Below are 69095 nucleotides of genomic sequence, written 5' to 3' on the forward strand. Positions count from 1 at the left end.
TTTTGGTTGACATTTGGCCATGGAAGCCACCTTCCAAATTTCATTGAACTCGGTTGAGCGGATTTGGAGCAGAAGTCGAAAATGTAAATTGTTTACGACGGACGACGCACGACGACGGACAAAAGGCGATCGTAACAGGTCATCTGAGACTTCGCCTCAGGTGACCTTAGAATGTAAAACCGGTATTGTACACACAACATCAAACACACGAAATATGTAAAAATGGGATGATACACACAACGTCAAACAAACGAAAAATGTAAAAATGGGATTGTACACACATCAAACACACGAAATATGTAAAAATGGGATTCTACACACAACGTCAAACACACGAAGTATGTTTAAACGGGATTGTACACACATCATACAAACGAAAAATGTAAAAATGGGATGATACACACAACATCAAACAAACGAAATATGTTATAATAGGATGGTATAAACAGGTATTTATTTCAAAAGATAATTATAGCATTGGTTAGTAACATCTAGATAGACATAGCTTTAAGGAAGTTTCTATTTCTGTTTTGTTGTGAAGTTGTCAATCAAAATTGGAAGGGTTTTACCAAATAAAGATCATCTCACGTCATTGCCCCAAAAAGTATTTCCCCAAATTATCATATATTGTATATACATACTGATGACAAGATATTTGACAGAGCAAAACAACTCATGCTCTTCGCCGTAAAGACTTTATGTCAGTTTTTCCCAAGACGATAACAAATATTGATAAGAAAATTTGCATTGTGTGTACGTCTTAAATATTTAAAATGTGTACATGAATACTCACATCTTAGGTATAGAAAACCCAAAAGAAACACTTTGGAACAAATCATTCTGCAAACGCCTTTCGAATATCACACTACCATGTGTATAAAAGAGAGTGAAGCAACACATGGAAAATAGTGAACGTTTAATATTCAGAATTGGGCGCGGAGCTATAAGTGTTTTTTTCTCTATAGATTTGTCATTTAATTTCAAGATGTTAATTGGTTATCCTAATCAATATAAAGGAAATCAACAGCTCTGTTCAGCTACAGTAGCACTGGGATGAAATTAAAATTTAATGGTTCTGGTTGGTTGCTTTATTAGTCTCTATGGGTTTGTATTTTACTTTCCAGGCGAAACTTATTTACCGAAATCAATAAAAAAAAAACCAAGTACACATTATATTCAAGACCACTTGTTCTGCTGCGATGAAATTTGGATGAAATTAAATATTTATAAAGAAACCGAGGTTTTGGTTCGTTGCTACGTTTTAACGTCCGATATTTAGCAAAAAATGTCTCTCAAAGGTCGTGTCTACTTGCATTTGAATAAACTAAGGACAACTTTATTGTCTCGATCCACTCTGAAGTATGCCGCGAGGTCATTGCCATCTAATATTGGTATACATGTATTATTATTTATCACATGACTGGCCGGTACTACCATGCCATACAGCAATAAAACAGACATCGTCATTATTGTGACTTAATGAATAATTAATGACGTCACAATAAACAAAACGAAATTAAACCACCGTCGTATAGAGAAATGAACAAGGAAGCGTTTGCTTATATTCTCAAGTTATGTGATGAACCCTATTTAACTGTGTAATATGGCATATCAAATAAATGATAAATGCCATATTACATAGCAGCTCATATACGATCCTGAAGTGTCCTCGATTTCAACACGTTCCATCAAGGTTTTGTTACTGTTACCAGTTTTAAACAAGACATATTCAAGGTAGTATTATACTGTGTTACGATGCCTTATTACGATCAACGGTGCAAGAGCGACAAAGGTTTCTTCAGGTTTGGTTTAACATGAATACTATTTTGTTAGTTTATTTAACGTCCTATCAACAGCTAAGGTCATCTAGGGACGGCTTCCTGTGCGTGCAACTATACATGCGTAGGGATGGGGATGCAACGTCCTCGACACAGCCAGGGTCAAACTGAATGATGACGGGTGTCAATCGAAATTACCGTTCCTGTTGATACATTATGTATTGGACAATAATTGATCGTTAAGAATGTAATAACTAATCAACTGAGCGTTAAATTAATTTACGTTAAATGGCATCACGTTTCTGATATTTTTATCAGACATATTACAACATTTCCAATTTATGCACCATTTCTCTGGTATCAATAACCTAGTTTTTTTAATAAAAGACCAGCGGCAAAGGCAATAATGACTTTTATTCAAAAGTTTGTGAGCCTTGATATGTATGGAATTATATTTTATTGTGAACAGGATTGATAAAAGAACAAACAATCAAACAACATATGCGAAATCTTTAGATTCCTGGGTTATTTTTATTCATCATTCATCATGTTTTGTATTATTTCCTTTAGAAGTATGAACAATTTTGTTGAATAAATATCTTAAATTTTTTACCTAAATATTATGGTGTCCATTTACATACATGTAGCTCTGCCCTGGAAGCATTGGTGGGGTGTCCTGCTGGGTGTCTTCACCGAGCAGTATGCTTCAGTGAGGTAGTACTATAAGACCGCTACCACAAGGATACTACCAGGCATATAACGCCTCCCAAAACGCACACAGGCAAGGTCGTCTTTAATCTAGCTTACATATGGATAGGATGTTACTTCACCTGCGACACCAAAACAAACTACCGAAATTCCAAGGTTTGGTTTCGTTTGGTTTATTTTGTTTAACGTCCTATTAACAGCTAAGGATATTTAAGGACGGCCTCCGTGCGTGCGACATGCATGCGTGTGGTGATTCAGTGAATGTGTATGTGTGTTTTGGGAGGCTGCGGTATGTTCGTCTTAAGTCTCCTTGTGATAGGCCGGAACTTTTGCCTATTTATAGTGCTACCTCACTGAAGCATACTGCCGAAGACACGAAGCAGCACACCCCACCCGGTCACATTATACTGACAACGGGCGAACCAGTCGTCCCACTCCCAATATGCTGAGCGCTAAGCAGGAGTAGAAACTACCATTTTTAAAGACTCTGGTATGTCTCGGCCAGGGTACAGAACCCAAAGCCTTCCTCACAGGGGCGAACGCTCAACTTCAAGGGAGACATTAGGAAGAAGAAAGTTGTTCAGAAAGAAGAGAAAAGACAAGATCCCAAATTTAGTAGCCTCTTACGATCATGCAATGGGGACAGCAGGTACAATTCTTACGCTTAATTCCAAGTACATGGTGGTCATGCTGTACTGCTGTTGAGATAATTCGAACAATGAAACTGTCAACAGTTGAAATTGTGATGGAAATTGAACTCATTGATGTTTAGAGAAATGTTTAGACATACAGGAGCTACGTTGTTTTTCCATGATATAGTGTTCATTTTCCCTTTCTTTTTCAACCTATAATATGACTTTAAATGTTATTTAAGACAGGCCAATGCAACATGGACATTGCGGTTAATCGCCCATCAAAACCCATAAACATCAACATCCTACACAAATACGCTATTTAACCAGTTACAAATAGAAAACGGACAGTTTCACAATCAAATTCACTTTTAATACATTTCTAACAATCTTATCTAAATGAGTTTTTTAGTTTTATTTTACATAAATGTTTTGAAGAAGTTTACCTTATTTAATATCTATATGTGAAAATATCCATCCGATGCTTATCAAGAAATAGCGAAAACAATCTCCAGCTGTCCTAATCAATGACTGCCAGTCGGCCCTTTGGTCTTTCCTAACCTATCCCACCCCCTAAACACACATTCACCACACGCATGCATCTGGCACACAGGGGAAGCTGTCCTTAAATGACATTCTCTACTGAAATGACGTTACACCTAAAAAAACCAATGTAATTTTAGGACAGCCTTCCTGTAAGCGAGATGTATGAAGATACTTTTTTTCGGGGAAAACTGATACGTTCATGGGCAGTCATCTACCATATCATTTCAAGTTTGTTGTCGCTATTTCTCAGAAAATTCTTTATAAGGGCCGTGCACCTCATATTTTAATTGGTACGACGGAGGTGGTTGGAGTTCTTGTGCTTGGAAAATGTCTAAGATTACTGCCGCTATTTTTCAAATTAAGTTAAGAGTGCCTGACTAAACAACTTTTCTGTTATAAGATGTTTTTAAGGGCCAGGCACGTACGTGGTGCGGCGTCCGTCATCCGCCTGTCGTCAACGTTTCCTATAAAACTATAAACAAAAGGCCCAGATACCTGATATTAGGCCTTTAGCATGCTGGGGCCAAGATCTAATTAGTCTGTTCAAGTAGGTTAATTCTGAAAACGACTCCTCAATAACCGAGAGGCCAAGAAACCGGCCTTAATAGTCTTTGGACTCTTGCCTAATGAAAAGAAGTCGTTTAGAGATCTGATGTAGGGCCTATAGCATGGTGGGGTGAAGGGCTACCAAGTTTGTCCACAGGAATGATCTTGACCCACATTAAAGGTCATTGTGGATTCCCTTCTGGGTCAAAGGGTACTAAGTTTGTCCAAATGAATTACCTTGACCTATATTCAAGGTCACAGGGGACAAATAGGATAACATTTTTAAACGACTTCTAAATGATGACGAGAGACCTCGAGATTTGATAATCGGACTGTAGCATGTTGAGGTAAAGGGCTACCTGGTTTATTCAAATTAATAACCTTCAAGGTCACAGAGGTCAAAAAGGCTAACATCTCTTAACAACTACTCAGTAAACTAGAGGCCCACTGACTTTATATTGGGTCTTTAGCATGCTTGGTAAAACAGCTATCAAGTTTGTTCAAACGACTGACCTTGACCTTCACTCAGGGGTCAAATGGGTTGAACTCTTTAAACGACTTCTCAATAACAAAGAGAAAATAAATGACCTAAAGTCAAGGTCTCAGGGGTATATTAAATATTTTACTTACAGTAGGTAGACTCCTCTGATAAATTGACAAAGTGGTGATCAGCGCTAATTATTATCTGCTTATATGATTGGCCTAGAACAAGTTCAAGATTGGCCAGTCAGGGCAAGTTTTCCAAATAGTTCAAATAGTACCCGTAGAAAAACCAACGGCCTACGGTCTGTACCAGTTAACTACCCTACGATGGTTTCGAACTTACCACTCGGAGGTGGAGGGCTAGTGATAAAGTGTCGGGACACCTTAACCACTCGGAGTCCCCGTCCCCTGAACAAGTCGACTTTTGTATATAGGATATATATGTACTGATGGCCCTTGTGACAGAGTAATATGAAGGTCTATTTTGCTGAATGATATTTTCCGACGGATATCAATTGTTAATTACACAGAAAAAATAATGTTGATATTCGAAAATAATCAAGATGTAAATATTATTTTTGTTACAAACCCCTGTGACCCAGGTCGCTTTATTGATACGATTCATGTATTATAACCAGTTTCCTTCAGAAAAGTGGAAACAACTGAGTTACATTTGTTGATATTTTGTGTTACCATTCTTATAATTCAGAACTTTATTCTGTCCAGAATATGAGGGTCAACCAACCCAATGATATATGAAGTTTTATTTACCTCTCAAAAAGGATATTCGATGTTTTAACTGATCACAAACACTGTAACAGACAACAGGTATGATAATGTTTTGTTTGTGGCTGTTTGTAGTTCAAAATACAAGGATCATTTATGTTCAAATCATGTTGTTAATAAATGTCACTAAAACCCGGAACTATGGATTTCTAAAACATGATAAGCTAATTTAACAAAACACGAGAGGTTTGGTTTTGCTCGCGACACTTAGTCAAAGTGACAACAAGCCACTTAAAGCAACTCATCGAGATAACAGGGAACAAGGAAAAAGGAAAATATACTTGAGATAACATAATCTTTAAATCTAAATAGAACTACTTCACTACCTCCGTAATAGAAACTGCCCTTTATTTCTTATACTAGTACGTTTATGAATAGCATGTGTAACCATAGTTACGTTTGTCTTTTTTAAACTCTATAATGTTTTATATAGTTCATTTCTTTGATATTGTTTCGTGTAATGCAAGTTAGTATTCACCCATGTATTTAACGTTATTGCCGTTACTCAGGGCCAACAGGAATGTAATAACCAACAATTTATGAATAAAATGAGTTAAGGTAAGTGTACTGCCCAACTACATCAACCATAAATTATCATCTTTCTAATTCTGGTACGTTATTGAATAAAATGAGTCATTAAGATTGTACTGCTTCACTACCGCAAAAATATAAATAATGTTGCTAATACTGGTACGTTTATGAAGAGAAATGAGCTAAGATATGTTATCTAAAAGAGGCCCAGAAGGGCTGTATTGCTGACCTGGTTGCGAAAAATAATGCTCATGTTCAATTCGTTAATTTAAAGCTTTATTTGCTGTTGTCAAACAATGCTATAAACTGTTATTGAGTTGGTATATCAACTGCCTCAACGATAAAACCGCGAAAAGAAGTACAGACTACCTAAGGTGTGAGGGGACCCAAAGGATTGTTTATAGCAATACAGCCTACAATAACTCCCATCACATACGCACTCACCACACGTGTGCATGTCGCACGCAGGGTAGCCGTCCTTAAATGTCCTTAACTGTTGATAGAACGTTAAACAAATAAAACCCAAACCCATAGTATCTGCGTAAAGGGCCATAGTTGTTGGCATCATCCATACTAATCCAAACCTAAAATAGGGCTACGTCACTGACGAACACTGCTAAAGACATCCAGAAAGACAGTACCTTATTTGTACTTATAATTGCCGAACCAATCATCCCACTGCCCGAATGTTGGAATATTATCTTTCTAGACCATAGCCTTCCTAACTCAGTGGCGACCGCTCAACTTGAGGCTTAAAGTAAGTCGATGGTATGGTAGACACTAGAAAGAAAAGAATGGATAAGATCCCATTTTTTTTACAATCATGCAATTGGGGCAATAGGTACAATCCTTACGCCCTACCCACGAGGCAGGAGCGCTAAGATAGACTCTATCAGAAGTGAACCAAAAGTTAAGGCAGTCTCAATCATGAGGAAGAAAAAGCTGCGTAAAAAGTGAAGTATCAGATCGCAAATTCAATTGCCATTTCCGACTCCTTAAGCCCTAAAAGTAGGGTAATAAGGCAAATACGCATGTGGGTTAATGTTGCGTCCCATTCTGTTTCTCATTTTTATCACATACCTGTTGTATCTTATTATAGTAATACAAGCAATGTCCAGACCATGAAACAAAACGGTCTGTATTGCACATGTGCAACACGGAATGTTGTATTTACCTTCTAGCTGGAACTATTTTTTTTATGGAAATCCCCTTGTCATTGGACACGTAACATATCCGGGTATTGCATTGGTTAATATTTTTGGATAGTTTTTAAAGTTTGAGATTTAAAAAAAAATATGAAGCATAAAAATATTTTTTAATTAAAATTCCGGAGTTATGGACGTTACTTAGGCTTTCTAAATAAACATTTGAGAAAGAGAAATACAGTTGGCAGTAAATATAGAAGCAAGTTGTCGTCTGCTACGGAAGCCTGAGAGGGTTTGTTCACAATGACATTTGCTGGCAATTTTGACATCTTGCATGATCTGCTGATGGATTCAGACATAAGTGATGAATCCAGTATTCATGAAGCTGGAGGTATGTGTAATGAAATGGCAATATCCGGGAATGGAATGGGGCCCAATTCACATTCATCAACCATCGCACCGTGCGCTCCCCCTCCCTCTCTGACCCTATCCCTGAGGCTGAACCCCATGTTCCATCTGAAATAGACGACGCGGACGTGATTCCATCCTGTACGTATACTTCCGGTGTCTCCGATTTGAGAAATTATATAATGAGTAAATAAATGAAAATACTGTTAAGAAAACTGAGGGATGTATTAAAAGATTTCCAGAGTGGATTCAGTCTCCTCCTAGGTATGACAGCAGGGACGTTCTTCAGAATCTGCCATTTGAACTAGATACATACATTGGTGGTGTTTTGCTTTCTCTTCAGAAGAATGATGGTTCTAATTATGAACCTGATACCCTAACCAGCTTTCACAGGGGCATCGACCACTATCTTAGAGAAAATGGTTATCTTGAAAACATTCTAACCTCAGATTTATTCAGCACAAGTCGACAGGTACTTCAATCTCGACGGAAAGAGTTAAAACGGAAAGGGCTTGGGAACCGACCCAATAAAGCGCAACCTGTCAGTGAAAATGAGGAGGAAATGTTGTGGGAATGCGGTCAGCTTGGTCACGACAACCCACATGCTTTGCTGAACACAGTATGGTTCAATAACACTAAACTTTTGGTGTTCAGGGGATTTGATGAGAACAGAATTGAAATGGGGAGACATAGACTTAAAAAGAGATGAAAATGGGTAAGAATACCTAGAATTTAACGAAAGAACAACAAAAACAAGAGGCGGAAACAGTACTCACGTAAGATCATTTAATCCGAAACAGTTTCAAAATCCTGAAATGAAGTGGCGATGTCCAATCGAAGCGTACAAATTGTACGCCAAGCACCGTCCTCAGGCCATGAATACACCGAGGTCTCCATTTTATATCGCTGTCAATCAGAACAGCACTGGTGGAAAGTGGTTCAAAAACCAGCCAGTTGGAAAAACAAACTCGGTGTAATGATGAAAACAATGGCAAGTAACGCCGGTCTTACTGGGAAAAAACAAACCAATCCTTGAGAAAAACACTGTGTACAAAACTCCTCTATTCCGGCGTTGCTCCTACGACTATTATGCAATTATCTGGTCACAAAAACGTAAATAGTGGAAATAACTATGCCGTAGCTTCATTTAACCAACAACGAGAATTGTGCGAAACTCTTCAAAACGTGAAGACGTCTGCTTATATCTTCCAGTGTAACATCCACAGTATCACGTAGGCCAATGGCGGAAACATCAGTCAAAACCTACCAGCCGTCACAACTTGTCTCTTTGAGGAGATACTTTGTAATCCATTTGTCGTTGAAAACATTTTAGCAAATTTAAATGAAAATAAATCGCAGGGGCCAGACAAAATTCACCCGAAAGTTCTTAAGGAATTGAGACATTTTATCAGTACACCCTTAGCCGAGATTTTCAACCGGTCATTGGAAGATGGAAAACTACCTCAAGAATGAAAAGAAGCTAACATCACTGCCATATACAAGAAAGGATCGAAGTCGGACCCAGGAAAGTATAGACCTGTCAGCCTCACAAGTATTGTTGTAAAGACCCTAGAGAAGTTAGTTAGAAACAGTATAGTTAATCACATGGATAAGAATAATCTTTTAAGCTCTAAACAATTTGGATTTATCTCGGGACGATCAACCCAACTTCAGTGGCTGAATGTTTTAGAAGATTGATAATGGAGGAGAAATAGATGTAATTTATATGGATTTTATGAAGGCATTTGATAAAGTCCCGCATAAACGCCTCTTAAAGAAATTGATAGGATATGGCGTAAGCCAAAAAGTAGTAAATTGGATAGAGGATTTCCCTGAGTAATAGATGTCAGCGTGTTATTGTTAATGGTGAGATGTCAGAAACATACCCCGTAATCAGCGGCATCCCGCAAGGCAGTGTACTGGGCCCAATCTTATTTGTAGTATATATAAACGATCTTCCTGAAATACCAACATCTTCGTCGCCGCTATTTGCAGATGACATAAAGTTATACAGACGGATTAGGAACGAGGAAGATGTGAGAATCCTCCAGGAGGACCTGGATAAACTCCAAATTTGGTCGAACAAATGGTTACTCAAATTCCACCCCAACAAATGTAAAGTAATATCAATAAAAGCTTCCAAGAAAAGACATTACTATATGAATGGTCAGGAAGGAGAGAGGATTCAGCTGGAAAACATCACACACGAAAAGGACATTGGGGCTACCATCGATGAGGACCTGAATTTCAAAACTCACCTGCATAACATTGTAAACAAAGCGAACAGCATAGTTGGACTGATACGAATATCGTTTGTATATCTTGATGAGTCAATGTTCAAGTTATTATTTAAAGCTCTCGTCAGACCACACCTGGAATACGCAGCAAGTGTATGGAACCCATATCGAGTAGCAGATATCGACCTGATCGCGAACGTTCAAAGAAGAGCATCAAAACATATTCCGGGACTCAAAAACCTTACATATGAGGAACGCCTAGAGAGACTAAATCTTCCAACTTTACAACATCGGAGAACTAGAGGGGACATTATCAATGTTTTTAGAATAGTTAAAAAACTTTATGATTAACATGAGTAACTGAGAACTTTTTCCAAATGGACAGTTCTAGTAGGACGAGAGGTCACTCTGAGAATTTTTCTAAGAAACGTTGTAATATAGAATTAAGAAAGAATTTCTTCAGTAACAGAATAATAGATGTATGGAATAATTTGCCGCAACATATTGTAGATGCAGATACTGTATAATGCTAGATAAACACTGGAAAAATATTCATTTTAAAGTTTAACATTTTAGATATATTGAGGAAACATATTCATTGATATACTGGAAATCAATCATTTATTTATTTTATGTACATATATTGTTGATATGGATATAGAGGCTTCCAGCCTACATCCATTTATTATCCTAATAAATCAATACATTATACCGAATGCTTGATGGGCGAAAATTAAAATACTTATTGTGCTTTCGAAGCTATTGGTATTCTTTCTACTCTGGAGAGTAATGACATTTCATTAATTGATGCCTTTGAAATGATCAGCCACATTATCTCAGGTGCTTTTTGCTGTGACTGATTGTCTAGAACGATACCTTAACATGTGAACTTGTGAACCTATTGAGAAAATATAACGACTGGTACTGTTATTGGTGCGTAAACAACATGGACTTTATCCAACTTTACAGCATAATTTTATCAATTGACGTCTATATATATAAACTGACGATCTATTTATAATACTCTTAATAACAACAGTATTGACAGCTATAACAAGCGTACTATATGCACATAGACTTTTAGTCAATGTCTGTCGATTTCTGAGTGGCATATAGTTTATTTAATATGTTCATAATAATCAAACAATTGTTGTTATTGTATTATGCGTGTATTATGTGTGTACGATGTGTAAATGGAAATGTAATTAAGATATACGAATGAGTTATCTCCAATTGACTATTGTATTTTATAGTTAATGTGTATACTTAACAAAACACCAATCTATAGCTTAGCTACCTTAGGAGAGAACTTACATAGGCTTGGCCTGTTACTTGATCCTAATGACGTTAGTATCTTTGTCAATAGAATTTGTTGAAATGAAATTACTCCCATAAGGTCGGCGATGTTCCCTGAGAATTTGAAGAGTCAAATATTCGATTCAAAGACCCGCTGAATCCCACTGTGTGTTGATCGCAGAAGTTGACTAAAAGTGAGCCCACTGAAGAATCGGGTATTTGTGTTTTGTTTTCTTATATAGGTGTAACCCAGTCTTATATGTGTACATGTCTATGTATGTAAATCTGTATATGGTCAGGGTTATATAATCACGTGATCTTGACATCCGTGTTGTGTGTTTGACATATATGTTGACATTGACCTGGACTCGGGACATCTGCAATGCGACAAGTACGACACTGACCGGAACTCGCACTGCACGCTCCAATTTCCCGCCGGACATAACACTCTAACATCCGGTCTGCTGACGGCACCATTATTATGTGTTTGGCTCGCGAGGGCAACACATCGTAGTAATCATAATATTAGCCTTAGCTGCAAAGCTGTTGAAGGATCGGGGTGCCGGATTGTCTGGTAAGCACAGCATATATGAGTAAACGTGTTTGTGTGTGTGTTAATTCTACTTTCGGTTTACCTGTATTTAATATTCGTATAGTCCGTTTCATTGTTCTGTGAGTAAGAATGTGTTTTATATTACAGGTTTCTTGTATAAAGGAACCAAATGAAAGAAATAAAAAGAATCGTTGTCCGATTGATGTTTCAAAAAGAGTCTTCTGTTACATAGGTGTCTATTAAGCCCCTACTTAATATGACCCTGGCTGTTTCCAGGACGTTGAACCATTAAAACTAACAATTAGAAATGCAAGATTTATTCGAAATTGTCGAAAAAAAGATTGGCCAGTTCGAAAAAGTTTTCATATATTTCATATACTTCTGAAACTCCGTATTTCTACATTTTCAGTCAATATGACTGACACTCTTAATGCTGAACCAGTCGAATGTTATATATAGGATATATAAACACAAAACCACCCATATGTGTTGCATCCCCGCAATTTGAAGCTTTTTAAATCCAAAATATTTGGTTTGGTTTGATTTATTTTGTTTAACGTCCTATTAACAGCTAAGGTTATTTAAGGACGGCCTCCCGTGCGTGCGACATGAATGCGTATGGTGAGTGCGTATGTGTGTTTTGGGAGGCTGCGGTATGTTCGTGTTAAGTCTCCTTGTACTAGGTCAGAACTTTAGATGCTACCAGTCATGAGTCTATGAGCTATATGTGTGGCCCCGCCCCTAAGCACAACCATTTACAGCTTTTGAATTCCCCACCATTTACAGATGCTTCCTGTCAAATAAGGTAAAAGTCCAATCAGTAATTAAGAAGTCGTTTTAATTTAACTGTTTTCGGATTGACGACGAACGCAACGGTATGGCACCTTGGTTCTTAAGGCCAGCTGAGCTAATAAACGAACAAATCAATTCTTATTCAAAACTGTTTAATTCCTAGGTAAGCATACAAAGCTCTTAATGTATGCATACATTAGCAGGAAGCACAGCCTGGTTAAAAAGGATAAATCTCGTTTAAATACGGACAATGATGTCCATGATGTAGGAAAACAGCTGTCAATATAATAAGATATATTGATATGTAATTAATGAGTAGATACTGCATACTTTTATTAAGCATTAAACAATAGGCCACATCAAGGTTACTCGTACCTATGAGAAAGGGGGACCTTATTGTCACGCGCGTGATCAACAATTCACTGTTCCACATCTCGTGACAGCGCGTGCAGATTTTAAACAAATACCTAACAAATTTGATTAATCATCTTCAGTGAAAACTCGATATATTCCTTCCTTCTTTAGTATTATCTGCATGCAATTACTCTTAACAACAGGATGCTATGGCTGAAAAACAAATCGATAACATTTGTGTTACATTAGAAGTGGCAATCTGGCATGTTATAAATCAATTTCGCAACAAGGTCACTATGATTTTCTGACTCAAGTTTTCAAGAATACATTAAGGAATAATATTTAAATCTGACCCCCTCCCTTTTTTCGGGGGTGGGTGGGTGGGTGGGGGGTGGGGGGTCATTATTTCTCATGACTCTTATCTCGTTGAATCAAAATTCTTTTCGTCCCCATACACGTATTTACTTCAATTTAGATGAAATTTCTCGAACCCTATATATTCACTTGTATTCAATCTAAATTCTATCATTATTGAATATAAATTATGCTTTTCTTTTTCAAAATGTTTTACAACGTTTGGTATACGCATTTCTGCCTATATAGAAATGATCAAATTCATGTCAATACAATCGAAACAAGAGCTCCGCAAGCTAGAGCATGATACGCCCGTCACTGGAAAGGCTACCAAAGGAAAATGAAGCGTCGTTGACGGGCGCATAAAAAAACCTAATATATGTTGAACATAATAGCTTCTAGCAAAATCTTAGAGGAATTCAATAAGAAATAGAAAATTTCTTTAATTTTCTACACATTGCCCATATTTGGCAATAAAAGGGTCATAACTCTGGTAAATATAATCACAAATTTTCGTAAAACGAACTCGTTTTAGCTGTTGTAGTGAAGAGTATTTGTAGCAAGTTTCATATAAATATGTTGATAAAAAGGCAAGAGGGTGTTACAAAAGGATTGTTAATGAATAAGCTGTATCCCAATAATTGAGACACAAACTAAAAACCTATAATATATGATTAACATAATTGCCTCTAGTTGAATTGTACAAAATCTTAGAAAAATGAAATTAAAAGCAGAAAACATTTTGCATTTTCTACACAATTCCCATATTTGGCAATAAAAGGGGCGAAATTTCGTAACACGCACATGCTTGAACTTTTCTGCCAAAGAGTATTCGTACCAAGTTTCATATTCGTTGATAAATAACGGCTAGAGAGAGCATGCAATGAATAAGTTAACGGACGGACGGACGTACGGACAGCGTAGGGTATACCATAATACAGCCCGTCGTTGATGGGTGTATAAAAAGGAAATTCTTCGGTGGCTTTTACCTTAAGCAGAAATTGATAAGCATTGTTAAACGTCCAATCAAAAGCTAGCGTTATGTCAAGACGGCCTCACATGTTTCCGAGATGCATGTGTGATGTATGTGTGTTTGTCTTTGGAAGCTGCTGTATGTCTGTGTTTGTCTCTATGTGATAACACAGAATTGATGCCGGACATTATAGTGTTGTCGCACTGAAGCATACCCATGCAGGAGCAGGGAAACAATATACCTGCTTTTATTTATTAACAGTAAGACAGAGTAATTGAGACAAAAGCTATTTAAGATTCCAATTGGTGCAATGGGACTGGAACTCTATTTTGGTATATTCAATGTCACCTTAATGAAAGACCAAGAGGAACAATCTCAAGTTCTGCAGGGGCCCATTTTTAATCGCATTCTACGATCAGCATGTAGTGGAATACAGTGGACCTTATTGACTGTTGGCCTTTAGTTAAGCGTTCGCTCCTGTTTGGAACCTCTGGTTCTGTCCCTAGGCACAGATATATCAGAGTATTTAACATGGTAGTTGCTACTTCTGCTGACCGCAGCATTTTGTGAGTTTGCCCGTTGTCAGTATAATGTGATCGAGTGGGTTTTCTCCTGGGTGTCTTCGCTTCGGCTGCATACTTCAGTGAGGTAGCACTACAGAGTCGGCAACAGTTCCGTGCTTTCCCAATGAGAACATAATTATACCACATCCTCCCAAAGTACACACGCGTGCATAGACCTCACGCATGCATCTCTCACACAGGGGATGCTATCCTTAAATGACCTTAGCTGTTAATAGGAAGTTACACAATATTAAATCTTAGTCTTGTGTTTTCAAATGTCCTCTGAATGAACAGAAGATATTTGAGAAACCAGCTCGGCCCTGAAGGGTCCCACACATTGTTTCTTGAGACATGCGTTGAGATACTGAATTTACAACCAAGATACAATAACTTTAAGTCATTCTACACTGGATTTTCTAAGGACGATTATGAAGTCATACAGCCTGTACATGCCGGCTTCCAACTATTGCTTCGATATTCGTTCCAGAAACTTGTGCTACGTGTCTCAACCGTTGGCACATAAGAGCTTACAATGTGTTGTAGGTAGCAATAATCTATTGTGTCTCTCTATCTAGATAACAGTCTTAGCAACAGAAATCTTAACAATAGATACACGTTCGAAATTATCAGTTTTACTACATAATCATGCCTCCAGCTGTCTGAACATTTTGCTTGTTAGAATAAAGAAATATTTGGTAATAAAAGTATTATTCTATTAATAGCTAAGGTCATTTTAGGACGGTGTCCTCTGTGAATATGTATTTATAGGCTGTGGATAAAAGTGCGACAGTGCCAAGTGCAAAATAAACTGTCGCCGAGATGAGGTTGCCCTCGTTCGTTATTTGGCCACACAAATATGACGCTATTTATTGAAGCATGATGACCAATTGCATTGCTCATATCAACGGTCTCCTTGTGTTTAATACCTTTTTTTATTTTATTATGGCACTTCTGTTGTTGATGAGCCGTTAAGAATGTGATAAATATAATTGATGATATATCCAATATCCAAGTTCATGCTTTTATATTAAGTTTGACATGTATAAATTACACCCGGAAGCAAAAGCAATCAGGAAACAATCACAATAATAAAGTACTATCACAAGAATAAAGTACTCTCACTAAACCTGGTTTTTCACAAAGTCAAGATTTTCATAAAAGGTTGTATCGAATTTTGTAGTCTGAAGGTAACCATCGCGTGTTCTGTTGTAAATAAGCTCCTCCATACAGTCCAGCGCGAACGGTTCAAAGTCCCAGTAAAGCTTATTCACGAACAATTCGGGTCTTTGTGCCAACAAAGGAAGATCTTCCACACCAAAAATGCAAATCATCCGCACCCTTTTTCCATGGCAAGGCCAGTCAAATGGTTCACCTCCCCAATTCTTAAACCGTGTTAGGAAAGGTTTGACATCAGTACTGGTCTCTGGTTCACCTGAATGAGTAAAAAAGGTTCCAGTTGATAATAAAAAAAACCAAAAAAAACCCAAACATACTGAGTATTCGTAAAGCAATACAGGTCCCGTAACAATACCCGCCAAAATGAGTAACAGTGACCTTGACCATGTCATGAACGTCGTTTTACAGTGATGTTCCCCCTAAAACGGTTGACCGGGCTCCCCAGCGCCTGAGAGTTGGAGCCCAATAAAGGAAATATAGATTTTTTTTAAAACATCCCTCTTCTTTGTGAATGATAATGCTTGTTCCATACATGGTCTGATGCATCCTTTGGTGAAGGGGAACCTATTTGTATATTCGGTGGGTGGGGCCCCTAGAGTCTGAGTAGCACAATTTTCCTTTTAGATTTGAGGAATTAAGTGTGGAGTATCCTTGGAGAAGGGGGATCGATCATGTGTAAAAGGTGAGACTTGTGTCTAAGGAATGGGGTCGTAATAGGGAAAATAAAGCAAATGCTTTTAAATCCTTCTGTAGAAATAAAATGCATTGCCTAAATCACAGAAGTGTCTAGGGCTTCATAATGCCCTCTTGGTCTCTTATTTAAATCTACAGTAAATGAAATAGAAATTGTATCATACTGTTTATCTGAATTTTGGTTCTGTTGGCGATCATCACAAAATTAATACATCGAACTAAACCAACAAGAGATCTCGGATATATTTTGACTCCCGACATTCAAACGTCTATCTGTTCCTCCTATTAAACCTCTTGATATAAATTTTGACAAAAAGTACTAAGCTTTAGTCCCGGGTTTCAGAAATCACGAATGGTATTACAAATATTTTTTATCAGAAAATTTGAAAATAATAAACTCCTCTTAAAGAAATTCCCCTATCCATGTTAACTGAACGAGTGAAACCTACATATGAAATTTGAGGAAGATCCGTGAAGCACTTTCGGAGGATATTTTTAACTTTTAACTCTCAAAATGGCTGCCTGGACGGACAACAGATGATTTGAACAACACACTATCTGCCATGACCACGTTATGAGAACAACCAACCAATTGAAACACCCCTTGTGTATAAAAAAGTTGAGCCAGGGATAAAATGCTTGGCAGCCACTGATTGGCCAGCATATTATGAAGTAAAAAAAATAGGTATGTAGCCTGATTGGTAACTATCCATAGGTAATGTTGATATAATTTTGTTAGTTCGGTTGAATTCTTTTTCAAAAGTTCGGGTCATGATAATGAAGAGATAATAAAACATTCAGATTTTTGAGAATGTTACAGCGAATTTCACCCGTTTTCAAAATGGCTACCCTTGGAAAAGGTTGAACTGAAAGACTAAACCTTTTTTGATAAAGTGTTGTTATACGAGACCCTAAACTTTTGTTATAAACCATAATTGCCATATTGAATTCGAGAATTTTAATGATATAGTCCAAAACGTTAACACTTAAATTTATGGAAAACAATTTGTTGGTTGGTCTCTTATACACACGTATTTAAACTTAAGTATTTTATACATGCCTTTATAGGTCCCTCGTATACCGAGATGTGGGTTGTGGTTGAGACTAGCGAAGAAGCATTCGTCGGGGATGTCAACTCCGCGCGTCCAGTTAAGGAAATCTATTGCAGTCTGGTTGTGAAGGACGTAGTCGACGAAGTCCCTATTGACGGTTATATGAACGGACCCCTTCACAGGACGAATACCAGCCGGAGGGCTCCCGGCCTTCGCCCAACGTCCAGTATTTGCCCTGGAAATAAAATTAATCAAATTATATATTTTAATAATATTTTGCAAATAATTGATACTTGTCTAATCAGATATGACATGAACACAAAAGTGATTTTTATTTCAAAAGCTGAAGGTTAGTTAAGGCCATATGTACAGTTTATTATCTGATAATTAGAATTTGGTATCAAAGTGTCAGGGTGGTCGACACTCGTTGTTATTTCAGGTGGCCCATCGTCACTACACTGGTCCCTTGCGGGGGCCCCGAAATTAGTCGCTTATTACGACATTCCGGGAGATACAGCTGCCGCATTCTTTTCCCGCTCTTGCACATTTTTTGGTCAAGTGTAAAGATAAAATTTTACATCCCTCAACTGGGGAAAACATTGTTGTTGAATTATGAAGCAAAGATGGTGAGAATTGGAAAAACATAGTTAATCAACCAAGAGTCAAGGTCTCTAAAACAAGTCCAATTTTGTAGTATTTCACTGCTGAACATTTTAACATTATGAAACAAAGTTGGTCGGAATATAACAAAAGAAAACTGATCATAGGCCAAAATCCATGTGTCAAAGGACCATGACCCAAGGTCACTTGATCACAGGTGAAAAGTTAATTTTGTATCTTTTCACTGATAAACCATTTTATGGTGACATTAAAAAAATGTTTAGAATTAATGTCAACTTACTAAAGGACTCATAGAATGTTCAGTGGGAGTCTGAGTTCGGGAAGAAAAACGAACTCACAGAATGTTCAGTTGGAGTCAGAGTTTGACAGGACAAAGGAACTCACAGAATGTTCAGTTGGAGTCAGAGTTTGGGAAGAAAAAATAACTCACAGAATGTTCAGTGGAAGTCTGAGTTTGGGAAGAAAAAAGAACTCACAGAATGTTCAGTTGGAGTCAGAGTTTGACAGGACAAAGGTACTCACAGAATGTTCAGTTGGAGTCAGATAACAAAGAATCCTGTTATAAATTAGATATCAAGATGGCGGTCAGAGTAGGCAAGTGTGCTTTGTAGGCTCCGCGTGAAGCGGATCTGAGTATCTGCTTTAACTCAGTGGACGAAGCTGAAAAAGTATTCACGTGTAAAGATTTAACCCTGGTGTAGTATCATTGGCATTTAAATGCCGCCTAAAAAGAAACAGAAAGCAGAAAAGAAGAAGGAAAGTTCTATCAAAGGAAGCCAAGGTCAGTTGAATAGTACGAGTGTACGTGGGCCGAACGCAGGTGCGAGCCAGGTAGGCATGCACGAACATTCTAGTTACACAGTCCCGTCCAATGGTGTTCACCAGCAATATTTCAACAACGCTACTAGTCCACCTCAATATATGAATATGAACTATCATAATCTCCAATCCCCGACCATGGTGTACCCCCTACCCGGACCCCCTAACGTAAACCCCGCCATGCTCGCTGATTCGACACCCGGTTGGGCCCAGTCCCTAATTAAAAATATTGCCGAAATGAAAGAAAAGTTAAGTAAACACGATTTTATTGAGAGAGCACTCAGTGATGTTAAAAAAAGACGTGAAAAATCTGAATGAGAGGCTGACGGAGGTTGAAAAAAGTCAACAGTTCAGAAGTAAAAAGTACGAGGACAGGAGAGGTGACGGAATGAGGAAGGACGAGGAAATGATGAAACAAGCAATTGACTCCATTATCGAACGCTTTTAAAACGTATCCTACACTGTAGTCGATATAGAATCTCGAGCAATGAATGACACTTTATTACTTTTTGAACAAGACGGTATGCCTCAGGAGGACGAAAACAATATGGCGACCAGTGCGCAGACGGAGACCACGAGTGATACATGAAGTAACCACGGTGAACAACGGCGTGACGAAGGCTGTGTCCGGTGTGTGTTAAAAATATTTCGTGAAAAGTTAAACATTCAGGAGGAGTTAGTATTGATAGATACACAACGTATGGGTCCTAAATCTGAAGGGAAAATCCGACCAATTAAAGTGAAGTTTCATTTATTCGCTCAACGTGAGATGGTGGGAAAAAGTTCTTAGTTTCTGAAATGTAGTGTTATATATATCAACGAGCAATTTCCAAAGTTTGCTCAGGATACAAGGAAGAAATTGTGGCCTGTGTGTAAGCAGGCACGTGCCGACAACAAGTGCGCGGTCCTGATAAAGGACAAGTTATAAATAAACGGTGATTTGTATAGAGGGCCTTTATCATCGGCAGTGGCCAAGCCTCAACCAGGTGGACGTCCTACACGTCTCAGTAAAGTGGATCATGGTTAGTGGAGAATGGTTAGATAAGGGTTATTTGATGGGAGTTTAAATACCAAAACTACTGATCAAATATTTACACTATTTATTACAACATATGATGTTGAACAGAATGTTGGATACCGAAAAATTATGATACAGATATCAATGGTTTTGTTTCTACATGTATACCAGGAATACGTTCAAACCACACAAAAGGTTGTGGTATGACAGTATTAATATGACACAAATTCAAAGAGCAAATTACAATAGACGATATTTTGTTTGATTCAGTTGTATGGTGTAAATTTGACAAAGCATTGTTTGATCATGGCAAAGATGTTTTTGTTGCGGGAGTGTATATCCCGCCTACTCGATCAAATTATCACACACAATATAATTGTGATTTATTTTTTGAAATAGAATCGGCTATAGCAGAGTACTTAAGCCCTGGTCATGTAATGTTGATAGGATATTTTAACTGTAGAACTCAAAGAGAGGCTGATTTTATTAAAAAACGATAAGTTAGCTAAAGTTTTGCAACAAAATGTTTTTTCAATTATGAAAATGAAGTGAGTTTTGATGTACGTAGTAACCCAGACAATGTCATGAACGAATATGGTTCTAGATTATTTAACTTATGTAAGGCTACAGGGCTGAGGATTTTTCAAATGATTTAACATTTAATGGTACAAATGGTATGAGCACGATTTACTATCTTATTGTGAATCCTGTACTTTTTCCATATATTAATAATTTCATTGTATGTAGTTTCACTGAATACTCTGACCACGCCCCTTTACATGTTGAGCTACGAATTACATCTTCACGGGATGTGCCAGTCAACTAGTCAACAGGTGTCGGTAGACCAATATATAAATGGAACAAAAGCCGTAAAGAACAATATTTAAATGCAATTGGAGAAAACATTGACATGATCAACCAGTCAGTAACTATTTCCCGAGAATCTACTCAAGAGTCCATAAATTCCAGTTTGGTACAATTTCACGCATGAAGTCATATGAATACTATCACCGTTTACTACAAGGTCACACAGGTCATCACATGTCAAGGACACAGGACGAGTCCAATCTACCTTATCCACATCCCAGACAAGAAGGTAAACCCTGGTTTGACGACCAGTTACATGCCTTGAAGACCTATTGATACTGAACTATTTTAGTAGAGACAAAAGTAATGAAAAGCATGCACAATTAGTGAGACGTAAGCGTAAACGTGCCGAGGCGAGATGTAAAAAGTAATATAGTATGCTAGAAGGCGATATGCTGGAGCACCTACGGAAGACCAGCCCACGTTATTTTTACAATACATCTACAAGTGTAAAATAGTATACATCAAATGTATCTTTTGATGATTTTTATAATCACTTCAAGGGCTTTGCAACCAACCCTGACCCGGCTGATAATGACCAGCAGGAGTATACTGATTTACATTTTATTTTTATTAATGTACGCTTCTTGCTGAATCAGCTAAAGAGCTGCAAAAGATGCTGAATATGTTACTTGTTTATGCAAGTGCACGGAAGCTGACAATAAATACTGATAAAAGTAAATTTGTGGTTTTTAGAAATGGAGGCCGGTTACGAAATGAGGAGATATAGTTTTTTGACGGAAAGAAAATTGAAGTTGTTGAACAGTTTACTTACCTTGCAGTTATCTTTAAATTTGATAATAAATTCAATATTGTACAAAAACAACTTTCAGTGCAAGGTCTAAAGGCTGTGTTTGCATTACGTAAGTGTAAACACATCAATTTAAATTGTCATATATTAATTAAACTTTTTTGGGGTTCATGCAAGGGTCACGATATTGAAAAAGTCCACTTGGGGTTTTGTAAAAAGATTTTATGTGTTTAAAAATCCACATGTAATGTAATAATTTATTTTGAACTGGGAAGATTTCCATTCCAATTGTGTATATGCCCTGCAGGTGTACCTGCTGCCCCCGTTGCATGATCGTAAGAGGCGACTAAATTTAGGATATTATCTTTTCTCTTATTTCTGAACAACTTTCTCCTTCCTTATGTCTCCATTGACAATGCCTTACTTTTGGCCTTCAGCTGAGTTGAGCATTCGCCCCTGTGAGGAAGGCTTTGGGTTCTGTCCCCTAGCCGAGACATACCGGGTCTTTAAAATGGTAGTTGCTACTCCTGCTTAGCTCTCAGTATATTAGGAGTGGAACGACTGGTTCGCCCATTGTCAGTATAATGTGACCGGGTGGGGTGTCTTGTATAATGTGACCGGGTGGGGTGTCTTGTATAATGTGACCGGGTGGGGTGTCATGATGGGTGTCTTCGGCTGTTGTTTCAGTGAGGTAGCACTATAAATCGGTAAAAGTTCCAGCCTACCACAAGGCCATATATCGCACGCACGGCAGGCCGTCCTTAAATGGCCTTAGCTGTTGATAGGACGTTAAACAAATAAAACCAAACCAATTGTGTATAGCCAGTATTATAATGCAACTAAGTACTGGGTCAAGCTATTAAGTTCTAAGAATTATATCCCTAGAGCTGCATACGATCAATTAATTATATGTGGACAAATCAAAACAATTCACATATTTCTGTAGACTTGCCATATATTCAGCTAAACAAATCTGACACTGCACGACAGGATATATTTGGATCATTAGAGAATTCCTCAAAATGTAATGTGTATAGACATGTAGTAATGTAGTAATGATTTATCACTACAACATTATTTAAGTAATTATATAACAAAACGCTATAGAATTGCTTTTAGTAGATTACGTCTCAGCACATAGTCTGTACATTGAAACTGGTCGGATATACAGCCACAAGACAGGCCGTTGTTGACCTTCAGTTTTGCAAATGAAAATCCTACCTTATAAAATCCTTACCTTTTCACTGTTCCTTCGAGATCATTTGCTCCATTGTAAACTTTAAGAATCTTCACAAGTTCTGCATTGGATCGAAGTGGAAACTCCTGCCCAGTCAGATTTATTAAGTACTTCCAACTTTTGTACTTCCATAGTTCCTTCATACAGATAAGTTCAGGCTCAACTACAGTAAACGTTCCCCAGCGAACGTCTACTGAAATATTGGTGATGAACACATTATCGAAGCAGCCGGCTATTCCCGTTAACGTGTCCCGAAAGTCATTTGGAGACTTGGAATCAATGTGTATACAGTAAAAATTCTGTGGGCGATAAATAGCCCTCAGAAGACGTTCAGTCTGTTCTAGTTCTTTAAAAACAATCATACTGTAAGCTATTGGGAAATTCTCTTCTTCCTCTGTTAATGAACTTGTGATATAATGCATCTGGCGTTTAAATTTTTCGCAGTCCTTTGTCATTTCTACGTAAGATGAAAGTGGAAATGGAGGTTTTGGATGTTCCATTAAAGTTTTAGCACGTTTTTGTTCAGACTGGTCTCCTGAGAAAAGCAATGGACAGTCTATTCCAATTGCCGTCTTCCTTGGGGGAAGCAACCACTTATCTTCAAAAGTACTCGACGGTGTGGTAGCCTTGCTTGATGTTTCTTGTGGCCTCAAATGTTTTAAGTCCTTACTGTACAATTGTTTTAAAAAATTGGACGGAAGATTAGCGATGCGAAGTATAACATCAGATTGAGGGGTATCTCCTTCGAATGATCCTTTTATATTTAATGTTTCATTTTGATAATTAAAGTGTCTAGCAATAAAATGGATATGGTCAGAAGAATTCGTAGATGTTATTCTTTCATTAGCAGTAAATATTGTTTGTAAGTCATAGTATTGGAAAATATACACAATCGCGCACACACTCACAACAACACATGTCACGTGTTTACTCGAGCAGGGCAGATTGCTCGACTTCATTTTGCTGTTCGAAATGTATAATGTGGTTAAGAACGGATTAAGTCCTATAAACGTATTATATTGAACTTCAATATCATATTTAAATATTCGCTAGGGCAGGCACAATAGTTCGTCACTGAAGGCGTCTTATCTGTCTGTAGGGAGTCTGAATTTGATGTTTCCCTCCTGAAATCAAAAGAGAATAACATTGATAATCAGAAGAAACGGAAATAGAACTACTTTACTTCGGGACTTAATTAATTACTATTTATTAATCCTTTATATGCGATTTGATGAGATAAAAACATTGTTTTTGTGGATCTACAAACACATTATTACATGCTTTGTGAAAACATTTCGGTTATAAAATGGCAGGGCTTCACTTTGAAACTCCAGCCTCACAGATAAGTTTTAGAATAAAGGGACAGCTGTACATGTGATGCAGTTTACTTCATTTTATCTCTACTATATCTTATGTTAAAGAGTGTTTATGTGTGATTTGTATAATCATTTCAAGTACAGGGGTTGGTATGCTTCCCATAGAACTGCGTTTTATTAGGAAAATGTTACGAATAAATGGGAATTATTATCAAACGTTTATTGATATTATGTACACGCTTAATTAAATTTAATAGTTAAAAATATTCCAATCATTTTGAACTGAACTGATATTATTTTTATATTTTACATGAAAATACATATAATATAGAAACAACTCTAAACGCTGGAATGGGTGTTATTACATGTCGAAACACCATTTTCATTTGAAAAAAACAAATTTGAATGATGTTTTTTTAAAGCTCGATAAATGAGTCGCTATCGAACGACAAACACGGTGGACCTGAATGGGATTGAGTGGACCTGAACGGGATTTTAGCTGTATTATAGCTAAGTTTGTATAATCAATTTTTTGTGCATAATACAGGAAGAGATGTTATTTCATAGTAAAATACTATTTCTGTACAAAAAAAATCATAATGATGTATTTTACAGCTCGATAAATGGGTCGCTATTCGAACTGACAAACACGGCGGACCTGAATGGGATCGAGTGGACCTGAACGGGATTTTAACTGTATTATAGCTAAGTTTGTATAATATTTTTGTGCATAATGCAAGAAGAGATGTTATTTCATAGTAAAATACCATTTCTATTTTTTTTTAAATAAAAGATATATATTTTAATTAAGTTATGTAAACGAGTCGCTAATCGAACCAACAAACATGGTCGACCTGAACGGGATCGGTTGGGCCTGAATGGGAGTCTAGACATGCCCGTGTGAGTATTCAACAAATAATAAAACTTTTGAAAAAAATGTAGAACTCTTGGCCATTTGAAATGTTAATGATTAATGATTTACATCCGAGCATTTATACGCACAATGCGGGCTGCAGATGAAAACCTATTTATTATTTAAAGCACTAATGAATACCTATCGACTGAAAAAAAGAAACATTTTCTACAAGAGTTTGGTTCTTTGAAAGAACTTCATCAGCTTCCCTTTTAGCCAATTCATCATAACCCAAGTGGGGTGGGGGGTGGGGGGGGGGGGGGGGGGGGGGATGGGGGGATGGGGGGGGGACACGTTGTGGACAAGCCCATGTACGCCAGTCGCTCTATGGTGGTGTAAAATTATCCCACGCCCACGTTATAGTTTTTTTGTCGTGGGAGGGCGACCGAAGGGAGCCAAGAGGCTTACTATATAATTATATTAAAATTTTATCTTTATATATATTTTAAGTTATTTTTACAAAAAATATCGGTAGATATATATGTGTGTTCAAGAGTGAGATTATTGTCGTATGTTGGTGTTCAAATAAGGGGCGATATATAATGCGTCTGTTATGTACCCCGGGTCTAAGGCCACCAGTTACACCCGACAGTCGAGAACGTCACTGCTTCCGTAAGGTACAGTACTTTGTCCTTTTGCCGGGCTTGGCTGGAGGTATAGATGGTCCGGGGCGTCCCTATGGTGTATGCGGGTTTTTATCTTATACTAGTGTATGCGTATCAAAAGTATATAAGAAAAAATGCAGAAAAAAGCGGCAGTAGAAATTTAATAAAAAAAACAAAGGATTTAACATGAAAAGGAGGAGGAAAATTTGTTAGCTGTCTAATACTTAAAAAAGTAATTTATTGTTACGTGAGGGCTAATGTACCCAGCTTATTTAAATAATTATGTAATAGCTACGTATAAAATGTATAAGCTAAAACATTTTAAAATGTAAAAACAGTTAAAAAAAATTCTCTGCCACTGGAATAGTTGTCTGGTATCATTTTAATGAACAAAAATATAAAAGATATTATAGTTGCCAGGCGGACTGTGTCCTTTAGTGTCCTGGCCAAAAAAGTGGGAGTATGTCTGCAGTGAAACTATACACAGTTTATAGGTCCACTCGATCCCATTCTGATCCGCTGTGTTTGTCGTTGGATTAGCGATTCATTTAACAAGCTTTAAAAAACATCATTCAAATTTGTTTTTTCGAATGAAAATGGTGTTTCGACATGTAATAACACCCATTCTTGCATAAAACACTGAGAAATAACACATTTATAATCAATAAACACCTTTAAAACCCATTCAGGTCCAGATTCAGGTCCGTTCATGTCTTTAGGAGGACCCACATTTTGAAGAAAAACTATCTTATAGAATAATATTAAAATATTGGCAATTCTTTAATTTTATAACAAGTAATTTTCTATAATACCTTTTTTAATATGTTAATATTGATTTAAATTCAAAAGATGAAAATAAAAACAAGGTTCCAAACCCTAAATTAGTTAATTTAACTTAATGCAACATAACAATTGACATAATTTTAGCTAATTTTAGTAAAATTGTCAGAGCCGGTTTCACGCACATGGCTTTCTTTTGCACATGTATGTAAGCAAAGGGTTGAAATATTTTGATATCGAATTTATAATAAAGCAACTTATAGATATTTGAAAATTTACTAATTGATGAAATTTCAAAGTCGACTAGTAAAATTGTGATAGCTAAAACCTGGTAACTCTTTGATTTTGTCAAATAATTTTCCATCTTTTACTTTTTTGTAATAAGCTGAAATAAATTTAATTTCAAAAGTTAAAATAAATTACACACCATCTTTCTACACCCAAAGTAACTGAATTTTACTTAATGCGACATAATAATTGACAATGTTAGCTTAAATTTGTCAGGAAAGCTTTCATGCATATTATTTTCTTCGATGCATGAAAGTGTAAGGTTAAAATATGTTGTATGGTATTTGAGGCAAATATATTTGAAAATTTACTTCATTCACTTATCAATACAAAAGATGATATAATTTGTCACTGTCCTAAGAACCATTTCAATAAAGGGCAGGTCAGAGACTTTTATTTCAAAATTTAAAGCATTTGAATATAAATAATTCATTAAAAAATTGAGAAAAAAACTGTTATTGAAACCAAATTGATCAATATACTGTTAGTGTGTACTGAAGTACATGTACAGTAGTTCCTTGAAAGTTCGTGTCATTGTAAGCTGATATGTATGTGATATGATTCTCGAAACGTTGCTCCTCGACATAAACAAATAGCAGCTGATTAAGATATCAAAACATAAACATATATCAATTAACTAGGCCTAACGAAACAGTAATTTCATTAAACAAACAAACAATACAGAAAATAAATATTACATATTTAAACGTCGACCGTCTCTAAAACGTGAATGAACACGTATGACATTTACAAGCTTACGCGAGTTTAGATCATTTGTTATCGAAAAGAACTGAACGCTGGTCTGGGTTGACGATGAATACCCATTACTGATCATGTCAAGCAACCAATTTGGTCATAGTAGAACAGCTATAACCTGCAATGTCACCTTTAATATGATATAATATTAATTAAGTCCTGGTACTTGCGGTAAAATGTAATATAACTCACTTTGACTGCAGTTTAAGCCTTGAGTTGAACGGGTAAGCGGCGTGAAGTCCCCGGTGTTGTTCCATCCGGAACTCCTCGGGGAATCATTTCAGGGACAATACCCGATGAGTTCCGGATGGCGTTATTCTATAGTTTTCCTTTATATATGCGGACAAGCCGACAGAACCAAATATGTTAATAATTTCCATCACGTATAAACTTCATACATCAATCTTAACGGACCTGTTGATGTTAATACAGACTTAAAAAGACATCATCAATATGATTCGCGCAAAACAAATATAAAACCAGTTGATCCACAATGATTTTAATGCTGATAACTCTGTGTGCCGACCCGGTCCATCTGTTCCAACCGTGCTAAACGGAAAGGAAACGTCCGGTCTAGCGTCATCAAAACAGGCAGCCTATTTATAGGTAATTACCCCAGTCGAGTGGGAAAATACTGAGAAGGTCGAAAAAATAGGCCATTTTCAAAACAATATTGTGGCCGTTCTGCTAAAGATATCGAAAAACTAAACAGACTGTTTTATTAAGGAAACATTTATCTCTTTGTATGACCATTGTATATATCTCTGGATTTTTTTCTGAATTTTGAGGGCGATTTAAACAGAACCTCTCGGTCAAATTGTCGATTTTGACATGTTTGACCCAAAATATCTCACAAAAACGATTTTCCACAGAGATACCAGATACACCCAGACCTAGATCGAGCCGAGTTTTACAATGGCTCAAAGTATCAACCAAATTGTATGTGCCAATTTTTCTGTCCTCAAATCGCTATTATATCCGGCAAAATAGGCGAATTAGCTCGTATTATCATTACGTTCCGTAAGGAACGATAACTCTAATGAGTTATCGCCCCTCACTACACTTCATTCTTTACTAGTGGGGTGACACCTAAAGGAGTGTCACAGAAAGAATGAAGTGCAGTTAGGGAAGATAACTCTGGATGAGCACGAAAGACAGAAAAAAATAAATGCTGAGGGTGATACAGAAATGTCCGTCTTGAGTTCAGAGGTTCCATGCACGAGTCCTGGTTTATATCAAAATCGTTCAATGTCAATATTTCGACCAATAAGAAGCATCAGCGTGGTTATATGGCAATGAATCCCATGTGGTTGAATTCGAATTCCCCTATTTACAAAAATGTACCATTTTGCATCCAAATCCATTGTCTAAACTTCGACCAATCGGAAGCCTTGGCAATGATACCGATGCAATGGAATTTGCAGTCCCCTAATACCAATATATACCATATACCAATGGTAATCGAAATCAAAGAATATCTAAATTTTCACCAGGCAGAGGCAAATAAGTCTGCGGCGGCCATCTTGGCTGACCGATCGGAAAATAAAAGATCAGTTGCAAACCCCATGACCTTGAAGAACATTTGTGTCATTTTTTTTAAGTGGGACACTAAATAGATTATTGGTTATCTTATAACACTGGTAACCCCAAAAACCTTTATTTCCTTTCCTTTAGCATAAATACCTTCACTTGCTCTTAATTTCCTCACTTTCACTTAATTTTCTCACATGCACTTAATTTATTCGCGCGACATTTAAAACTATAAAATACGTTTAAATATTGATACTGGCGAGAGGAAATTGAAGATTTGGGGGTTACCACTGTAATAATTTTCATAATTCTTCAGTTTTCTGGAATATGACACATTAATTGATTATGAGACAGCAATTGGCATCTATGCAAGCATACGTTAGGGTCTCTCGTGTGTTGTTGTTCAGTGAGGTAGTCACCCACTACTATAAGGAGACCCAGAATTAAAACGATCCTGATTGCAATATATACACGTGGTAATAAAACAACCAAACAATCAACCCTAAGTTTATCTTTGTAACAGATGTACTCGCGGTATTCTAATCGATAAATAATTACATATACGATCAAAGATAAAAACAAATGTCATGCATATCATTATGATGTCAAAATCAGGGCTTCTAGGGACCACAGAACAAAATCAAAAATAGATTATGGGTTTTTCCCGTTTGGGCAGAAGATTTAATAGGAAGGTGAATGCATCCGGGCCTACTGATTGGATATTTAGGTGACTCGTGACGTAACATCCGCCACCTCTCGATAAAATACGACCCTTTTTCAAAACCCTATTGTGGCCGTTCTATGAAAGATATAGAAAAACTAAAGATACGCTTTTCTTCAGAACTATCTCTTCTTGTTATGTTTGGAGTTCAAATTTTTGGATTGAATCGCTTATTTTTAAGGACCGGTTAAACAGAAGCTACCGGTCAAAGTGACGATTTTGGCATGTTTGACCCAAAATATCTCATAAATACGAATTTCCACAGGGATACCAGATACATCCAGACCTAGATCGAGCCGAGTTTTACAATGGTTCAAAACCCTATCAAAATTGTATGTGTCATTTTTTCCACCCCCAAATCGCTACAATAGCCGGCAAAAATCGCGAATTAGCTCATAATATCATTACGTTCCGTAAGGAACGATAACGAGTTATCGTCCCTTACTACACTTCATTCTTTATTTAAATCAAACTAAAAAAATAATTGAAACACAAAGCTACATATTTCACAGCTGTTCATGTCTATCACTCAAGTTTAACGTAAATGTAGAGTTTGTTTCTGTAAAATGATTCTGAAATTTTTTAACATCATCGGCCCTTTTTCGAAGTTATCATTATCACATCGTTAATGATGAAATGCTGATGTATGCGGTAAATACACAAAGAAACGATTTTTGTAACCATATCGATTTTTAATTAAAATGTTACAAATGTATAATTTTACCGTCCTCCACTTTCTGAACGCCCCACATTTATCAGTTTCGTTTGCTTATAAATAACACAGAGCTTTTACGTTCATCAGGATCTTTACTAAGCCGACTGTCCACATGCTTTCCCAACACGTTATTACTAGGTAACTCTGCTATGCCGCTCTAAGTATTACAGACCCCACTGACACGTAGACACGAGCGGTGATAAAAACTCCCAAAGGACTGTTACAGGTCGAATATTTTACCTTTGTTACCCTAACTTGTTATTAAGTAGATTTATTTTCCTTGTGGAAATTATTCATCCATCTAGCTAGATCGAATTACAAATGTCCAAGTGGCACTGGTTTCGTCATACCAGGTTTGATTTAAATCGGAGCCTCTCGTTATTTTCTACGCTAGCAGACGTAGGCGAGGTAGAATAGGCTAGAATTACCATAATCCCATGTGTTCCCTATCACACCGTTTTTACATCGCGTGCTGCACGTGGGAATCACTTTCTCTCATACATATTAATTCATTTTCCCCTTCACTGACCAATCAAATTTCAACTTCTAGAAACAGACATATATTTCCTGCTACTACTAGGAAACGCAGGACAATACCACTCGTGATAGCGCGAATCTAATGTAAGCTTTATATAGCTATCTCCCTAAAGGGAACAACCAACCAATTGAAAAAATATATTTTTGAAATAGCCCCTGTGTATAGAACGTTGAGCCAAGAATAAATGTCTGGCAGCCACTGATTGGCCAGTATGTTATGAAGTGAGAAAATAGATATGTAGCCTGATAAGTAACTATCAATGAGAAATGTTGATATAAATTTCGTAAGTCCGATTGATTTTTTTCCCAAACGTTCAGGTAATAATAATAAACAGGTAAACATTTAAGATTTTTGAGAATTTTTACTGCTAAATTCACCTATTTTCAAAATAGCTACCATGGAGAAAATTTGAGCTGAAAGACCCAACTTTTTTTTTGATTAGGTGTTATATCAGACCCTAAACTTTTGTTATAAACCATAATTGTCATATTGAATTCAAGAATTTGAATGAAATACTCCAAAACGTTAACACGTTAAAGTCTATGGGGAAACAATTGGTTGGTTGGTCTCTAAAACATACAGCCGTAGACATCCAGCGGGACAACTCATCCAGCTACAGGAAAGGTTATTTAATCTAACATTAGGCATTCGAATGTGTTTCAAATTTTACGTGCTTTCAAAACCTATGGTCATTTAAAGCAGAAATATCGCAGATAATAAATGCACTCGCTGTACCTTATTAATGATATCCAGAGGCGAATAAGTTTTAAATATTTGTCATTTCAATTTTTTTTCTTAACTACTTTTCCATTGCTGATATATTCCTAGTCACTTCTTTTGATTCAGTGTGTTGAACCGGAAGATAATTGATAATTACAATGCTAAATCGTGCCCAAAACAATTATAACTAGATATTGATATAAGAATGTAGGAAGTGGCGCATTTAAACAGGATTGCGATATGTGTTGCTGTTTATTCAGCATATATTTAATTGTAATATTGATTTAAAGTTTTCGTATTTGAATAGTCTTATTTGTTTTGGGGGTTAAACGTCCTCGCAACAGCCAGGATCATATAAGGACGGTTGTCGAGGAGATACCAAACGTAAGAAAACAAAGTACACAATTACAAATAGGAAGTTAGTACTAAAAGCAAACTTACCTTTTTGTTGCTATTTGGTCAATAAATTGTCCTTCACTTCAATGTTTCATCCGGTTTTTTCTTTAAAATAAACATATGCTCCACCATATGTTACAGTATAATCGCAAAACTCGATGTGTTACCTTCGTATAAAAAAGGAAACCGTCAACAATATGTGATTAACGCATTCTGAAATAGCTACATTACTTCCTCCTTCATTTAAATTAGATCATCACGCATGCGCGCATATTCCTTAAAAACCGTTATCATTGGTAAATAAAGGTGCAATATATCAGAAGAAATATCAATAGAACTTTAGGTTCTCGTGGTTACCTATTGGTTTTGAATCTGCATAATGTTTATTATGTCAAATGTCACTATCTCGGCAGTAAACCAATCAGTATAGGAAAAATATTCCGTGTCGGCGTCTTAAAACCGGGACATATGTGGCATATAAATGATACTATGTTTCAATATTATCACACCTGTGTACACAAATCAACTTTGATAACACGTTTTTTTTGTCTCTGAGGTAAGATTTCAACGTCTGGATCTATAAAAATATTAATTCATTACAATAAATATTATAAAATATGTTAGCTTAAATGCACTGAATTCCATCACACTAATTATAAAAACTAAGCTGTCTTTTAAAGTCACCGAGCCACGTTACATCAAATTTTCTACTACAAAGTTATGTTCTTGCAATTTTGTCCATAGCACCAATTTATCATATTAAATTGACTATATTTGTCCAACACAGATGTACTTAACGTATGTACCCTCCACACTGGGGAGGCCGTCCCTAACTGACCATAGGTATTGATAGGACTCCACACACAACAAAACCAAACATAAATTAATCCATGATAAGTCAGTTGGTCGGGCCATGACAGTGAACACAGCAAAACCAAATCCAAATTAGTCCATATGTCTCGAAGTCTGTCCATGATGATAAACACAGCAAAACCAAATCCAAATTAGTCCATATGTCCAGTAGTCTCGCCCTGACGTTAAACACAACAACACCAAATCCATATTAGTCTATAAGTCCAGTAGTTTCGCCCTGACGTTAAACACAAACAACAAAACCAAATCCAAATTAGTCCATAAGTCTAGAAGTCTGTCCATGATGATAAACACAACAAAACCAAATCCCTATTAGTCTATAAGTTCAGTAATCTCGCCCTGATTTTTTATCTTAAATATGCAGGGGAGTTTAATATGTGCCTAAAACACAATATTCCCGGACGCTTAAGCCTTAATATTTTAATTCTAGAAACAAATTTCATATTTATTCTAATAAAGACACTACAGGTATACCAATACGCATATATTTGTTATGTAGTTATTGTATTTTAACAATTGTTGCCTCCTATCATCTACATACTGTTACTAATATATAAAATGATACCTTTTTCCGATAGCAGTAAACAGGCCGTTATCACAGGTACGCCATTTTGTCGGATACCTAGCCATAGGTACATTGATTACTCCCGCCGTTATCTGGAAACGTTTACACAACTCAGCAAAGGTAGATAATACATTCAGGTAGCGTGTCCTAGCCGACGTTGTCGCGTGATAAGATAAAGTGAGGGCTGTAGTAGTTGGATAGACGTTGTGTCCTAGACACATTCAAGTTGTCCCGTTATAATACTATTTTGATTAAGTCTTGAGAGCATGTCTATCCACGAATCACCATTCTTCGTGATAAATAAATTCAAAACTTTAACATGGCCGTCACGGCGGCCATTTTGTAACATCATTGCACAACACATATTTGAAACTTTTTTTTAAGAGTTCCACCAGTTTGATTTAGCTCTAACCTACCTGAAATGATCATAAGATTATCCTGACAAGAGTTGTTATTTTTCAGGCCGGTCCAAAATCTAACATGGCCGTCATCTTGAAAAAAGCATATTTGAACTTCTTATCAAGGAAGTGGAGTGGGGGCAACAAAGTGTTGTTAGTTTTCGGTCTCGTAAAACCTATTTTGTAAAATGATTGCGCAATTATGATTTTCCTGAACAACACTGATATAAACTTCTGGAACCGACTATGTATTGTTATTTTTCGGGTCAATCCGAAATCAAAGGTGGCTTCCATGACTCGTATTGACGAAGGGCCATATCAAAATACAATACATTACCCAATACAATACCTCGCTTTCGCATACTGCCGAAAAACACCCAGCAGGATATCCCGCCCGGTCACATTAGTCTGTTTTAACCGGTCCTTGTCCAATCAGTATATTTTTTATAAAGTAGTTAAATAATTGCGTCCCGAAAATTTCTGTCTTAAATAGTAGTTTAAATCTCCCTTAACCGCACACTATCTTTTTCATTATCCGGCACATTTCCAAAGTCCAGTTCCTTCTCTCGGCCTCGTACTGGTCAAGTGTTCAGCGGGAGCTAGACGGTCTCTAGTAACTCTACATATAAATATCATTTGACCATGCATGGTAGGCAACGGTCAAATATATAAGTTAATATATCAAATGGGATTATACAAACGGAAGTTCCTCTCGAGAGCCTACGATTGAGGAAAATCCGGATGAGGAAACGGAGGAGGCTGCAGCTACTGCTATCAATTTAAAATCAAGAGTGGTTGTTCTGAATAGGAAATTATATATGAGTGTCCTACTACACTATATACTGATACGTCAACAGATGGAGAGTTAGATATCGAATCGTCAAAAAAGGGAAACGAGATGAGCTGGACTACGTTTATCCCCAGGGTACGATATAATCTCATTTCTTGATTAATAACTAAATATGATAATGCTGGTTGTGAAAGGACAAGTAATAATGTAATAACTAAATATGATAATGCTGGTTGTGAAAGGACAAGTACTAATGTAATAACTAAATATGATAATGCTGGGTGTGAAAGGACAAGTACTAATGTAATAACTAAATATGATAATGCTGGGTGTGAAAGGACAAGTAATAATGTAATAACTAAATATGATAATGCTGGGTGTGAAAGGACAAGTAATAATGTAATAACTAAATATGATAATGCTGGTTGTGAAAGGACAAGTAATAATGTAATAACTAAATATGATAATGCTGGGTGTGAAAGGACAAGTACTAATGTAATAACTAAATATGATAATGCTGGGTGTGAAAGGACAAGTACTAATGTAATAACTAAATATGATAATGCTGGGTGTGAAAGGACAAGTACTAATGTAATAACTAAATATGATAATGCTGGGTGTGAAAGGACAAGTACTAATGTAATAACTAAATATGATAATGCTGGGTGTGAAAGGACAAGTAATAATGAATTATCAGGACTGTTTCCAAAATGACCATGTCCCTACTACACTAGTTACGTAGCAACAAGATCGACGAAAAAGAAAACAATGAGATTAATTTCTTTTGGGGGTTTAATAGTCGAGTGAACGACACAGGCCTATTTGGCTTTTCATTATAAAAATAAATTGCGCACATTAAAACTGATTTCTTAAACATATATATTTACATACGCTTTTACACGATAAGTACATCAATACCTTCTATGGTGTATTATTTCTAAATTATGTGTGTTAGTTTTCTAATATGTGTTTTATTTTTCTTTTGATTAGTGTTAAAAAAGTTTGTGTTAACATCTATCGACTCCAATGGCCTTTTCTAGCGTTGATTCACCTCACCATCTCCTGACTCTAATGGCCTTTTCTTGTGTTGCTTGGTCGATTATAATGTAATACTATTAAAAGTATATTAATTACCCAATGCGTCTACGATGTATTTAAATAATGTCATCAAAATACACAGGTTTCCGTCACAGAATTGATATACATTTTGCAATTTTATTTGCATGTTGATGCGAAATAAACATGTAACCCTGGTAAATACTAGCCGCAATATACCGCTCGGCTAGAGAGATCTTCTCTTTAGCTCGATCGGTTGAGCGTAAGACTAGTAAGCCAGAGGTCCCGGGTTCGATCCCTAGCAGAGGCAGTGATTTAAATTTAATTAATCCTGCGCTCTGTTACAAACATATTCTGCATACAATTATATCAGTTTAAACAATATATAAACACAATATTTTCTAGACAGAACCAAGCATATTTTGTCTGCTTCACATTACTCTGGTGAATACAGAGTTCTTCAAATCTGTTTGTCCAGCGTCCGACAATATTGCTGCAATGCGCTTCATGGACACACCAGATTCGAAGCAATACTCCAGCGGTGGTGTTACCCTTTCAGTTTCGTAGTAACGTGATGGATAACCCGACAAGTACATAAGCTGTACAACCAGACAATTCCTCGTGTGTTCATCAATTATGACACCAGGACATCCAGATGACCGGTGTTCGAACTCTTCAGAGGCATGCAGTATTGTTCTTCCAACAGCAGTTTCTTCTTTTCCTGATTCATAGAAACAGGCGTCGAGGTTAGCATCAGGCATGTTCTTCGCCCACCACCCCTTTGCTTCTTTGACGTCTTTTTGGAGTTCCGTAGCTTTACTGTAAACCTTACAGTTGATATTGATTTTTAGGCTTTTTGCAACATTTTCTGATTTTAAGTAGCCTATCAAATGCATTCTGGTGTCAATTTCAAATTCATCAAGATGGAGAGGTTCTGGTATTTTGCTCCGATTTCCATCGTCAACTCGTAGCTTCAAGATAAGAATGTCATTGACCGGATCAGCAAATGGTATGTTTAAATCAAAATTAAATTTCAGTTCCTTGTCTGTCCCCTTATTGAAAGCAATCCATGTATCCTCTATCCATCTCTTTTCAATCCTCTCTGAGAATAAGAATTATAACATGGATATTACATAATTATGGATTCAATTTTATTTCATTCTAATATTACTCTTCATGAAGGCCGTAAGAAGCGACTAAATTTGGAATTTAATACTGTAAAAGTGGAAATGTTCGCGGCGTGGAAATTTTCGCTTATTTTGCGACAATCAAATCTCCGCGAAATTATCCACACGAGAACATAATAACACGTGAAAATATTGACGCGCGAATATTTCCACCAAATAAAATCCAAGACGTAAGTTCTTAGTGGTATACCATATGCATTCAAGCGTCATACAGCCCGTGATATGCAACGTTGTCATGGTCAGTCAAGATACATGCATGGATATAAACTAATTTAAGTAATGTGTAAAATGATAGTATTTTATCTAACTCAATGTTTATTTATCATTAAATTTTCTTCATTTCGTGATAACTATGATCGTTACTACGTTAATGTTACTGTATAGATTAATCTCGGAGCAGCTCGGCCTTTTGTAGCCATAGGCCCCGAAACAGCACAGGTTTCATTTGTTACACAAAAGATAAACTTACTTGTAATAGAAACGTTAAAGTCATTGCACGGTAATATATTTTATCTATATCTGAAACTTTGATACGTTATTGCAATGAATTTAAATATCTAACATATTTGATACCTGCAAAATTAACCATCGCTAATTGAGACACCTGCGTTTGTTTTGACTTGAAATGAATGCTTATCACAGCACTCGGCATGACCGGGTGGCCGATCCTTTCAACTTTACCGTGGGCGGCACCTCCCGTGGCCTGTCTACTAATTAGCGTAATTGGCACGTGTAAAGAGATGTTCAGTCGCAATTAAATAATACTAAGTTAACACTGTATTTGACAATACATGCATGATTTCTTAATTAGTTTTCCATACAGCACGAGTACTAATATCGTACATTGCGATGTACATGGTCGGGGCCTAAAAAATCAGCTGTCTCGTGCGGTGTACTTTTCAACGCAAAAAACTGCATCAACTCTAAAATGTGTGACATATATATATATTTTTCTGTCACAGACGTACTGCAAAGATCACATATGCAACCCATTAACCTGTTGATCAAAGCATTGGTATTTTTACAGGGCCGACCGACGCGAGCATTCAATGGAGTTTTCTGAAAAATCTTACTTTACGTACATGCCCACTGACATCGCAGCGCGAAAATATATTTTCATCATGAGTGACAGCGTGAAAATATCCACACCGCGAACAGTTTGGAGGCTGACTAAGCGAAAATTTCAACGCGCGAAAATATCCACTTTTACAGTATTTGAAAAATTTCTGAACAATTTCGTTTTGATGTCTACCATAACGCTGCCTACATCTTCCCTTTTGTTGAAAGTTAACCCATGTGAAGGAGACTTTGGGATCTATCCTCTGGCAAATAAATAGCAGAATCTACAGAAATGGCTTAGCGCTAAGCATTTTGGGAGCTAGGTGGCTTGTTTGCACGTTGTCACTTTAATGCGACCGGTTTGGGTGACAGTATTTTTCAGTGAGATAGCACTATAAATTCAATATTAATTCCGTACTATCATAAGGAGGCGAACACGAATATACCACAGCATACTAACACGCACACTCTCACCACACGCATGCATTTCGCACATCGAAGAGGCCGAGCATAGCTAAATAAATCATACATAGCTGCATTTTTCATGATGCGACCAGTCGGAATAGCATCTGTGATGTAGCGAACGCATATCAGTGTTCCTGGCTTTTGTGAGGTTTTGATGACGAAGAGGTCTTGGCACCAACTATATCATGATATTCAATGGTTAAGTGTGAGTTTGATTTTCACTGTGGTGTTCCGTCTTTCTTACTAATTACTATTTTTATTTTTTGTCGTATTGATAAAATGTGCATGGCATGACAAATAATGTGTGTAGTTTTAAATTACCGAAATGGCAGCTTCGATTGAATGCTTTCCGGATAGATGAGAAAGACACTGACTGGTTGCTAAAGGTCCAATAACCACAAACGATAATTTGCGAACCGCATTGTTTCTTTGGTAAAGCGGGATTACAACTCCAAATCGTTATTACCGTTGATATTGTGATCTTAACAGTCTCCCAAAATAAACATGCATTACTATGATTGAAGATCCTACAACTCAAAATATATTTCTTTTGAAAGGTATATGCACTTCTTGCTAAAATAAATGGCGATAAAATGACTTTGGTTTCTGATCAGTCTAAAAAAACATTTACCCTTGCGAAACCATGTCATTCATATTAAACAATTTTATTTGTTTTGGATTTGGTTGGTTTGGTATCTACGAATTTCATTAACATATAATCTGAAATCGGAGAGCAACAGTACATATTTTTTAAGATCGTGGTATACCTTCCCAGCAGCCTCCCAAACACACATACACTGCACACACATGCACTTCGCACCCGGGAGAGGTCATTCAAAAATGTTATTGAACGTTAAACAATAAGAAACCAAAATTGTTCCGTCCTTATTAGGTTCTAAATGCAGCGTAAAAGGAGACATTAGAGAGACAAAAAAAGATTTTAAGACTAGATTCCATCATTATTCCTGTCTTGCGAATTATACAACATGGCAGCCACTTTAAATCTGTCGTTTTAACTCATTTCATTTCACCTCTTAGTACTAGGTATTCCTTTAAAACCATCTTATTTCCAAACACATAAACACCATATCTATTAAAATCAGTGATGGGAATCTTACCCCTAAAAGATGGCACAATGTGTTGCAAAAGTGTTTGGTATCTAAGCTCCTTATTAGTTGGCGCTAGGTAACGTTCCACACAAGTCTTGATATCCTCCTTCCCGTCAACAGTGAAGATTTTTGACAGCGGTTTTACCGTGCTCTGGGGAGATTCCACCATGGTCGCTGGTAGCTTATTCAATGTTTCTGTAAAATTATTTAGCAATGCTGAGATGTACAGTAATTATGACTGGACAAGTGCGATGACCATAACAGTATTTTTTTACGTGATGGAATCATAAGGTATTCAATAATAATTTGTCAAAATTGAGAACTATGAGAAAAATGTAAGGAAATTTTGGACATGAAAGCATTAACCATTTAGAACTGAGTCTTGCACACTACACAAATGAGATAGCAGTATAATTCGTTATTCTGTCTGCAGTAATCCGTTTCTATATCTGTCATTCATGCTCTCCCCGTCGGTTCTACCTTGCATGTAGTACTAAAGATTTATGGATTGTATTTTCTCCCACATCTACCTTTTATTGAGTATATTTGGTAATTAGACCATCGTTTCGTCCGTTGAATAATGCAACCGGGTTACGTATCATACTGGATGTCTTCGACAGTATGCTTCAGTGAGGTAGCACTATAATGTCATGTCAACGCTTTCATAAGGAGGTAAACATGCACCTCGAATACAAGACATAAAATGACCAGAGCTATTTAAAGGAGTCACCCATAAAGCTGAACCAAACCAACTCCCTAATTGATATTTTATACTGGTTCTGCAAAAAAAAAAAAAAGAATTATTTCAAAGTTATTTGATTAAAGAACAATATTTTCATGTCAAACATAATTACCAAATGTGTCTTTAAAAACGTGGTACGCAGTCATAACATACTGGTCCCCTACACGAAATCCGGTACCTAACGAATCCCTCACACTTATGAATCCAATGGACTTTCCCGGGTTTTGACGAGTAAGGGATTCCATTTCAGAGTAAGCGAAGACGTGCGACTCTTTCTGATGAAAGCCTTCACCGGTGTCTATAAAAATATATATGGAATAAACTTTTTTCAAAACAAATCATCAGTACTTGCTACACTATTGCATAGAAGCAAATGATCATAGATATAGATAAATAGTATATTAAATATATCATATTAAGGCAGGATCTCTCCACAAAACCTCTAGCATGTCATAAGCGTTAACTATACAGAATCGTTACACCTGTTATTAGTATAATATGACGTTTCACGTTAATGTTTCCTGGTTTATCAGTTTGCTTTGACAATCCGTTATATTAATTTAACATGAAATGCTATTGCAAATGTATTCGTCCTACCTTTACCAATGGCCGTTGTCTCACTCGGTTTCTGACTGGGACCTGGTGCTGGTTGTGTGACTGCTGCCCCACCTGGATATATCAAATAGATAACAAATTACGTACATTGATATTTTTTTTAGATATATAAAGGTTTGCATCTTTTATTTTGCATCTATTATTTTTCATTTTCATAGAGTTATATCCCTTAGACCTAGCCTACAAAGAACTGCGGCTTCGATGCATAATTCTTTAGAATCAGATATCCTCATGTACAAGTGGACAGATATCATGGTACAAGATCTAGAGGACAGATATCATGGTACAAGATCTAGAGGACAGATATCATGGTACAAGATCTAGAGGACAGATACAATGGTACAAGATCTAGAGGACAGATATTATGGTACAATATCTAGAGGACAGATATTATGGTACAAGATCTAGAGGACAGATATTATGGTACAAGATCTAGAGGACAGATATTATGGTACAAGATCTAGAGGACAGATATTATGGTACAAGATCTAGAGGACAGATATAATGGTACAAGATCTAGAGGACAGATATAATGGTACAAGATCTAGAGGACAGATATTATGGTACAAGATCTAGAGGACAGATATTATGGTACACTATCTAGAGGACAGATATTATGGTACAATATCTAGAGGACAGATATTATGGTACAAGATCTAGAGGACAGATATAATTGTACAAGATCTAGAGGACAGATATTATGGTACAAGATCTAGAGGACAGATATTATGGTACAAGATCTAGAGGACAGATATTATGGTACAAGATCTAGAGGACAGATATTATGGTACACTATCTAGAGGGACAGATATTATGGTACAAGATCTAGAGGACAGATATAATGGTACAAGATCTAGAGGACAGATATTATGGTACAAGATCTAGAGGGCAGATATAATGGTACACTATCTAGAGGACAGATATAATGTTACACTATCTAGAGGACAGATATTATGGTACAAGATCTAGAGGACAGATATAATGGTACAAGATCTAGAGGACAGATATTATGGTACAAGATCTAGATGCCAGATATTATAGTACAAGATCTAGATGACAGATATAATGGTACAAGATCTAGAGGACAGACATAATTGTACACTATCTAGAGGACAAATATTATGGTACAAGATCTAGAGGACAGATATTATGGTACACGACCTAGATGACAGATATTATGGTACAAGATATAGAGGGCAGATATTATAGTACACTATCTAGAGGGCAGATATTATGGTACAAGATCTAGAGGGCAGATATAATGGTACAAGATCTAGAGGACAGATATAATGGTACACTATCTAGAGGACAGATATTATGGTACAAGATCTAGAGGACAGATATTATGGTACAAGATCTAGAGGACAGATATAATGGTACACTATCTAGAGGACAGATATAATGGTACACTATCTAGAGGACAGATATTATGGTACAATATCTAGAGGACAGATATTATGGTACACTATCTAGAGGACAGATATAATGGTACAAGATCTAGAGGACATATTATGGTACAGTTTCTACAGGACAGATATAATGGTACAAGATCTAGATGACAAATATTATGGTACACTATCTAGAGGACAGATATTATGGTACAAGATCTAGAGGACAGATATTATGGTACAAGATCTAGAGGACAGATATAATGGTACACTATCTAGAGGACAGATATAATGGTACACTATCTAGAGGACAGATATTATGGTACAATATCTAGAGGACAGATATTATGGTACGCTATCTAGAGGACAGATATCATGGTACAAGATCTAGAGGACATATTATGGTACAGTTTCTACAGGACAGATATAATGGTACAAGATCTAGATGACAAATATTATGGTACAAGATCTAGAGGACAGATATTATGGTACACTATCTAGAGGACAGATATTATGGTACAAGATCTAGAGGACAGATATTATGGTACAAGATCTAGAGGACAAATATAATGTTACACTATCTAGAGGGCAGATATTATGGTACAATATCTAGAGGACAGATATTATGGTACAAGATCAAGAGGACAGATATGGTACAAGATCAAGAGGACAGATATTATGGTACAATAACTAGAGGACAAGATATAATGGTACAATATCTAGAGGACAGATATTATGGTACACTATCTAGAGGACAAATACTATGGTACAAGATCTAGAGGACAGATATTATGGTACAAGATCTAGAGGACAGATATTATGGTACACGATCTAGAGGACAGATAGTATGGTACAAGATCTAGATGACAGATATCAAATAAGCTGAAGTAACACAATAAATGATAATTGATTTCAATTTTTTATAACTGAACTATTACAAAATGTAAACTATCAGTGTGTGTTTTTCAATCATATTCTTTATCAGTCAAATGTCACCAGAACTTGACCCCTTATACGATGTCTTTTAGATGTTCATGTAACGTACCAGGTAGGTAGAATGAACATCTATATTCTTATTTGATCATTGTGTATTTATTTGTCAAATAAAAGTATCTAAATGGTTCCAGAATCTTATAGCAGATAGAAAGAAGGGAGTTTTAGTTGTTTCAAGAGAGTGAATTAGTAAAGTGTAATTTTCTGGGTATCTAAATATAAATCAGGAGTTTTCAGAGTTTAACGGTCTAAGGACAGCAGAAAGATATGACGGGGTTTCTCAATTAAAGAAGAATAAGGCAATTTTACGCCTAGATATACGGCCAAACAATGTGTCTGCCCGTTTCGAAATATAGAGATTGCCTACCTGTATATGAAGGGAGTCCAGTGACTATTATAGCAGCTTCTAACTATTTTTTCTCTAATTTGTCACCGCCATAAAAAAACAAAACAAAAAACACACACACAAAAAAAAAAAAAAAAAAAAACATCCCAAATTTCTTAGCAGTACTCTAAAGTCTTCCGATTTGAAATATACTTAGGTTTTCCTAGAATACCTGTTTGTTTTGCTTCTTTTTTTACCTATCATCGAATGAGCGTTCCATTTACGATTGGAATCAATAAATACATGTGTTTGTGTTGGTTAACAGTATCTACACGTACATTATTAAGATTGATGTCAATGACCTGGTTTATAGTCTATTATTAGAAATCAGCAGAAGCTTCCGTTTTGGTTGGATTTAATTTGACTACTTTTTATTTGTTCATAACTGGGTAGAATAAGGATGGTTGTTAATCTTAAATTTTATTTTCAAAACATTCAGCAGAACATAGAAGCGAAGTGTCGTCAGCAAACAGTTTGAAATGCGATGAAGATAAATCTTGTATCTGATATACTCTCGTTTTGTGGAGTCAAAAAATGTATCTTATATTTCAATTTTCAAAATCTGATGACTTTAAGGCGAGTAGTTTTGTTAATGTTGTCACTTGTATTCTTATGGACAAGGTTAAACATCGACAATTACATACATTGGGTTTGGCTTGATGGGAGTGTAATATCTATAGTGTATTCAAAATTGCTTTTCACAACATACTGCACTAAACTTCAGTGCACCTCATTTTCACACTTCGCTATAATTTCTTATTCTTTGGACATAACAATCCTATTAAGCCTTAGATATATCGATGGAAAATATAACATGTTGTTATAATCATTTTGGTAAATCAATTGCATTTATAATTTTATCTAGAGCTTTTCATCAATAGAACTAAAGAATTAAGACAGGGTAAACAAGTTCATTGACAAAAACATTTGTATGAGAAGGCGACTGTTGTCCTTTCTCAAAATGCCAATATGAAATAGAATGCACTTCATATTCATATATGTAACAGGCAATTTATTTAAGATAACCGACACAGTTGACACGATTGTATATTATAAGCCAGACTACTTCTTTTGTTCTTAGATGAAGTCATCGCCATAAAAACATAGTATAGCTTCTTACATGGATACAAATGTAATACATACAAACAACGGTTGGCTTTGGCGATGGAATAAAGATCTGACCAATCGTAAAAAATACTGTTTTAACTAGATAGTATACCATAATATCTTAGAGTTGGAGGTAGATTTTGAAGCTTTATCGAAACGGTCTGGCTGCATTAATTGAAACAAAATATATTCTGACTAATCGTAAATTTGTATTCAATTCAGAACTGCATGACGTAATATTTGCAAACTTATCTGATGCGGTTTTGCTGGAAATTAAGAAATATCAATATTCCATCCAGAATGCCAAGGTCATTTGAGTGTGCGAACCTAATATAAGTATGACTTTGTTGAGGGAGTTAGTTGACATGTATCAAGACGTTACGTCTTGTGGTTATTCAGAACAAATCAAATGAATACCGGAATCTCTTTCAAGATATTTGCTCATCTTGCCCGAATGGCTGAAATCGACCGCCAGTAGAAACAAAAATGTGAAAATTGGCCATGTCATAAATGTTTCATAAAGTACCTGACAATATGTTTTGGATTTCCTGTTCAGCGCTATCCACCAATTTCACAATTGCATCTCCCTCTATCGGCAATTTCTTTAATATTTCTTTCAAGTCGTGGAGATTCTTGTACGAAATTGTACTGTTACTCTCCAAATTCATACATATATCCAAGAATGGAAGATTCATGTACTTTGCTGGGCCGCCCAGATATCCTGCACATTGCGTTCGGAACACAGGCAGATTGTCAGGTACGTTGTCACAGATAAAATTAGTTGCTATGTCGACCTTGAGATCGTTGTAACGTTTTCTTGCCAATTTTTCACTTTCCCGCGTATCCATCGTCACCAATGAGCCACTCATTGTTCAAACAAATTCTACAAAAAAGATTTAATTAAATCACATGCAGTCGTTTTTAGGTTTGATGCACCATGCTTACATATACAAAACATATTCAGGATATTTGCACCACTCATTGAGTGAGTTTTATAGATCTATGCAACACTGATAGTTTTGGCTATCTTTCTAAACTTTTCCCTCTGAAACCTGTGAAAGATCCGTCAAATATTAAAAGAATTTTTTATAGATTTATATTAAGATATATAAATTTATAGTAAGAGAAATTATAAAAACAAACTAATAATTCAGACAACGAATAACGTGCGTATGAATGATCCGCAAAGAAAAATAAATAACACACTTAAAATGTTATAGTCCAAGATGGCCACCTGTTCGATATTTTGTTTCTTTTTGTTGTTGTTTGTTTTTATTATGATTAATCAGGTATCTGAAATTATATACCTACACATAAAATTTAACTACGTTTCAATTAGTACTATATGTGAGAAATAGCGGTAACAAATTTCAACTGTCACAGCAAATAATAGCCGCCTGATGACAATTTTGTTTCCGATTAGATTGTAAATAAGGAAGTTGCGAAACACCCATATAGAATTTCGTACGACATAGCGGTAAGAAACATCAACTGTCAAAATTCAAAGTTTTCAGATCAGTCTCATGTTGAACATGCAAACTGTAAACAATGTGCTCTTGTATCTATTTCTTACTTTCTATGTTTCGTTTTTTTTCTGAACAAAAATATGGTTTTAATTTATTTTAGCAGAGTTTGCTGTGAGATCAGACTCGCCAAAGAAAGTTCCCACACTTATCAATTTAAGTTAAAAAAGACCCGTCAACTATGGAGCAGAATTCAACAAAATTTGGTGTGGATGAAGAAGAACCAGTTTTGTAATAAACGGTAAAGGTGGCCCCAGAGCCTTTAAAATCCTTCTTATGCAGAAATGTAGTGTTACATTTGAGCAATACATGCCCTCTGGGCCTCTTGCTAGATTCCAAATAATACTAAATGTGAATAATATAAACGCTCCAAAGGAGAAAAATACGAGGCCGATAGCAGCCGGCATATTTATTTTTTATAAAATGTAAACGTCATGACACTTTTCACCTGAAAAGTGTCGGACAAATTTTTATTTCATAAAAAAATATTTGTCATGACACTTTTTAGCTAAAAAGTGTCAGGTCAAATATTTTTTTATAAAACAAAAAATATGTCCGACACTTTTTAGCTGAAAAGTGACATGACTTTTATTTTCTATCAAAATAAATATGCCGGCTGCTATCGGCCATCGCAATAACGATGTGTGCAAATCTAGCAAGAGGTGATCTTGAAAACCAGCTTACCTCTTAACATATGTTAACATTTTTATCATACTGTATTAACTTTATCTAAAGGTATCACTTAATTAATGAAATAACGAGAACCTAAAGAAATAAAATCAAATGATCTATTAGACACACCTTAGTTGATAAAATGATAATCAAATAGTGATCATAGATTACGTATTAAAAAAAGACTACCAGCTAAATAAATCTGCAAGGGTTCCGAACTACTATAAAGAGATATCCCAGGAGCATACCACAGCCTCCCAAAACACACATACACACTCACCACACGCATGCATGTCTCACGCACGAGAGGCCGACCATAAACGACCTTTAGGTGTTGATAGGACGTTAACCAATAATATACCAAACCAAAACAAAAAAAATCCGATATCCTTGGAGTTGTATATAATACCATGGGTTTTTATGTTAGTTACCATGTAAAACTATTTATTCTATGATGATATGAATTAGCCTTGAATGCTATCCTAATAAAAGGTGCATCGTTCCTAAAGCCGGTGTAAATACTCACGAGTATTGATAATTTGATTCAAATATATTGATTTAATTAAGTTAATCAACTTCCAAATTGTCGATTGGTTGATTGATTAATTGAAGTATTGCAAGATGACAATACTTGTGTCAATGCAAAACAGTACTGTCAACTTTTTGATTAACAAAACGGACAATAATTTGTAAGCTGACAATATCTTATTTAGCAGTTCATGGATATTTGAGTATAAAAATCATAACTGACAATAGTCTTACCGCAGCCACATAAAACCCACACACTCATACATACACACTACACGCATGAACCTCGCACACAGACGAGGCGTTCTTTAAATGACCCCTAATTTAAACAATACTAAAACCAAACCAAACTAAACTGACAATACTTGGTTGTATCTCTGGATAGTGTCGACCTGTTAGTTCCAAAACGGAAACCTATAAGAAAACTGACGATACTTTATTTCAAAATATTGCATTAGATAAGTGTGCATGTAGAAATGTTTCAGTAATCGTTTCTTTTCTTTGTAAATATTTTGAAGCTTCGCCTGATACCCATAGGTTTTGTCAGCAAAATTGAAGCACGACATCCGGTAACATACTCAGGTTAGGTCTACACTTAAAGTATGTTCCACTTACAAACGAAAAAGATGTATTTAGGATATTTTAAGTGCCTGTATAACACGGGTTTTTTCTTTTGCTAAACTGTTTTTTGTAGTCATATAGTATACGTGCAAACATTGTACTAAAGTAAATTTCACAACAACAAAAAAACAAAACCCCGTAAAAGTTGCTTGAGATATAATTAAATACATGTTACCTAATAGTAAAGAGACCAGTATCACAGTTGGTTCGATCTGGCTATGAAGAAAAAAACCTTTCTTTCACAATTGTCATTGATGAGCATATCGCTGCCTTCCAAACGCATGCATTGCAGGCATGTATCGCACACACAGGGAAGACCGTCCTTAAATGACCAGAGCGGTCGTTAGGAAGTTTAACTTAACCAAACAACATGAGCATGGCAGCACAACAGTTTATATATATAACAATAATGGACCGTGTCCACATTTAGGGTAAATCATCAATGTCTGGCATTGGAGCCGTGATGATTAAAGGCTTTGTTAGTCTAATAACCCTACCAAGTTAACGAGATGTTGATCAATACTAACAAACAAACAATGGGGTATTATACAAGACTGTAACAACAGGTAAATTTGATGGTCGCTCGGTGTAAACTTGTCTTCCAGCAATGTTCATTGTATTTTATACATATAACTTATTGATCTGTCAAACAAATAATTATTCTGGTAATCAATGATTTCACAATAGAATTAAAAAATCTCACCTAGATTTTGTTGTCAAAGTCCAACATTTGTTAAATTGGAAAACCAACTTTCGTTTTCCTTAACTCTTTCCGTACCGTAATTCCGGTCCGGGTTCCGTACCGGAAGTCGTTACTAGGCTCACCCCCGCAATATGGACTAAGACCACAATTAAGTACTTCCGGGTTCAGGCCCCACGAATGAAGTCCCCTCAAAAATGTATGTATCTCAGGAAAACCAATCAAATGCCTCTTTGAACTTGATTTCTGTTGATGAATTTAATGTGGATTTATAGCAGAGATGTCAATCTATGTTTTGTGATGTAAAATAATAATATTGATCATTTATTATGTGCTCCAGGACCCTGTGTGATGAGTCCTGATTTGACCTCTACCCCTGACCCGGATGTATATAATCCACGTTGGTGACACATTTTGACAGCTATCTCCAGAAAATGCCCAACATGCTGGGTTGAAACTTTTATATTTTGCTTCTCAGATGTTGGTCTTGGCCAGGTGAGATGGAAAGTTGCATATGAGATGTTGGGAATTTATTATGAATTTTAATGTTACAATGAAACATATAGCGAAGCTAATTGTGGTCTTAGTCCATATGTGCAAAATGGCGGATTACTTGTGTGTTTTTCAGATGAGGTGAATCTTCTGCAGTAAAATGCAGGTAATCGTTAACCATTGTGCATATCGGTTGGTCTATTGTTAAAATAGATATATATCTTCATTTTCGCAGCATTATATCTGACTGACAGCTTTCTAACGACTGAAAAATCGGCATGATTTCGTAAACAAACTACGATCTATTGTCTTCACCAAACTTTTACATACGGCCGTTTTGTAGCATTTGGAGGAAAGTAGGATTCTTTATGGTTACACAGCTGGTTGGTTTCCTTAATACATATATTTTTTACTGTGAACAACTTCTTTCAGTGTCTGTGTTTATTCTATATGATAGTTGTTGGTGGTCATGGCGTATTAAATCTGGAAAATAATTACGTATGAGCGACTAGGTTTTGAATTGGACACATGTAGTCAGCACGTGTTTTAGTAACATTCGAAGCATTATACCACAATACCCCGTGTAGTTGTCAGCACATATCAGCATGTTGTATATGCATTTAATGATGAAACACTGTAAAATGTTATTTTAAGATTGTTTAAAAAAAACACACACTAATAATTTTGTAGTATTTAGTACTGTTCAGACAGGTCATTACATATAATAATGTGAAGAATGAAGCAGCACGACGTCAGATTCAATTTCAAGAAATTTAAAATGTTTCTATACTAAGCTGATGTTTACACGTAATATTCATGACTCGTGTGATCAGATTGTCAGTTATTGTGCTGTATATATATATATATATATATACTGTACATGTATTGGTATACAAACTGTCACACAAACAAACAGTATATTTTAAGTTCAATTAAATGCATCGATACATTGAAAGGTCGCACTCAATAATTAGAAAGTTTGTCTGGAATTTTCAAATCCCAAGCTCGCCAGTCTCAAGTGGTCATTGTGTTTCCTTTTCTGTTACAGAAGTTATAGTAGAAGTGTTTTCGGTACACATGCATGAAAAGTACATGTAGGAATACAGTTTTCACTGATAAACCTACAATTTATTTTTTTATGTATCCTTTTCAATTTTATTAATTGTATTGCCGAATATAACGAGTCCAACAATGCCAAGTTTTAGTATTTCCATAAATTCTGCGAGTCCTAGGAAATATTTATGTGTACAAACTACACGACGTGGGACTCTTAGATCTGTCACTCACATTTTGATGTTATTGACTGTTGATAACCCTTTGTCATAATTTGCATTGAGATAGACACAGGTTCGATTCCTGTCAGGGCACGAGTGTCCCAGCAGGAATCGAGAGAAACAAGGATCATCAAATATTAGTCCTTCAACGAAACTTTTTGAATGACCCTATATACATTACCCAGTGAATTAATTCTTGTTTTTAATTTTAATGGATGTGAGGAAAACATCACATTATTGACGACAATAAAAATACCAAAGTATTTGTCAGATCTCGTTTATAATACTACATCATAGTAATGCCGACATCATCCATTCATGTTTATAATGAGAGTTTTCTCTGGTCCAAGCAACACACATAGTTATTTTGACAAAGAGATGTCAATTTAACATCAGACAAGTTATGAGTTTATCAAACCATCAAACATCTGGTATACAGCAGGTGTCAGAGGAAACTCGGATTACAGTCTACAGAATGTAATATACATGTGATTATTTTAATGTCTGGAACTACGATTTCTGGTTTATAGGAAGACTACATGGAGAAAGTGAGATGTAATAGTGACTTTGGGGAAATACCCCAAGTTTCCTCTGACCCCAGCACCAGACATAAGACATTTTGACAAACAAATGTCTACATCAGACATTTTTAGCAGTTTCAAAGTTCCAGTAGTTTTATTTTGAAGTTTCACTTTGTCACTTATAGTTATATTTTATGTTTGCACTTATTGGTTAGTGCAATATCTTGGAAAATCATTTCAAAGTTCATTTTTGCAGAAAATTTGTATTCGCATGACACCCAAGACTGCGAGTTCAATTTCTACCAAGGTGTACGCCAATTTCTGAAAAGAAACCTGGTACAAATGTAAACTGGTCATATTACTAAGTATGGTAGCAACTCCTGGCATGCTTCAGAAGATTTTCCTCCAGAAAATTTAATTTTACTTTCTTCTTGGAACTCGAAACTGGAAGTCATAATTTATATCATCAAATCAAAGCTGTTGATATGATTGTAAATCATTACAACATACACCAATATGTATGTTAACTAAGTCTATGATTACAAAAAAATGACAAAGCCATGGAATAACAGAACAAGCTTTTATATTCAACATGTTTTTGTTAGTATCATTTGATGAATACCACAAATAAACAATCCAAGAATAACATAACAAATAAACAATGCAAATATTCAAAAATGAACCGGATTATTGTGTGCACCTTATCACAGGAGTGTAGCAATATGGCTTTAAATCTAATCTGCACAATTTTTCTAAATCAATTAAAATTTTAATTAAGAAAAATCTTGTCGCTCCGTTTAATTATTTTAATATGTTGCAAAACTCTATTTTAATATGATTTTTCGGAGAAAAAATTCTCTAAAGAATACTTAAATCTAGAGTTAACTTTATAAAATTGAAAATGACTCTGTATACATGTGATGATATAAATCCTTATACGTATTGACCTCAAAGTACATTTAACAATGAAAATTGGCCTAACTTCTGGTTCAAGTGGTATATAATTGCTTGCTCGGTTATTATAATATCCTGTTTATTATAATATTTTTCTTTGGAAAATAGAATATCATAATAAGCGGTCTCCACTGTAACATGAAAATATTCAACTACAGTACAGTTCAAATACTGTACAAGTTATAAATACTGGATATTGTCATTGATATTGAAAATCATGAATGTGACAAATTTCCAACATTTCAAAATAAATTTACAAACAATCTCAATTATATATGATATATATGTAAGTACAGGTCTTGGTGTCTACTCTTCCTGTGTGACAGGGACTAAATCCTTGTGAAATGGTTCAAAGCACAAAACGCACAGGTTTACCCCACATTGTCGGCATCCAAAACTCGATTCCTTCCTGATTTTCACCTTTCCACACTGGCGACACCTGTTCACCTTTACCTTAACTGGCATATGAGAATAGGAAAGACCTGCCACATCATGCTGTATCACACGTCGTCGTTTTCTGACAGAACGTGTATCACCAATTAACTGTTTACATAGCCTTTCTCTGAATTCCAGCTGGGTAAGATGCTTCACTCTGCCAGTTCTGGTTTTCCTCTGGTGACTTGGAGACTCCTTCATAAGAATGAAAGAATTCACAAGGGCTGTATCAAGCAAGAAGAAGAAAACATACTTCCACCATTTGTAGCACTTTCTGGCACAGGTGTACTGCATACGGAGTTGATCAGCTCTATCCACAGCATTCATATTGTCGCCGTACATTTTCACAACAGAAGGGGCCAGTTGAACTCTCTCACTACCATCTTTATTTTTGCGACGCACCTCATGTAGTGTAGTAGGGTCTGCATTTGTCGACAGAAATGTCACTGGCTTGTTGTCAAACCAGACACTGGCCACCAGGTTTCCTGTAAACACAACATACATCATGTAACTTATATAATAGAGGTATATTAGCTTCATCAGCAGATTATCAATAATTATTTTACTATGAAGTGATAAACCAATGTATTAATTACAATTATAATAGACGCAGCCGACATAAATTGCCGCTACATTTATATAGCAGTACATATATTTGAATCAAGTTATTCAAGAATAATTTCAAATAGATTACAGTATGGTTTATGATATGAATGCAACTTGCACAATACAGTAACCTGAGGGATATTGTATTAAATAAAGTTATATTGATAATATATCCCAGTACTGTATAATGTATTTAAATTGTAGGTACTAATTTGCTACATTTTCACAAGTTACTTTACAGACGTAATAGTATTTATTATCCGAGCAAACACAAATTGAATAAGCAATAAGTTGAAACCAATCTGAATATTCCTGGCACTTTATAATTACCTGATTGCAGCATTGTGAAGTCTCCCTTTTTTTTAACATTCTCCTTACTGATACCAGACGGGAACCCCTTTCTATTGATTCGACATGTTCCACATGCATAGAGACCATCCTTTAGCAAGTCAGAAAACAGCTGGGGACTGGAGAAGAAATTGTCAACATATACGTGGCGACTGCTACCAACAATGTCTCTGGTCAGATCGGTCACAACTCGAGCAGCAAGTCCAACTTCTCTCTTGCCTTGTTCATTTCCTGAAAATGGTTGGTAAAATGCCTTTATTGGTACATGTATAATATAATATAAACTTTATTTATTTTACAACAATTGCGAAACAAGTTAATAACTGATATTAATCACTATTGTTGGCCCAGATGGAAGCGCGCGAGGGGTCTTACTGTGGGAGGAAACCGGAGTACCCGGGGAAAACCCACGTGGTCGGGCAGGTGACCCCATACCTTTTCACGTCTGATCTTGGAATCGAACCCCGGCCGCATAGGTGAAAGGCCAGTGTGTTACCACTGAGCCACCCGACCACCATGGTACTTGTACTGTACAATGTATCTAGGTATTATGTTATAACTGACAATGTTCAGTGTTATATAATTTTGGTAAAATAATAAGACTATCAAATTAATTTGCATGATGATCTTGAGTCAATGTATAAGACAATATATGTCAATATGTTTTATTCCTGAATAATTAAGATTTAAGTCATTAAACAATTACAAAATATAGTGAAGTGGAGTTTTATTTATGATGGATGCAACAGAGGCATATCTATTGGACTGGAGCAACATGGAACATCATGCTGAATAAACATACCTGCTCTTCCGGTGTAAATCTGGAGTTTGTCGACATAGCCATTGGTGGAATCCGCCCGCTCCCACACCTTGATCCCAAACTTAACCGGCTTGGCTGGCATATACTGCTTAAAACTAAGCCTCCCCTTGTATGCAATCATAGCCTCATCTATAGCACAGTCCTGGTGTAACGTGTACTGGGATGCTATAGTGCCTTGGATGGTATCTAAGACTGGCCTGACATGATGGAGCTTGTCGTGACCGTCGCTGCCTTTGGGGGGATTTGTCGTGGAGTCATTCAGATGAAAATACTGTGCGAGTTTCTCAAATCTACAAGTCAAGACACCCGAAACTGTAGGACAAACCTTAGAAATGTATTGGTTTAAAAACAAAAGAATAAAAGAAACTACAAAATATATACTATAAATTGATAAATTCACCATTTGTCATCTTGTTCGAAAAAATTATTACAGCAAGTGTTAAATACTTGGTCATTTTCCACATTTAAATCTTTACCCAGCATATAGGCCTATAGATTTTACTTTTATAACTGATTAAATTCACAAAATTAAGTTAAAATTTGAATAAGAATTTTATAACTTTGCTTTAACATTTTAGATGTTTGTTTGTAAACATCCTAGTCAAGAAATAATTACAAGTTGTTTCCACTTCAAGTAGGATAGGCTATTTACCACATAAGTTACATAACTAAATGATTAACTTGAAAAGAAATATGGTCACAATTTCAACCATTAGGGCTCCAATGAAGTTTATATTGCTCATCACTAAAACAAAATACTGTCATACATGTAGAGTCTACATTTGTACTGTACATTTTGTAAATTAAATACAAGTAATTTGATTTACCTGAGTCTGGTCATTATGGTAGGCAAAGATGTTTGAAACATCCAATCAGATGACCAGTACATCTTTGCAGTTGGCAGGTCCAGCAGTGACATAAAAATCACAATCCCCAAGAAGGTCTTGATCTCGGTGGGCGAAGTTGCCTGCCACGAGCTGTCTGCCTTTTCCCGGATCCGCTTAGCAGTAAAGTAACGTTGCTGTTACACCACAAGCTAGTTACCTCGCTGTTGGTCACGCTATCTGGTTTACAGATGGAGGTCGATCTATATCACCACGGGTCGCTGGACAGGTCAGGATACGGTGATGATACAGCAGTCAAATACTTATCCAATAGAATATACTGGCTTAGTGTCCTAGCTAAAAGCCCGGAGCACTAAGATAACTGGCACTACTTACGTAGAGATATACTGACTCCGTTAAAAACGAGAGATGGTCTAACACACGTGTTGTCTGATTGCCGGTCAGGTGTGAAGAGACTGTACACGGGGTAGATCTTAATCTGGCACGGGCCAGTGAACCGTGACGCACTTCCGGCGTAAGTAATCAGGTCAACTCGGCCCGAGACACTACATTCCTCCCAACTTTATAATGAAAGTCCTTTATGGCCGGAGGGTTGGTAATGGTATATACAAAGATCTTCCGTGTTTTGATCAAGTTCCTAAATTTTGACTCTGCACACTAAAAGCGTTGCGATGAAGTCACTTAAGTTACTACTGGGTTGCTTCCTCCAAAAAGGGAAATAGTAGGGATAAAATCCCTTGCAGTCAATCCGGTTACGAGGCGCGGTCGTCCTAAAGGACACCAATCCTGTAAATACATGGATGCAATCCCGACCTCAATGTCTAGAATACAATCCTCGATGATGAGGTACGGGTAGCTATAAAATATAGACGGGTCACTAACCGAAATCACGTAACTCCTACGGGAACTCTCTTAGGGACTGTCCACGGTATCCTGAGGCCGCACTACTTGGTTTAGCACGGGACGGGATAAATCCTCACGACCTGGCTGGACCTTGCAGAGACGCGACCTGACGGTACAGTCTGGCTATCTGGTCGCTGGGATGAGGATACAGCAGGCGATCCAATCAATGGCTCCTCCAACACGGGGGTATCCATGGTATCCACTGGGGGCATGAGCTCAATATCCATCGGGTCATCCCCCAAGAGGTCCAGGTCATCTTCCGATGCTGCAGGGGCCTCAGTGGTAACTGCATCCTCGATCCTGCGCTCCAGATTGGGGTCGGTTGACAGGCGAATGTCACGGTAACAAGCCGTCGACTCTGCAGGTACAGGTCCTACTCTAGGGCGACGACTCAGCGGGGCGACGTGCTGCTCAATCCAGGCGAATGAACGGAGCTGCAGCGAGTCCAAGGTTTCCGCGACCTTCTTCAGCCAACCTTCAAGTTGTCTCCGGTTAGCTCCCTTCTTACCCATCTTACCCTTTGCCAAACTGCACATATCCAAGACGATCTCGTCAAAGCGTTGATCCGACATCATACAGAGGGCCATCCGTTCGATGAATGCAGTAGGGGGCTGAAACAGCTCACCTCGGCGTAAACACGCCGCTGCCTGCTCATCAATGGGCTGAGTGGTCCCTCTGTTTGCCATATCTGTAAATAATCAGAACAGAGCACATGATTACTTATTACAGCAACCCTTACATTTGTATTTGTCAATATCAAGTGCCTCAGTAGCAGTTACTTTGACACAAGATCCATGATACCATTCCTGACAATAATCACATTGTATCATGAACCGGCCTTGCCATGGTTTACGACAAACACAAAAAACTTCTGTACTCTGGTCTGGTAGCTCCGCATCTCCTCCCCCTTTTGTCTTAAAGGTCTGGATCCACGCAGGGATTTTCCTATCTTTACAAGGGGCCATGTTTATGTTTCTAGCCGGAAGCGACGCCATTTTAACCGGAACTGACGCCATTTTGATGAAACAGTAGAGGTTGGATATTTTTTATTCAAAAAATAGGCATACAATAAATACAAAATTCCACCGTAAAAAATACTCCGTATCATAAAATAACACAGGAATATGTGGTGTAGAATAATGTTGTGCAATGAAAATGATACAAATTTAATCCTCGTATTATAAAATAACACACAGGAACGGTATCATGAATCTGTAAACCACGTGACTGCTGGCTGAGGAACAATTCGATAAAATCGTAATTGAAACCACAGAAAAATCAGGAAAACTGCGCGAAAATTGATAAATACAGGACTCAATGAATAAACATTAATTTATCAATTACTAGCCAATACTGCTGACACCATTAAAGTAACGTTGCTGTTACACCACAAGCTAGTTACCTCGCTGTTGGTCACGCTATCTGGTTTACAGATGGAGGTCGATCTATATCACCACGGGTCGCTGGACAGGTCAGGATACGGTGATGATACAGCAGTCAAATACTTATCCAATAGAATATACTGGCTTAGTGTCCTAGCTAAAAGCCCGGAGCACTAAGATAACTGGCACTACTTACGTAGAGATATACTGACTCCGTTAAAAACGAGAGATGGTCTAACACACGTGTTGTCTGATTGCCGGTCAGGTGTGAAGAGACTGTACACGGGGTAGATCTTAATCTGGCACGGGCCAGTGAACCGTGACGCACTTCCGGCGTAAGTAATCAGGTCAACTCGGCCCGAGACACTACAGCAGCATAGGTGTTGGTCTGCTGGGCTAGCTTGTCGTACAAGGATTCAGGGAAAATCAGGTGAAAGAAATCCAGCTCTTTCTTCTCAGCATCCAGTGCGGTAGTAGGGCCAGCTATATCCTCGAAATCCTTCACACGTATAGGTTTCAGATCAGCTGTCCAGCGGCGATCGTTGTGGGCGTGTCCAGCATCTCCACCTCCGCGGTCTACGAGGCCCGCTAGCGGGATGATATCGGCGAGTGGAATGTCATCATCACTCTCAGAGTCCAGCTCAGACAATTCCAGATCGGATCCACCGATATTGTTGTCTAATTCTTGGGTCCCAGCCCCTTCTTCATCGTCTGATTCAGTATCAGCATTCACAGTCAATGCACTCGCCGCCATGTTGTTTACATTGTTGATGACATTCCATAACATTTCCCGGGAAATTCGAACAAATTGGGTCACATGACGAAAATTGTGTACTTTTCGCCTATCAAAATCTTTGTTATGAACCGAGGGATTCATTTTTTTGTGTAAATTTATTGGATAATTCATCTGTCGTCTGCTACAGCCAGCTAATCATAAATTAGATAACATAACATCCCTTGTCGTGTGTATACGACAACGGGGATGAGACGTCACATTTTCCTGTCGTCTGTATACGACAACGGGGACCAGGAAGCACGTTTTTCTGTCGTCTGTACACAGGTCCTAGCCTCGTCTGTCAATACACCCAATGTGGTCTGTATACGACAACGGTACGGAAAGAGTTAAAATAGATCTAACAAAAGCGGATATATCCAATAGTAGTTATTTCCGGTACGAACATGACATTAGTTATCATCAAACTTTGAAGACCCTGGTACCAGTTAAGTATTACTCTGGAGCAGTATAATGGTATTTACAACAACGGTAAGACCTATTCCAAGGTAGAAATTGAAACAGCTTGGTAGATAACAATACTTGATCAGGCCATTATCATGTTAACTCCCAGCAAGTTTCCACTGAAAGGGACAATTTAGTCAAACATGTTTTTTTTTTTTATATTTCAAGCTAAATCGATAAAATGTATATCGCGACAAAGGATCCGCAGTCAATAGTTGCCAATGCCCAGTATGGTCAGTTTATGTTTGAGGAAAGCCCACGCCAAATATAGCGATACTTCAAGTATAATGCAATACATGTTGCGCCCTCGCGAGGGGATACGATCAAAACATAGAGTGACGACACGGTAGATCTGATTTCTACGATGGCCGATAGCGGCCGTACATATAATACACCTATTTATACAAAGGTATGTGCTAAGTGACATGTTTCAATAAGTACATTTAAAACTTTCAAAAAGAAAATAGGTACAGAATGAAAAATGTACAGAATGAATTATGTACCTATAATACTTTCGAAAAGAAAATAAGTAAATAATTGCTTATGTACATAAAACAATCCCGAATGGTCGGCCATCGTAGATAATACGATTTAAGCGCTTGTTTGTCAACCGTGTGTTATCTTACACTTATAGCAGGTGATATAATCACCGACACCCTCGTGGATCAAGTTGATATTGGGTTTGACGAAGCTTAAAATTCCAATGAAAACAATTATCAACCGATCAACACAGCTTGTCATTTGTTGCTGCATTGAATGAAATGTAGCAATGTCCATCTGCAAGGTGAGTAATGCGATTAAATAAACAGATGTGTTTCGATATCACCAATTTTTTCACATTCTTTTTAATTTTATTACAATAACGTTGTTTAGCATGGATTTTATCTCGCAGAAGTTTATTCTGCATTAAATAATGTAACAACCCAGAAGGAATGCACGATTGAATGGCAAGTTCACGCCATGTCTTTTCGACTTCCAACTAGTTAACACAGCTCAAAGCTTCGTTATAATGTAAATCAACAATATTGTCATTAGATAACATCACACAGGCATGCCCTAGCTGATTAGCTCGACCCTCTTTACATCCTGGGTATACGAAAAGTGCAGTCATCCTAGCTTAAATGATATGCGCATAAGAAAGGTACATTTTGTTTTAAATATTCTTCAATAAACTTTTTCTTCAATATATTCGATAAAAATACTGTTGTTTTTTCTTAATCAACTCTGTATCCATTACGAATAAACTTCAGCACCAATGTGTCCATATAGTCTTTGTAGATTTAGTTGTCTTCTTTCCACAGTTTTCCAAAATTTTAAAGAGTTGTGCAAAATGCTCAAATTTTATCTCTCCGCCTCTTTTGAAAGACTACTGTAGCTTTCCTCTGTCAATGATTAAATGTCTTTTTACATAAACGTTGTAGTGTTCAGATTATGAAGAAGTGTAGCGTCTATTTTAATTATAAAAATCTACACCTCGTTTAATAAAAAAGATAGTTTTTCGACTTTTTCAAATTTTCCATGTCGATGATACCTAGATATTCCCGTGATTCAAGGATCACTCCACCCATATAACACTTAACTTGGTCAATAACTATATTGTCGTATTTGACGTGGCCGTTCTTTAAAAGTGTTCAAACGGCTGACAACTTGAAGAATCGAGGAATATTGAGGAGTAAACGTTTTTTTTTAACAAGTCTCCAGACAGTCTTCTAACCTTCTCTGATTGACATATGTAGTTGATTTTAACTTTCTTTATGATGACTTGATCAGTATTATCCAACCGACAGACAATTTTATTTGCAGAGACTTGTGATAAAGTAAAATATCTTTACTTGCTACGAATTCTATTTGAGACTGAGCCATAATATTTAGGTATCCTTATTTATTATTGGTGTCCTTATTTATAGCATACTATACGTGATCCTTATTTCTTAACAGCATGATATCATTTAAATATAGAGCAGGTGAAATAAATAGGTAGACTACAAAGGTTTAAGGTCAGGATTTCTCAAAACCTCACTAGATCCTCATCAAATCCTCAGATTTAACCAGTCCTCCAAGTACAAAAAGTAGAGCTTTAAGAAGGCTTCCAAAGAGTTTTATATATTGACACATAGGCATGAAATTTGGGACTGTCAAAGGTGGGCATCGGGTGTTTGTTTTCACTGCCATGTATATGATTTAACTAATTAAAATGCTATTTTGCATCTTGTCCTTTGATCCTTTCACACTTTACCCGTGCATAATGACCACAAAATTCTAATCAGGCACTATCGTGCTGAAATTGATCAATTGATATTGTGATGAATGTGATGGTAATATGTTATATATTTTCGTAACACACCTTATACTTAAACGTTTTATTTAAGAAGTGGTAAATTGTGACCGGCAACCCTTTTACCATTAACATTTAACTTCATTAATCACTCCACTTTAGATGAAGCAGTTACTTTTGTGGTACTATAAGACTGTAACTTTTACACTTTAGCTTTTGTATCAGTAACCAGAGACCGATGGCAACCTGAATCTCATCGGGAAATGATATATTGAAGTGGACAAATATTTTGCAATTTGAAAAGAAATCGAGTGTAAAATTGTGTGCTGCTTTAGAATGAATAGCAATTACACTCTTACAGTCAATGAAGAAAAGTTATGGTTGGTTGACTCTGCCCTATTACAATTTCATTTAAGATCGCTATCTGTATAACCGTGGCTAATTCGGAGGTATTTTATGGTATGGTCTTCTCCCGGTCTATCATGACGAAACTTAAACAGATGTATTGTCTCACTCTGTCCCCTTTCAGTGCTGATTTTAATGTAGGGGTACAATTTATATAGTGTGCACTTCCACCAGGTAGGTTAGTAGTAATGGCAAAGGATTTGTCTCCCCTTAACTGGACATAATACATGCGTGCCTCCTTTATAATCACTGTCCAACCATTTGATTTGCTATCAACAATTTGTTTGCTGATGTAATGCCTCATTTTTTGATAAAGGTAGAACAAAGAATATATTATTTGTTTGGCCTTTTACCTTTATTCATATATTAGTAATACACTCTGAGGAAATGTTAATCTATTACACAAATCATGATATGGAATATTGCCTCTTTCAAACACATTCTATTCCGTACTGTATATACAAGTGGAAACAGCTGAATACCTTCACTTCTTTTATCCCAAATGAAAATATACACATAAATAAGTTAATTGCAGCATTTTAATAATTTATTATATACTTCTTTTTGAATCCTTCTGTGAATATACCTAAGAAAGCGTTGATAAATCCTACTTTTCCTATTTTTTTGTTTATCAATCAATAATATTTTTTAAATGACATATTGTTTTGATTTTGTTAAATAATTTTCATTCTGAACATTATCATATTTCTTTTGAATTAATTCTAATGAGCATATTTAACCTGAAAATATATTACAATGACATTTTAAGATGCTACATAATCAACAAATATAAACAATTTTCGACCGAAAACAAGAATACGCTGTATTTTTAAATGTTTCAAAAATGTCATCGAATTTCCAGCTTTCAAGAGATTTTAACTTTTCGATTTAAAACCTAAAAATGATTAGTTATTTTTCGGTGAAATTCTACTTTCCTTAACCTCTATGTTGTGTATATAGCTTTTGGTCTTTAAGGGATCAACATTATCACGACGCTAATTTGTCACCTTTTTAATGTCACCTTTTTAATGTCATCCTTTTTAATGTCATTTTGTGAGTTTTGGTGGGCAACACTATATACGTATATACGTCGGCGATGTAGCGTCTGTAAGTAAATGTTCCCGTGTATTTTATGTTGTGAAGTTGAATTTACTTTTGTTTTGATCAGAAATAAGTTAACAGATCAAAATACTGGACTTAAAAAATAATACTGTGTCGTTAAATGATGTAAATGGCACGCTATCAGGCAAGTACTGCTTAAATGGCAAATGGTATACTTATATTTACACTACACACATACATGTCTACACTCATATATACATCAAACCGTTCTACATTGATATGTACAATATTAGATATATAATCGTTGATGATAAATAAAATATTAGATAAAATGTGTATAACTTAACATGATGGTAATGATTTGTGAATATCGGATGAAAAGAAATTGATGTACTTCTTTTTAGAGCCGAATAGCAATTAGTCCATTCGAGTATCCTGAATAAAAACGAGAAGACATTGACTGAACCCTAACCCTCCCTATGATAACAAAAAATATTTTCTATTGTCGGTCAGATATCAAGGTTATTAAGGATGGTTTGAGACATAATGATTTAGTTATTTTGATTTTATATTAAAGTCTACTTTATCAGAATATCAATAAAAATAACATTTCAAACTCAAGACTGATAATCAGGATATGAGATACAGAATCATTCCAAAATGTTTGCACATTCTGGTTTGAAAGGAAGAAAGCGTTTGACTGTGAATAATATTGTAACGAAACCGGGTTTCTGTGTATAATGTGTATATTATGACTATTATCTGATATTTCCAATCTTTGTCTTGATGGAGATGCTCCGCTTGAAACCCTGTTCCATGTGGGTCAAGTCTGACCAGGACTGCCGTGGTATCAAACCACCTCCAACAACCAAGTGATGATCTCTGATCCAATATATCGTTACCGGATTTTTGACTAAGAGTCGGTATCCATCTCAAATCGCTGTATTCGAAATACTAACTATGAACAAATGACTAGAAGTCCAGAAGTAAATTGAAAATCTATAATTTTATATAGCATCATCAACATAACAATAACAAGTGATATTTACACATAACCGATTGGAATAAATAGAGGTTATTATTACAATGGACAATACTTTACTTCCACTGGAACTTGCATTCACACTTAATTACTGAACGACTCCCTCTCTGTCTTCATTAATATGAAAGATTGATATAAGAAACTCTGATGATTTATCAACTGAACTAAAACATAGATCACAGCCAGTCAAAATACTTGAGTTCTCAAATTTGATGACATATATCCAGACTTAACACTAAATTAACAGCTCAGTATACCACTAATTCAATCTATAGAAGAGTTAAATACTCAAATTCCAATACTTCAATAGTTTACCATTAATATCTGATACTTTAATAATAGGTATAAATTATATCTATATGAATAAACTCAAACTTTGCGACTTTATCATCAGACAGCGAATCCAGTCAAATAACTCAGTGAGTTTTAATTATATTAAGATAATGGATGTTTAGATACCAGTATAACACCTCTTCCACAAAGAGTCTCCACTCTCTTGCAGGCAATGAATATTTAGGTATGTATACCAGTAAAAATCCTAAATGACTATTACTATTAAGATAGTAATTAATAGTAATTCAGCCACACAATATAATAATCTGTTAAATAATTACACCAATACCACACCTCTTCCACATAGAGTATAACTCTTGTAGGCAACCAACTTTTAGGTTTGTGTACCAGTATAAAGATCCACAGATTATCTCAATGAATATACTATTTATTTATATAGAGTGTTTACTCTATATAGACTAAAACACTATTATTCAAATACATAAGTATTATCTGACTGTAACAATATAATCCGCTGTGTGATAAGTTCGCACGAGTTATCTCCCCTATCTATACTAACATTGCATCTATTCCGATTGCGATATGAGTTTGGATCGATGTTCACCCAATGCCAACGGGCCAGAAACTGACGAAATGCGTGGCATGCCGCCCTTTTATAGACTTTGGTCCTCATCTCGTGAGGGCTTCCTCACCAGATGAAGACAATTCCTCAAAATATGAGGAAAATCCCCATATATGGAAAACGTGACCCCAAAGTTCAGGGTCAACGCTCATTTTCACTACAACATAATCGCTACGTCTAGACGATTCCTTCCGCGAAATAGTGCGGGAAATATTTGATAAAAATACAGGTTTTTAATAATTACTATACATCTAAAATGTTATAACAACCTTCCGTATTACAAGCCAAAGTTAAGTTTAAATAAGTAATAACAGAAGTATGCGATTTACGCAGTACACCTCGAAAATAGTGCTACATGACGTCTGCATAGGTCGCCATGTTGAGCGAGGGACCGGGATGAAATGGGAAAGTCAAACCCTGAATTCAGGCGTTTACAGCCCGTAAGTAATAAAAATATCACATCGTACATAACCCATGATGTCCCTGGTTTTACACATTAGGTTAATTATTCTTGAAAATAACTATAACATGAACTGCCTTACCTGGCGTCTATCGCAACGGATTTTATAGCTGTCAAACAGAGTACAAGATGGCGCCTGGGCCGAAGTAGTTTTCAGACCCATAGACGAAGAAAATTCCTTAAACATCCAAAAGTGAACCAATTACGCTAATTTTACATTCTATGACTTACTATATAATTCTAATATTTTCCTATTTAATCTAACGTCATAATTCCTCGTATTTATATTGAAATACTCGATCTAACCCAGCCGATACAAAACGTAAACAAAGATCAGCTGTTTACATGGTTCGTCGAGTTCTATATAGATATCAAAACACACACACACTGTTTGGCACTTCTTGACCCTACAAGTAACAAGCATTGTCCAAAATACACAGATATCATATAGAGTTATTATTTATGCTAAAACTTCATTTGAAAACATTGCAAAAATATGAGTCAAATGATATCTCCACAACACACAAAGTGCTGAATCAAATTGCATATTATTATTATTGAAATATAATTTCACCCCCCTTCCAGGTTCGTTACAATATATACTTATCGTTTACATAGACATATTAATTGCAAAAATGATATTTCACCATCTATATAAATAATATATTATACAATTCAAATACATTGTAAAGTTCAAATAAATTCAATACTTAGTTCGGTATTCATATCACAGAAATATATGTCGTCACAACCTCACATTACGAGAAAACATTTAAAAAAAATTTTGATACACAGGTTGATATAAAAACTTTACCACACATTGCGCCGCACCACTCTCATAAAATGTATCAGTTTATCTTTATATTCCGCTGGTACATACAGCAGACTATATTTGAAATTAATATATAAACATGGTTATTTTCGCAGGGGTAATTTTCGTTATCGACCCACCTTCGTTTGTAGTTCCAGATTACGCAAATTGATATCAAAAGAATACGCACGGGGATTTTTTTCTCGATCAAAAAGACTGATACGTGTAAGATCCCCCTCGCCTAAATTTCCACGTCTACAGTATACTATTACTTATAAAACATTAGGAAGATAGGCCACAATTTAACATTCAGCAAATTTTAACATAAAATTATTAAATATAAAGATTATATTTATAATCATAATCGTAATCAAAATCTGTGCGAAGATATATTTATAAAGACATGTGTTTCATTCATCTTACCCGTTCATTGATAGATGTTTGCCAAGGAATGTTCCACGAAATTATCCTCTCGCTGACCCTTTCCGAACGGGACAAGTATGACTCATAAGCTACGCGATAACAAAAATATAGAATAATGTAGTAAGTAGGGTAGAGTTCCGAAAGTATGACTTCGCTATTTTGAGAGAGAAAAAAAAAAACCATTCGATTAATTTGACGTGACCTTAATCATTTCTTTCGCATGTTTTACTTCCGATTTTCAATTAATAACAACTATGAAGTTTGAAGTAAGAGATAGCCTGTTTTTATATGTAGAATTATAAAAGTTATATTCTAAAAGTTGTCTATAGTGGTATAGACCTTCACCATGTTAATTCCTTTTTATTTCAAATAATCATTAGTAAGCAATTTAGAGAACTCTTTCGATATTGTGTGATCGGACTCAGAAATTTTGTAAAAGGCACCTTCGGCAATTTAAGCGTCAGATTAATATTATCACGGAAGAACTTTGAAATAAAAATGAAATTTTCTTCTATGCAGATTCTCCCTTAAACATTTTCCCCAATTATATCCTTGTCTCGGACATCCCCAATACTGATAAAGGACACGCGGGTATTTGAATCATATCACGAATACATCGATATGACACAAATATATGTCTTGGAAGGCATTCTCTCTCTGAACATGCACCGTCTTATACTTTCATATCAGACTTAAATCAATTTGTCAATAAAATCATTTAGTTTTTGAACTGGTCTCCCAGGAGGACATTTGTATCCGTAGCTGCGTCCTTTTCCGGTTGGTTGTCGTCCAGGTTTATTTGAGGCGAATTGTCTTTAGATTTCCCAGGGTTCTCCATTCCTTCGCCAGACTGTCATTCTTGCTGTCTCTTCTTCTTTCTTTTCTTCCGTCGCTCTTTCCTCCATTTGACCTCCCCGTTATAACCAGTCGCGTGTGGCGGAAGTACATTAGGAAGCCTTCGACGACTTGACCGGAAACCAGTCTCCCGATACACGGACCTGAGTAATAATTGGTATGCAAATAGAATGAATATGCAGTATGAGTTTGCAACAATACCAGTATAAGCAGAAGATACTGATATACATGTAAAAACCTCGCATACGTGTTATCCATATTTCTGATCCTGAAGTCTTAAATTGTAATAAACATAATGTTGGAGGCAGTGTCTATGTGACAAAAACTTGAAAAAACTATAAAAAAATTGTCTTGCAAATTATTCTATATGAACCATTTCACCTTTTTTCATTAAAAACTTTTTTTTTTATAATTATATTTCTCCGATGCTTTTTGTAACAAATATATGTGTATACTAAACATATCGAAACTCACATATCATCCAATTCGCTTCCGGGTGCTGGTAAGTAGTATGTGTCGTAATTTTCATAAACGCCTCTGTGTGAAGCAAAAACATAGATATAGTTCTACAATTTATATCCTGGTTACATTAAGTTTTTGTAGCAACATATATTTACATATGGGTAAGTAGATATTGCTTATGTGGGAGGGGCGTGTGTTAAACTATTTTAATCCAATGAAAAACAAGTAAGGTCAGACCTCTGCAGTACTATACTATAAATCGCCTCCTATACTCAATGTGCAGATGCCTACAGCTCAGGATTTTTGGGGGAAACAGTACCATACGAAAAATGCACCATTGTACCTCATACCCCTGTTGCATAATCGTAGGTGACCCCTATATTAAGGATCTTATATCTTTTCTCCTTTACTAACAACCTTATTCTTCCTAATGTCTCAGATGAGATACTGCTTCTTTTTTTACCGTTGTTGGAGTGCTCGCCCCTATGAGGAATGTTCTGGGTTCTGTCACCTGACCAAGACATACAAGCTTTATGATATTTGCTGATCCCGCTTGGCGATCAGCATTTTGGGAGTGAGACGACTGGCTTGCGCGCTGTCAGAATAATGTGACCTTTCAAATGTATACTTCTGAATGTCTTTGGCAGTGTTTTTTATTCTTCAATAGGGTAATACTACACAGCCGGCATCAATTCCACACTATGAGACAGAACCTCGCACGCACGCACGCGCGCAACGTCCGTGCCTAAATGATTATAACTGTTAATAGGACGTTTAACAAATACAACTTAACTATACCGACTTCTATGAGGATACGCTATACACGTCACGCACTACAATCCACGTGTATATGAATACAGAGATCGTATTGATCAGTTCGATTTGTCTTTTACTTGGAATCACGAATTGATAACCCCTCCCAATTCTTCAGTGCTATCTTGAAGTCATACCAAACGAATGGAATATAACGGGGATTAAACAAATATTTCAGTGTTTGTGACGGGATGTGCTGATACGCAGAGGTCCAACTCCCTAAATATCCAATTCCAACACCTCATAACGCAGTGTTAATCAGCGAATTCAACAATACAGTACAGAATATCGGCTCTTTCATTTTAAATAATGGGAACACAGAACCAAAATATTTCCTCAAAGCAGCAACTACTCAGCTAAAGGTCTAAAGTGAAGCAGAGTCAAGAGAAACATCAGGAAGAAAAAAGATGTTTGGAAAGAAGAGCGACCATAAGATTAATAAAAGCGCCTTTAACTAATCATAGGCCCTACCCAAAGGACGATGATTGGGTCCTAATTTATCAAAGACGCAAAAGCTATATTTTTGCTATTACTATCTAAATATCTGAACCTTGATCATAGCTTTTTGCTATTACTATGTGTATAAATATATACATGTATATGTTAATCTTAATCGTGAACCATAGCGACTTCAAAACTCAATTTCATGCTCATTTTGCATTATTACTAGTTTAGTTTGTGTAGGAGTACTCACCTTTGACTATAGTCGCGTTCAATGTAGGCAATATCCCTAAAAGAAACGAAAACAATTATGGAATTATTTGAATGAACAATTTACCGT

The 69095-nt window shown here is 36.3% G+C and overlaps 3 protein-coding genes across 6 annotated transcripts; all 3 read right to left on the reverse strand.

Moving 5' to 3' along the window:
* Positions 1-15692: 15692 nt before the first annotated feature.
* LOC117340932 (beta-1,3-galactosyl-O-glycosyl-glycoprotein beta-1,6-N-acetylglucosaminyltransferase-like) lies at positions 15693-34619 on the reverse strand. 4 transcript variants are annotated; one of them, XM_033902717.1, is made up of 5 exons: positions 33636-34619; positions 32243-32364; positions 22920-24043; positions 17615-17841; positions 15693-16117 (listed from the first exon to the last, which is right to left on the reverse strand). In XM_033902717.1, exons 3-5 carry the CDS (start codon positions 23876-23878, stop codon positions 15807-15809), a joined length of 1497 nt encoding a protein of 498 aa, XP_033758608.1. In that variant the 5' UTR covers positions 23879-24043; positions 32243-32364; positions 33636-34619; the 3' UTR covers positions 15693-15806. The 4 variants fall into 4 exon arrangements, with proteins under 4 accessions (XP_033758608.1, XP_033758606.1, XP_033758609.1 ...); XM_033902715.1 differs by having other exon boundaries at positions 32243-33228; XM_033902718.1 differs by lacking the exon at positions 33636-34619 and adding an exon at positions 33004-33587.
* Positions 34620-36183: 1564 nt separating this feature from the next.
* On the reverse strand, positions 36184-49068 carry LOC117340206. The gene is made up of 6 exons (XM_033901961.1): positions 48977-49068; positions 45456-45812; positions 41039-41110; positions 40554-40739; positions 39709-39894; positions 36184-36981 (listed from the first exon to the last, which is right to left on the reverse strand). Exons 2-6 carry the CDS (start codon positions 45796-45798, stop codon positions 36311-36313), a joined length of 1458 nt encoding a protein of 485 aa, XP_033757852.1. The 5' UTR covers positions 45799-45812; positions 48977-49068; the 3' UTR covers positions 36184-36310.
* Positions 49069-51826: 2758 nt separating this feature from the next.
* LOC117340207 (piggyBac transposable element-derived protein 4-like) lies at positions 51827-55446 on the reverse strand. The gene is made up of 4 exons (XM_033901962.1): positions 55251-55446; positions 54406-54713; positions 53586-53834; positions 51827-53134 (listed from the first exon to the last, which is right to left on the reverse strand). The coding sequence occupies exons 1-4, from the start codon at positions 55340-55342 to the stop codon at positions 52521-52523; spliced, it is 1263 nt and encodes a 420-aa protein (XP_033757853.1). The 5' UTR covers positions 55343-55446; the 3' UTR covers positions 51827-52520.
* Between the last annotated feature and the right edge of the window lie 13649 nt (positions 55447-69095).

Source organism: Pecten maximus, chromosome 13 (genome assembly GCF_902652985.1).
Source record: "Pecten maximus chromosome 13, xPecMax1.1, whole genome shotgun sequence".
Classification (NCBI taxonomy): Eukaryota; Metazoa; Mollusca; class Bivalvia; order Pectinida; family Pectinidae; genus Pecten; species Pecten maximus.

What these genes read in the sequence shown, in the direction of transcription:
- LOC117340932 (XM_033902717.1), bottom strand. Translation starts at nt 23,878, where the DNA reads ATGAAGTCGAGCAATCTGCCCTGCTCGAGTAAACACGTGACATGTGTT. An exon ending in CTCGAAGGAACAGTGAAAAG is followed by an intron (nt 17,842 to 22,919) that starts GTAAGGATTTTA and finishes TTTTATTTCCAG; the next exon opens with GGCAAATACTGGACGTTGGG. An exon ending in TATACGAGGGACCTATAAAG is followed by an intron (nt 16,118 to 17,614) that starts GCATGTATAAAA and finishes TTACTCATTCAG; the next exon opens with GTGAACCAGAGACCAGTACT.
- LOC117340207 (XM_033901962.1), bottom strand. Translation starts at nt 55,342, where the DNA reads ATGTCACTGCTGGACCTGCCAACTGCAAAGATGTACTGGTCATCTGAT. An exon ending in GATTTACACCGGAAGAGCAG is followed by an intron (nt 53,835 to 54,405) that starts GTATGTTTATTC and finishes AACCATTTTCAG; the next exon opens with GAAATGAACAAGGCAAGAGA. An exon ending in CTTCACAATGCTGCAATCAG is followed by an intron (nt 53,135 to 53,585) that starts GTAATTATAAAG and finishes TTGTGTTTACAG; the next exon opens with GAAACCTGGTGGCCAGTGTC.
- LOC117340206 (XM_033901961.1), bottom strand. Translation starts at nt 45,798, where the DNA reads ATGAGTGGCTCATTGGTGACGATGGATACGCGGGAAAGTGAAAAATTG. An exon ending in GACAACGGCCATTGGTAAAG is followed by an intron (nt 40,740 to 41,038) that starts GTAGGACGAATA and finishes ATATTTTTATAG; the next exon opens with ACACCGGTGAAGGCTTTCAT. An exon ending in CATTGTGCCATCTTTTAGGG is followed by an intron (nt 36,982 to 39,708) that starts GTAAGATTCCCA and finishes TCTTATTCTCAG; the next exon opens with AGAGGATTGAAAAGAGATGG.